The sequence below is a fragment of the Triturus cristatus genome, chromosome 3_1 (assembly GCF_964204655.1).
Source record: "Triturus cristatus chromosome 3_1, aTriCri1.1, whole genome shotgun sequence".
Classification (NCBI taxonomy): Eukaryota; Metazoa; Chordata; class Amphibia; order Caudata; family Salamandridae; genus Triturus; species Triturus cristatus.
The window spans coordinates 991,821,064-991,893,152 of record NC_140583.1 but is presented as its reverse complement, the minus strand read 5'-3'; positions in this window follow the sequence as shown (position 1 = coordinate 991,893,152).

The window sequence follows — 72,089 nt, the reverse complement described above, 5'->3', positions numbered from 1 at the left end:
CTCAGGGTGGCCGGAGGGGCGATCGAAACTATCTCTTGGGATGAGGCCAGGTGTGAATGAAACTACTCCTCCCTCTCCTACTCACCAGGAGCTCTCTCTCCCCCCAGCCGGTATGGCGCGGCTAGGCCGGGGTTGCGCTTGGATCGAGGGCGGCATCTGGGGTACTGGGCCGGGTCACTGGAGGCCGCGAGGCCGATGGAAGGGGAAGGGTGCCCGGTGTCGGGAAGATGGAGGCGAGGACGGGGGTGACCCCGGGTTCTGGGTCGGTTAGGCTACGTTAGTCAGGGTCGTGTGGGGTGTAGAGGTTAGTCTGGTCTGAATGGGCCACGCCACGAGGCCGGGTCCAAAAAGACTCATAGTTATAGTAATCTTTAATGCCATGGAAAGTTAGTGTTGGAGAACCTAGTGAGGAGCTCACCTGAAGGAGAGCAAATTTTTTCCGCCTTTAACTCCTAACAAGTTCATCACTGTGTGTTGCAGGACAGGACATTGTGGGATCAATCCACCTGCTCTTAAGTGTGTACCTAATGTGTGTAAACCTGGGTACTTTCCCTGCCCCGGGGAGACCGATTACCTCTTTTAACTCAGACCTATAAGAAGTCAGTTCCAGAGTAGCCCAAATGTGTCGCCAAAAAGTTAGTGGTCTAAGTCCTATTTCTTCTGCAATTAGTCTAACGCCCAAATCAAGTCAGAGTGGAGCAAATGGGGTGCTAGGGGGGAGACCAACTAACTGCCTTATAACATTATTTTCAATTTTAGATATACTTTTCATTGGGCAGTGCCCCCAGAGTTCCACCACATACATGCTGGCGTCCCTGGCTTGCTCTTTATAGATCTTAATAGTAGGTTTGATGGAATTACAATATGAATCCCTGTGCACTTTTGGCAACCCGTGCTAGTTTGAATCTCGTTTTTGCAATGTGTGTTGACCAGCCCTTGTTATTGATTACGGTGACCCCCCAGAGATTCAAAATTAAATACCCTCTCAAGTGGGATGCCATTCAGGCAAGGATTGGGGTGTGTAGAGTTCACTGGATTGAAAACCATGTATTTGGTCTTCTGGGTGTTAATTTCTACCCCTTGTGCATTGCTTTGTACAAATATGTATTTATGCTACTCTGGCTTAAAAATATATAGACATTCTTCAGGCCTGCTTAACAAATGTATATATTACTTATGTTTATAAACAATATATATATATAAAGCAATCATTTTTCATATAGGTTACTTGATTATATGCTTATGGGTCTCTGTTTTATTTTATCTATCACAAAATGTAAATATGATCTTAACAATTATATCTAAAAGTGCCTCATTTTTTAAATAATGAGCAAAATATAAAAATAAATATAAATATTAAAAAAAATGATAAAGATACACAAATAAATTAGCTTTACTTACAGCAATACTTGAAAATCTGAGTTTCTATCTATCCATATATGCACATATGGAACTTTATACAATACAACTTTACATCTCTTTGTTATTTTCCGTGGACATGTATCCCCTTTCTATACATTTATGTATCTATATATTTATCTGTTTACTCCTACTGTAGAAAAAAGCCTCCCTCCAATACACTGCACTGTGTCTCTTCCTATACCTCTCTCAATACATCTTCTTACCCAACTCTGACTCATTCCAAACCTCATTCTAATTCTCTGATCGCCCTAATAACGCTTCCTTGACTTTTCCTCTTCTATCCCTCCTTGACTCATCCTAAACCTCATGTTATTACTATGATCTCCCAAATAACACTTTATAGACTCTTCCCTCCTCTATCCCTCCTTTATGCTATTCAAACAAACTAACAGACTCACATGTCCACCGCTCAAATTAACAATTTATATTTCCCTTTACTAATCCACCACTAATCCTTTGGGTTCCGGAGTAGCATGCTACTTGATGAAAATCACTTCAACGCCACATGTGGGGTAGTAAGTGCGATATAAATACAATTATTGATCTCGTACTAAAAAGCAATAGCATCAATATCAGTCAGTATGCAATGGCTCAAGTTAAATTTTAAAATGTGATCATGCTTGAACTGTCAGCCCATCTCCTTGCTTATTTTTATGGTCTGCTCGAAGGATGGCAAAAAAAGGTTTGGGATTAATTAATCTATCAGGGTTGGGTGGGCAGGGGAGTGTTATGTTCCTAAAACCACGTTTCAATGAGAAAGCATAAGTCAATATTATTTTGCTCAGTCATATCAAATATGTGATGATGGTGGGAAGTTCTGACCGTACGTACATAGCAAGTCTTTTAGTTTGGGTTTATAGGCATTAGTATACTCCACGGAAGTGGACTTTAGGTCATCAATATAAGCTGTTCTTCCATGAGAGTTTCCTCCAACTTGGGAAAAAGGCTAACTTGGTGATTATTGTACAAATATGGTGGGGGATGGAGAAATAGATGAAAGGAGGATGACTTACAACCAAATGACAAGATAGTGCAGGAGATAATAGGGTGGTTTCTGATGTGGAGTTATGCTATGGGTTGTCAGGTGGGCTTCTGTCCGCTCCAGGGCATGGATGGGTGCAAATGGACTTGCCTTTGGTGCCCATTTAGCGCTGACACTGTGATAAACAATTCTTATAATGCAGGAGTTGTACCCAAAACATTTTAATTATTCAAATCTATCTATACTTATATTGGCTTTCCTAAAAAAAGGATGCCAACATATAACCCACAGCAGTTGGCATGAGTCATCATTGGGGTTGCTCCTTCCTCCATAATGAGCGTTTTCAGGTGGGTTCACATTCAGCTCTTTATGAAGACTATTTTGTGAGTTGTGAACAATGTTGAGGGCTAAAATGTGGAGTTAAAATGCTGTCCCTAGGTAAACAAATGTTTTCTATTGATGTCTCCTGGGTACAAAATTAAAATAAGAAGATAGTGGTTGCTAGGGGCTCATGTATCATCAAGGTCTAAATGTATCTATATGTTTCGGCCATTGCCTAGAACCTCTTTGTGCCAGAGACTTTCCTTAGAACCTAAATGACTCCCAAAAATCTCTCCGATATAATCCTATCCTTATGTGAAGTTCCGTGCGTATGTGAGGAAGTATAGTAACCTGTTAAACCATTATCACAGGTTCAGGATGGGAGATGGCCTCCAAAACTGAGCTTATTTCCAAAGTAACAGGATCAGTAGGCACTAGGGGTTCACCAGGGATGGGGTGCGGAAACTAGTTTAGCGTTGGAGACAATGAGAGAAGAGGAAATCCTTTCAGGCTCGGTACGGCTTCCCTCCCTTCATCTCATTACTTTGAGGATCAGCACAGCTTTTTGCAATTTTTAGGACAGATTTCCCAAATAGCATTTGCAAATTTTTTGCAAACCCTCAAGAATGCAACAGAAAAAATATATACTGATATACTCGCAAATTAGAGGCCTTTGTAACAGACAGATACCTACAAAAAGCTCCAATGTATACACAGACAGTCTAACTCGCTGAAAAGATACGATTCCCTAATATCTCAATCCATATGTCCACTTTGGAATTAATTGGTGTGGCGCCGCGGCCAGGGCGACTGACTCTGGAATCTGGGGATCACGGTTCGATCCCCGGCACCGTTGGCAGATTAGCCCAGCACCATGTGACTCTGGGCAAAAGCTTGCTTAATCTTCCAGACGGCCCCCAGCGCCTAGAGACCCTTACGGGTGATTGTTCGTGCTTTACAAATGTGGATTATTATTATTATTGTTGACAGAGTTGCAACTGGTTGCCCCACAGAATTAATTCACATTCAACAACTTTAGGGGGGCCTTAGCTAAGCATTTTTTTTATATGCATCTGTTTCCGCAGACGCTGACCTGAAAAATTGAGAGCCATGCTCAAATATTCATCAGAGCCGAGTGTCTCAACATCATAGGCGGTGTCTAATGAGAGGTTTCACAGCTTCTCCTTACCCAAAATAATTCTGTGACTCTGAAGGAGCTTACGCATGGTCACAAATCATGCTGGGTGATTCCCTATGAATCTGTTTTCATCTTCTAAATCTAGATAGCAGTTAGTTAAGTAGGGCATACTAAGCATGGAGGAAGAGCACCTTCGTGCTCAACCAGTTTGTTTCCTAGTGACCCAGCTATCACCTCCTAATTTCCCATCTACACAGACAACTCACTCATTACTCCTGAGAGTGAAGACTCACATACAGACATTCATAGACACACACACATTACGCACAGGATACAACTCTTCTCCCCCTTACAAAACAATAGACAGCAACTAGCAGAATACTTCATCCCCTTGCAGAATGGTAGACAAAAAAAGAGACAGTGCTATGGCAACTATCCAGAGCAAAGAACACTCACAAAACAACAGCAAAGTAAAACACAAAAAAGCACAATATTTCAGTATATGCAAAGAAATCTCAGGGTGGAAAGAGTATTACAGTGGAAATTCTGCCAAGACACAACTTGAGTTTGCGATCTTTTAACACTCAGTAAAGAAATATACCTTCCAAGCGATTATGTTTTTTTTTTTACCCAGTGGTGGTACACACACCCTTTATATGTACAAACCAATCTTTAAATCTCAATGAAGGCTAAAATTCTCCTTCTCTTTCACATACGCAAACACACACTCTCTCTCTCGCTTACTTTCTCTCGCTCACACATTTGGGCCCAGATTTACTAGATGATCACGTTGGGCAGTGCAGCAGCTGCAAATGCTGCACTGCGCTGTGTGAGAAGGAGTGAGACGGAGAGATCCATATTTACAGAAAAATTGAACTCTTCTCCCCTCTCCCTAATGCCGGTGCAGAAATGTGCCACAGTGCGCCACAGACACACCTTTGCACTTTAGTGCAAGCGTGTCTCTGTGAGTCTAGCATAGTTTTTCTACTGGAAGGATACCTTTCCAGTACAAAATACTATGCTTAGACTAACTTTAAACCTTTTCTCACTTTGTATGTGTGCTGTACAGTGCGGCACACACGCAAAGTCGGAAAGGAAAGGAGAAATAAATGCATTTCCCCTTCATAGCACCTATTTGAAAGTTTTCTTGCCACAAAACCCTGTCTCCTTTTTTATGTAGATAGTGTTTTAAATCAAAAATCTTGAGTGGTTACATGGGAATGCCCATGCACCACCCATGGAATGACTCCTTGGCGCTAAGCAGTGGTATGCTCTGCTTTGTGTTACTTTCAAGACATGTTCCATTGCTAAACTGGTTTGGTGCTTAAAATTAAATAGGTAAAAAAAGATTTTGCGTCCATTTGCGTAACTTTTGTGATGCAAACACAGTGTAAAATCTTGGTAAATATACCCCAAAGAGTTCATCCTTCAACTTTGGCTGAGGTAGACATGCCATCTGCGCAAACACAAGGCTAATATTTCATTTCCTGCAGAGGCACATGCTGCAACCAAGGCACATGGAGTTTCTTCCAACCCGTGTGAGAAACACACACTCTTGAAACGTTTGAGGTGTCAAATCTAAATATGAATGTGTGTGTGCAAAAAGAGCAGGTACGCACTCTACAACACCACTGACACTCCAGATCTGCTCACCTCAAATCTCTGCTTTTCTCACATAGTTTTTAAGCATAGGATTAGCAAAGTGTCATCCACACGAGCTTGAAGGTGACTGATATCTCCCTTGTGTTGGGACAAAGCTATAACTCTCAGGTGAACTCCAAACAGACCCAAACACATCTGTCAGGGTTTGCTTTTATTCATTCCAGGTTGGCTTGGATGATATTTTACTAATCCAAAACTGTAATATTGTGTTTGGAGGGGTAAACAGCTTTCGTGATTTTTTTAGCTCAGTGTGGATGGCACTTGCTAAACCTCTGGCTAAAGACTTTGCTGTAAAAATACAGAAGGTTTGTCACTTTTTACCTCTGCGTGGATGGCACATTGCAAATCTTATTGTACAAAACTTTGGAACTACCCAGAGTTCTCGACTTCTTTTTTGCATTTACTCAGCACTCTAAGCCTGAAAGGGTGTTGTTTTGACTTATACTGAGCTCTCCCTTGTGTCTGTAAAAAGGTAAACCTCTCTGAAGAGCTGTAATGATAGCAAAACACGTGTTAGGGGTTGCTTTTATTCATTCCAAGTTAGCTTGGATGGTATTTTAGCAATACAAATGTGTAATACTGTGCCTGGAGTGGTAAAATGCTTTTGTCATTTTACAGCTTGGCATGGATGGCCCTAGCTGATCCTATGCTTAACGACTTTGCTGTATAAATGGCAAAATACTTTGTCCCTTTCTAGCTTGGCGTGGATGGCACACTTCTGTAACCTATGTTTAAAAACTGTTCTAGAAAAACAGACACTCTTCATGGAGCCTTTGTTTTGCCAACTAAACATATTTGAATTAGTTTGTGATGCCAAAGTTTCAGGTTTGTAAGAAAAAGATGGTTTCCACAGGCTATAAAATGGATATTATCAGGACGATATAGTGCTGCATGAGAATGTTTGATTTTCAAATGAAAAATGGGACACGTTCCATGATCTCGAAGGAATGCTGAGACTGCCTTGTTGTCATGTCTTCGAGTCTTTTCAAACTTAGCAGCATTTAGAGTTGACCACTTCCACCTTTGTCTCTGACACATGTTGGAGAAAACAAAATGTGTGTTCGGAAACACAAACAATAAGGTGGAAAATGTCTCCTTCATCTCAGTTTAAAGTCTAACTCCAATTAAGTGGCTTATATCAGTAGCACCACACTGAATAAACATAAAGTGTGGTCGGCTACTTACTAACAGTGAAGAGTAGCGGGAGTAACTGATTCCATCTCACACCTCTTTCACCAATAAATGTTATTTCTACTCCTTTCAAACCTAAATCAATTTCCAAATCTACTTCTTGGCATGCTTTCTGGCCCAAAAAATGAAACTGTCCCCAACAAGTGAAACACAAACCATCTTGCACTTGCACTGATACACAGGAAGGAGGAACACAGAGCTAGAAAAACAAATATATACAGCGTTAGATGACTGGCCAGTAGGAAAGTGCATAGTATCAACAACTTCATTTTAAAAGGACAATGATGGGCTTGCATACAATTTGGGATATTAATGAGGCACAATAGTATTGTAAACCAAAATGAGGTAGGAAAATAAACTAGCCTGCAACAATGAATTCTCACAAGTATTAGAAAGGCATTTCAACAACTATTTCTGGTCTTACAACAATGAAACCAATAGAAAACTAGATAAGAGATTGAATTCAAATGTAAATCATTAATTGATTGGTTATTATCACAAAGTGGGCTATAAACACAGACAAATACTACTAAATAACAGCAACAATCATTGAGACTATACTGACTGTTAGAAAACTATACAGCTGCATTACTTCCTTAAGACATTACAGAGAGATTGAAAATCACAGTTCATCATCTTCATCTCTACACACTCCACTCTACCACACACCACTCCATTCTGAGACATATCACTCCCCTGTACGCATCTCCACTCTATGCCGCTCCACTTTAAGACATGTCATTCCACTCTATGAGACACCACTTCACTATAGGACACGCCACTTGACTTATGCCACTCCACTCTCCGCCACTCTGCAATAGTCAACTCCACTCTCCAAAACACCAGGCTCCACCACTCAACTCCACTCTTCTGCACTCTTTGGCACTCCACACTATACCACTCTACAACACTCTACTCCACTCTATGACATGCCACTTTATGACATGCCCCTACACTGTAGTATACGACACGTCACTTTACTGTACACCACTCTACTCTACAACACCCTACTGCACTCTATGCCCCTCCACTCTACGGCACTCTACAACACTGTACGATACATCACTCCATTCCAATGTATGACACGCCACACCACTCTATCACACGCCATTCCACTCTACGTTACGACCTCCACTCTATGACACTCTATTTCACTCTATGATACTTCATGTCACTCCACTGTACGATATGCCACTCCAGTGTCTGAGATCCCATTCCACTTTACACCATTCACTTTATGCCCCTCTACTCTAAGATTCTGTCCAACAAGCCACTCTATGAGATGGCACTCGCCTCTACACCACACCACTCTACGCTCGCCCACTCTAAGACAATGAATGACACTCCACTCTATGATACACCACTCCACTCTATTGCAATGCACCTCACTCCACGCTACGCCACTCAAGTCTACTTTTCACCATCCCACTCTACATCACTCTATGATCCTCTACTCCACTCTGTGCTCATCTTCTCTATGACACTCTATTCCACTCCATGACACACTATGACACTTCATGCCACTACACTGTATGACACGTCACTACACAGTATGAGATCTATTCCACTGTACACCATTCCATTTTATGCCCCTCCATTCTAAGACACTGTCCGACAAGCCACTCTATGACATGGCACTCCACTCTATGCCACTGTACAACCGTCTAATCTACTATTTACCACTCAACAATGTTCTACTACACTCTATGCCACTTAATGATACTCTACTCCAATCTAGAACACTCTACTCCACTCCACTCTACCACAGTCTAAAAAACTCCACTCTGCAAAACTCCACTCTACAACACTCCACTCTACGACACTATCCGCCACTGTATTCTATACCACTCCTCTCTATGCCACTCAACGCTACTGTATTCACTATATGCCACTTTATGCCACTTTATGACACCACATTCAAAGACATGCTACTCAGCGACACTTCACTCTTCAATCAATCAATCTATCAGGAGTTTGCAAAGCGTAGCTACTGACCTGTGAGGGTCTCAAGGTTCAGGGGGGGTGGGGTGGGGAGCTGCTGATCTGTCTGAGCATAGAGGTTCAGTCGCAGAGTCAGGTCGTGTGATCCTTCTTGAATAGGGTCAGTGACGGGGACTGCCTGAGGTGGAGGGGCAATGTGACACTACACTCTTATCTACATCACTCCACACCACTCCATTGTACAACACATCACTCCACTCTGATGATACTCTACGACAATCCACGCCACTTCACTCTATGACATGGCACTCTACTCTACGACATGCCACGCCACTCCAGTTTAGAACTTTCCACTCCACTCTATGAGATTCTACTCCACTCTATGCCACTCAACTCTACACCCCTCCCCAATAAAACACTATACCACACAACACTGTACTCACTCTGTGACAATACATTCAACTCCACTCCACTTGATGACAGTGTACTCAACGACACTCCACTCAATGACACTCCACTCTACAGCTCTCTACTCTACAACTCTCCACTCTATAAGACACTTCATTCCAATCTACGACATGACATGCCACTCCATTCTATGATACTCTACTCCACAACACTCGACTTTATGACATGGCACTTCACTCTACAATATGCTACTCCAGTTTACAACATGCCATTCCAGTCTACGAGATGCCACTCCACTCTACGCCACTCCACTTTACGCCCCTTCATTCTAAGACATTCTACAGCACACCACTCTATGACACAGCACTTCACCGTATGCCACTCAACTCTCTGCCCCGTCACTATAAGATGCTTTACGACACACCACTCTATGACGCGCCAATCCACTCTATTGTAGAACACACTCCAGCACTTTGCACCACTCCACTCTACATCCGATATGCCACTCCACTCTACGCCCCTGTATGACACTCTACAATACTCTACTCCATGGCACTATACACTCCTCCACTCTATGACACTGCACTCCACTCTATGTTACGCTACAACTCTGTCCTCCACCCTATACCACTGTATGACACTCTACTACACTCTACTATTCTCTATTCCATTTTTTCACACTTTACACTCAACTGTATGACACTCTTCTCCACTCTATGCCTCTCTACGACACTCTACTCCACTGTATGCTCATCTTGGCACTGTACCCCACTCTACCGCAGTCTACAAAATGTCACTCTGCAACACTCTGCTGTATGACACAACACTCCACTGTACAACACTCCACTCTACAACACTCTCATCCACTGTACTCTATGCCACTCCACTCTATGCCACTCTACAAGACTCTATTCACTGTATGACACTCCACTCAACGTCACTGCACTGTATGACACTCCACTCCACTTTATGCCACTCCACTCTACGACAGTGTATTCGACTCTAAATATAATCAGATATCACTGTAGTAGTGTACTATGAAGCCACCATAAGGCACATGTTTAATTTACATTTCACCTACCTTGTATCATTCTCTATATGAATTACAATGTTGTATTTCTGATACCCCCCAAAAAGATTAATATTGGCACAAGCTCTTTATTTTTTTAGATATTTGGTTAGTTTTGAAAATAACTTGTTTTCCTTCCTTTTTTTCTTTAACTGTTTCCTGTAAGTTTTTTTTCCACAGGTCAACATGACCAACCAACAAAATAAATATTACCAGGAAACAGGAGGAAATCAAAGGAGAAAACAAAAACCAAGGATGTTGTGGAGGATACTGGTGAGCCATGACAAGCTCATGGTGTATGTTGAGATGTCTCTGCTGCAACAATTACTGTTTGGCACAGGAGACAGTATGTTGCAGTACTGGCACAATGGTCCACCATTTGTCTATTCTCTCTCAATGTCTCAACTGGCACAGGACAGATGGAGTGTTGGAAGTCCTGACAACTCTGAAGAGGTTGGAGGTCTTGGAATAGCCATGAAGTGGCCGTAGCCAATGTTGTTGCTGCAGCCTTTTCCAACTCCTTCTCACGCCTCCTTTCGGCCTCGCCAACCTGGTTGAATGGATTGCCTACAGGTGCATGAGCATTCCTGAAATACCAAAATAGTACTGCTTCATGTTGCCATGAGAAATTACCTTTTTACAAAGATTGTCAGTTACCAATTTGGCGTTTTTCTTCCTTTCTCCAGCTGGCAAGGAGAAAGATTGCCAGACAACAGGATCTTTCAACTTCTTTCTCCGCTCCACCTCTGGTTACACCTCTTGCATTCTTGCTGTTCCTGTTCTTCCTCCTTCTCAAGTAGGACAGGCTCTTGTTGGTCATTTGAGTGTGGAAACGTCACAAAAGAGGGTTTGAAGGACACAATTGTCTCTCTGGAATAAGTACAACCTTCACATTTGAAAATCTCACTAGAAATGGGGGAAAGGGGTGTAAACCTCTTGTTTACTATAATAGACAGAGTTCTAATCAATGAAATGCTGTTTAACAAAACACAAAAGTACCACAGTACTAACACAAAAGCATATAGGAAGAACCACAATACTTATGAAAGACAAAAAATAAATTTATATTGTTTTTAAAGTAAACATATTTGAAAAGAAAAAAAAGAAGTAAAGCATTATGTTGATAGCACCAAGTTGGCTATAAACACAGCCCAATACTGCTAAATACCAAGAACAACCATAGAGACTAGGATGACTGTTAGAAAGTAACACCAACTGGGCTATAAGCAACAACCACAGAGACTTTGCTGACTGTTGGAAAGCTATAGAACTTTATTTCTTCTGAAAAGAAATACCAGATAAATGGAAAAGTATACCTCATCAGATCCATCTATATATGTTTCTACATAAAACAGATACATTTTTGTGTGGATTTGTTTGGTTTTTCTGAAAAACAATGATGGATTTACTTTGTGTTATATTGAAAAATAATTATACATTTTAAAAAGCATACAAATTCTATGAAAAAACAAAGGTTTAAGCTTTGTTATAGTTAGGAAAAGTTAATGTATTACTTACATACATAACCAACTTAAACTACGCAAACCTTAGAAATTGTACAGTTATTGTCAGAACGCACAATTTGTGCCCCGCCAAAATGTGCTGTAACTTGCACAATTCGGTAAACACTGTTGTGAACTCTCTAGCGATACTATATTAGCTATAACTTGGCACCCTGCCAAGTACAGTGTTCTCATGAATGATGTCTTTAGACATTTCATGAGTCTGGTTAAGAATGCTATCATTTAACATGATACAGTGATGTAATATCAAAAGCTATAAGCAGTGCATAGAGAAGACACCCCTACTGGGTAGTTATAGTTAAGACCATATTTCCATAGGACATTGATTTTTTTGGTGTGCTAATAACCTTCGTGAAGTTTGAAACATATTCAAGAAATGTTTAAAAAAAGTCTCACCCAAGTCAGCTTCTTCCTAGAAAGTTTAGGGCTCATCCGTCACGTGGGGGCCAAGAAAGGCAAGGAAGGATGTCCAAAATGTGTTTTCCCCATTACATTTCCATATTTTCAAATTAAACAGCGATACTGCAAAAACTGATCAGAATTACCCCAAAATTGTCAAAAAGCTAGATCTTGATCCAGAAAGCTTGGTTTTCTTTTATAATTTTGTGTACAGCTGTTCAGTATTTTTTGATCAATTAAGGTTTTTCAAATGTATGCACCACAGAGAATCTGCAGACCAGATCGATCTAAAGATGAGCTCTGAATGCCTGCTACCATATCAACATAGATCCCTGTCCTGCAACAACATAAAATAAAAACATAGGACGACAGGGTAGGAATACACTGGGGTATGTGGTGATTTGAGGAACAAAAATTATTTCTGGCTAAGGAAGCCTTGTGATGTAGCATCAGTGGTAATCTGCAAAATCAATTGCTGGAGTTCCTTTATGGGATTAGTAGATAGTCTGCAGTAATGGTCTGTGTTAGAAAGTTTGCAAGAAATTTCCAATTTTTATAGCTCTCTTTCTTGTAGGACTATTCCACACGCGTCACTGTAAATGGTTGACGTTTACCTTGTCTCATAGTTATCATCAAGCTTCTTGCCTGAATTTCATATTCTTCAATATCTTGGGGTCCAACACCTCATCGCATGGTGTTGCACACTTATTCACTGTTATAACCCGTACTGGCTTTCATCTTCACCCCAGTACACTCCCCACACCCAACATGGCCGCCACCAAATCCCCGCCGTAGCCCACTTCCTACGAGCACGGACGTCTCCTTAAATAGTTGGCACGCATCCAGCCGTTGCATGTATACTTAGCCGCAGAGCGCCGTGTAGATGGCTACCGACCGTCCCTGGATTTCTTGCCACCGAGCACCGCTCAAAATCTACCTTATCGAGGTAAGCCTACCGCACACTGCGGCCCTCCTCCATAATCCACCCCACTTTGGTCTCCTATTCATGTTCCCCCTTCTCTTAATCTTACCCAGGTAGCCGAGCTGCCAAGGTCCCAACCCGCACATCCACGGGTTGTATTCACCCTCCTCCCCACGGTAAGCGACGCCTAAACCACTTGTCTCCCTCACCTGGTGCGCCACGATTACAGGACTCATGATTCCTTTTCATTTTAGAACATCAAGGCCAATTAGAGTTGTGCAACCACTGCACCTGCACTCCATCCAGCATCCATAGAGGACACAAACGCTCCAATCACGTTCTCTTGGCCCCCAGTCAATGCCGTAGTTCACTGACATACAGTCAGCTCCATACTTCGCTGCTGCTATCATTCAAGGATTCGCAAGTTGAACCCTTGCCACAATTCGTGTGGTGAGTCCTTCTTTCGGATCTACTCCGCATGCTTCCATACCATCCACAATGATAGTAGGCCTGTACACCCACGTTATTTACGCATTAGTTACTGCTTTGATACCATTCTGCTGCAAGAATATGCCTGCACCCTCACGTTATCCACGCAATTGCTACTATTTTGATATCAATCTGCCGCAATAGTTTGCTTGTATGCTGCGCAAGCCTTGAGACAGGACGCGTGCACACCCATCTTCTATGATCATCACCGCAATAGGTCGCATGTCTTTTTTGCGTAAGTCACAATTCCTCCGTCTATTACTACATCCACTGCTCACATATCTAAGCACCATTCCCTGCACCGTCTGCACTTTGCATATAGGGAGTTTTCCCTAGTTTTACTTGACTCTCATTTTATGTTTCCCTTCTCCCTCCTCCCCTTTTTTTCTTATTCCTAAATTTTGTACACAATTGTAAAAGTTGCACGTCCTTCAGGCAATTTTCTCTGTCTGTCCTGATGATGATCCTAGTATTTGTGTAAAAAGGATCGGAACGTCGTCGACTTTTGTGACATCGTTTACACAAACTCACTTAAAAAATAATGTGTAACGGTGGTTTTCTTTATCACGCTTGTTAAATCCTTTGCATTTACAAACAAGCACATTGTTTTGCCTGATTGTTTGTTTCTTTTGGTATTTTGTTCACTTTGTATGTCTTCGGATACAGGACTGTGTCCCACTGTATTTTTGTATTGCTCGATTTTTCATTATTATTGTTGATTAAATATCACTGTCCAGCTGGATAGTGATAATATAGAACTGATTTCATTCTATATTCATTTATTTTTTAACTTACGTCTATCAAGGACCACTGTTTTCAAAATGTTCCTTTTAATGCATAGCAGGGCAAGCAGCCACCCTCGTAGAGGCACTTAAAAGCCCCAAAGACCCCATCCCCTGTGCTGGTTGCCTTTTAATGTGGAGGTGGGCATGAGTCCCCCACCCCAGGGCCAAAGCTATTTTTGGTTGGAGATGGGGGCATAGGGCCCCCTTCAGTAGCCATCCTATGCCCCGGGGACCCCATTTTCCACTGCCTGATAACATACAGTGTCCTGGGGACTCCATTCCACAGGACAATGTGCTATTCCCTATCCAGGAGAGTGTGGGCACAGAATACAAATCTAAATCTCTTCACTTACTCTCCTGGGCAGGGCACACAGCTTTGCTCCTGCCCTGAAGGATCAGAACAAAAAGCTGCTATCGCCGGTTGGAGCAAGGCTAAATAGCTGACTCCCATTGCACCTAGGATGAAAAGTCAGCAGTGCCTGCAGAAGCCTTTGGGCTACCCTGTGCCCCTCAACAATAAAAAAAGATGTGATTGCCCCGGGTGGCAATGAGGCATCCAAGGAAAAATGAAAAATGCTGGGATCCCTATGGCATCCCGGATGGGTGTTAGATGGGGAACTAGCAATGGCTGAAGGGGCATTGAGGTTCCTCCCGCAGTACCCCAACATTAAAAATGGTGTGGGTGCCTCGGGTGGCACCCAGGCTCTCACAGTACAATGGAAAACGTCCGGCTCCTGCCATCACCCAGAATGGGTGCTGACTAGGGAGCTGCCAGGGGCCGATGGGCCTGGGGGTTCCCCCTACAATTTCAAAGTATTCATGAAGTGTGGCACTCCTGAGTGGTACCAGGACACCCAAAAAAGGACATGAAATAGGAATAATAAATGAGTGGCAGGAGCTGCTTATTTAATATTCACTGATTCAAGGACAGAACACCCCATAATTGCATATACTCTTTGTTCCTGGTGGGGCCCTTAGAAGTGGCTGGGGCATCACCAACCTTTTTTTTAATGTTGTGGAGGGTTGAAGAGAGCGCAGCAGCCCCTCAGGACCATTAAAACAAATTACAGTAAGGCTCCTAGGTCGTTGAATCCATGACCCTAGGAGAGCTTACCAATATTTTTAAGCACTCTGAGCTGAAGCTGTATTCCCTTCAGCTGGAGTGCTGGAATCCCTTGCATATTGACCTGAAAAGTGTTAAAAAAGAGAGGTTTGGGCACCTGTCATAGGCCTTGCAAAGTCTGGGATGGGGAATTATGCGACTGAGGTGTGAGGGGGGCTGGAATAGTGATGGACATCTGCCTTAAATTAAGTTAAAGTGACATTATAGTTTGAAATTGAAATAACATATTTCTTTACATTAAAAAACCTTAGAAATTCACTGAAAAAACGAATGTTAAAGGGATGATTTAGTTAGGTGAATTTTTAGTTAAAACATAACATTTTGAACTAATAAAATCATGGGAATTCACCAAATACAGTTATCTCAAGTAACTGTACCTCGTGTCGTAAAGTAAGTATAACTCACTCCCTCATCATGCACTGCTAATTACTTCACATATTAAATCACTTATGACACCTTCTATGACATAATTGATAACATCACTGCAACATCTGAAGTTACATCATTGATGACAACACTGTGCATGGTGGTGCACGAGTTATAGTTACACATATGTACATATTCACATAAAAAACAAAGGTTAAAGTGACAGAATAGTTAGGTGAAAATGTCAGTTATAGCATACCATTTTAAACAAATAAAACCATTGAAATTCATCAGTTATAATCAATGTTCCATCTAAATTGTTGACCCCATGTGGGACAATAAATGTACTCTGTGAACTGCAGCTAAGGCTGAGTGCACTGAATACAAGCAACAACTTAACAGTTTATTGGCAAGCATATGTAGTGTGCAAGCTACCAAAATCAGTGGTACAGTAAGGGTGCCATGGGTTGTGGCACCCACAACTGGCAAAACTGTTGGGGGCTGTGCGGGGAGCCCCAAGGTCCCTGCGGTGCCTGCCGGCTCCACAGCTAGCAGCCATAGTGGTGCCGGTGGGAGCCGGCTGTTACTTTTCTCCTGCCCGGGATGGAGCAGCATTTTTCTGTGCTTCTGCCCGGGCAGGAGTAAAGATCTGTCCCCTGCCCCAGAGAGTGTGGGCAGGGAATGCTCACACTATGCGGGCAGGGAACTGCAGTATCTCGGGGGACCCTTATCGGTCTAAAGAAAGGTTTTTACAGATGGTAATGTAGTCTCACATGCATTTTGTGCCTCTCTTTACAGATAAGACTAAATCTTGGTGAAAGATGTATTGAATACAGTCTATAACTATTGGCAGTTGAAGATTTTTTTTGTTAAAATATGATACAATCTTTTCAAAATTCGAAAAAGTGAATTTCTTTAACATGTGGAAGCACTTCAGCCTAGTACATCAGACTATATCACTGCATAGACAGACATTTAATACAAGTGATCATTTTTAGATACATTCGTGGCTCGCCCCCCACTGACAATGCCATGAGTGAACTAAGAGGCAAAGAAGTAATGATGGAAACAGTAAATGTGGCCTATATTTTTATTATAGAGGGAACAGCATTATAGTCTATTAAATGAAAAGTAAGAGGTGTTGTACAGCGTGCACCCTGAAAGTGCGCTCAAGTGATATCAAAGAAAAAAGAGGCTCCATTCGATGAAATATTCGCCTAAGATCACACAATTTGGACAATTAGGGAAGCCGGTATTGATTCCAGGTTATCTGGTTTCACAATTTGAAACCCAGGGACCCGATGGGTAGATCTCTCTTTCTCCCACGTTTACATCAAAGGTCACTGTTTTTTCTTTCATTTTTAGCTAACGACCAAAAAAAAGGACACAGACATAGCAAACCAGACTCAGGGCCCCACACCCAGCTACCATGCCAAGAATGCATTTATCTAGGGGGTGTCACACCCCAACAAGTCCCACTGAAGTTACACCCATGTTGAAAGGGGAGCCTCTTGGCAGTAATCACCATCAAAGTACTATGCAAGTGCCATCTCAAATACCTTTTAGCCAAAATTTCTTTTCAGTCCCCATTTCCATAACAGCTGTAATTCTCAATTTTGGTGTTTAACATTATATGGTTCTCTTCCAAACACTGAGCTTCCTTGTTTGAATTTACTCTTACTAAAGGGATCAGTTAGAATCCATTCTTAGTTAATAGTAATTGTAGGGTAACCCGAATGACACCCTACCCACACCCTATGGAATATCCTTTTCAGTTCTATAGATGCAAAAAAGCATGTGGCCCCTCGAATGTTTGGGGCAGTTTGTGCTGCAGGGGTCTACCTCGCACATTGCCCTTGCGAAGGAAGCAGACTGCCAGAGATGAAGCCATTGGCACAGATTTACTAAGGACTTGTGTTGTCCTTGCATCACGGCAAGGCAACGCAAGTCCTTAACTGGGATTTATTGAGCCATGCAAACCCACTTTGTGCGACTTTGTGTGGATTAGTAAATACAAAGTAACACAACACAGTGCATAGTGCTGCCTTGCATTAGTTTGCATTGAGCAGGTGTTACATGGATGGAAGGTGGGCATTCCCATTCATTCACCCATGTGTGTTGATGCAAACCCAGAATTACTAAGACTTGTGAATCTGGGTGTGTGCCAAAAGGGTATGCCTACCAACAGATGCATAACAAGGAGAAATAACTTTAATTCTCCTCGGTAAATACTCTTTTATGTGTGCTGCATTGTGCAATACACATAGAAAGAAGAATATTCCTCTAATGATTGGCTTTGTGCAGGAACGTCAGCGCACGGAGAGAGAAGATATGTTGCATTTTTTGCAAATATGGAGCTTTTCTGCTGTCTTCCTTTCACGCAACGCAGCACAGCAAGTTGCCTTGCTATGTTGCGTTACATCAAAGAATGGTAAATCTGCCCCTCAGTATCTACTACTACATCCTTCGGCCACTTCTCTTGATTTATAAACATTTTCACTGCCCAGAATTCTCTCTTCCTTGTAGCAGTCCTTTACGAGCGAGAATGCTCCAAGCAGTGTGCCTGGATTTGACCACCATCTCTATGTGAATACTGCAACAAATCTAGGATTATTAAAACATTATATAAAGATAGCTACTTGGTCTTATATAACAACCCAACTAAGCACCCTTCCTTCAATGTCTGTGACGTCTAAACCACCCATGGATAACCTGTAGTGGGTCATAAAATTGTGGGGACACAGGACACACAGCAAACGTCTGTAGTTCCCCCATAAGGCCTCCATCCGCCTTGTCGAGCAACCTCGAATTTAAAATATTTATATATATATGTTTTTGTGAAATATGGATTTTGTCCAAAATCTGACTCAGTCTGCCTCATTTGCTTGTCATTAGCTAATTAGTCTCTAAGCATGAAAGTGCATTTAAACAATGATATCCTGAAAACACTAGGCTAAGCTTTACCATTACCCTTTGTTTAATGAGTACAATATTATTGAAATGTAATCAAAACCCAAACATTCTAATTACAATCAGGGTCTATTGTTATCTGCACTGGGCAGACAGCAGCTTAAAAAAATCTGACTTGTAGAGAGACAGGATGCGTTTTTAGGTTTAAATCTTTTTATCTATTTGAAAGACAAAATAAGATGCGACAAGCAGTACAAAGCCCAAATTGTGGGCTGCAAGCATTCACAGTCATATATAGAGCATTACAAAAGAAACAAAAGCAACGTCTCAACCTCCCGCCTCCCTGCCGCCCACTTCCTCCCCACCTCAGCGGCCGCTGAAGAAGGAACCAGACATGGCGCGGGAAATGTCAGTGTGCCGGAGGTTGGGCCAGATCCTGTGACAACGCGGCAAGTTGCAGCAGCCGCATATACCTGGGGCAGGTGAGCTCGCGAAATTCAGAGCATAGCAGGGCAATAAAGGGGCGCCACAGATCTGCAAAAGAGTCCCCATTCCCCTGGAGTGAGAAATAAATGTGCTCCATGCCAAGCACATACCAAAACCTGTGCAGCCACCCCTGCAGCGTGGAGGTTCTACCTGTGCCCCAGTGAGACAGTATGTTCTGTAGTGCTGCCCCTAAAGCTATTCCCATCTGCCTACCCTTACTGGACTTGAAGGGAAATATGAGTGTCAGAGATGCCCAGTATGATGTATTCCGGAAAGCGTAGTATATTGGTATCAAAGTGTTTGTCGATCTCATCTAAAATCTGTTTCCAGTATAACGTAGAGTGGGAAATTCCCATAATAAGTCGAGCAGTGTACCCTCAGCCCCACATCCCCTCCAACAGCTCGGGGAGCGGATGGGTCACTCCTATGTAGTCTGGGGGGGGTGAGATACCAATATGTCATTATCTTGGTGGCAGATTCTATGCTAGAGATATTGCACGCTGAGTGTCGGGCCCTGTAGTGAATGTCGTCCCATTCTTTTTGAGTCAATGTCCGCCCCAGCTCCGTTGCCCACCGTTTCTGGACCGCAGATTTGGTCAATTGTTCCAGGGGGCATAAGAACAGAATGCGTTTTTGACAAAGAAAAACGTATGTTTTCTCTCACCATACATTCCTACAAACATACTTAGATAGTATTTAGCTAGTTTTACTACAGATAGTCAAAAATGTAGTTCACTGTTTCACGTAATCCTTTGAATGCATGTTTCACGGTGTGTAAAAGCACAACTTTCTTGCTAAAAGCATTACAATTATCTGCACTTTTCAGCATTAAAGGGTGATCGATGGATCAGGGAAGGGACTCTAAAGACGATAGCCCTATATTTTTTGTATACCTAGAGAATTTGCAAAAGGAAATCCACACAAAAAATCCACACGAGACGAGGTTCAAAGTACAAACCATGAAGGCTTATTAAAGTTTAAGAATCATTGAAGAAGGCAAACATATATATGGCTTGTCAATCAATTACAAATACTCAAAATACTAATAAATATAAATCAGCAGTGGTAGTGGAAACTGAGCTCTAATCTAGTCAATAGCCAGAACTGTATAAATACAGTGTAGAACAAAGCAAATAATGATTCGAGGAGCATTCTGTCATAAGGACTGCTCAGTTTGGCAGGAGCAAAGAAACATGAACTATCTTCAAAGTACAGATCATCAACCAATCTAACTTGAGGTCTGTCTCTAAGGAGAGCAAGGGAAAATCCTTCGCTCATCTCCCAGATGGAGAATTTGTACTTGTTTTTAGACAGAGAAATCGTGTAGTCACTGTGGTGTCAAGCAAGGGATACATGATATTGACCAATAGTAAAACAGAAAACACATTACATGGTATATTGAATAATCCTGTAGTAAGACGACAACAGAAAACAAAAGCACATGCAGAAATATAAACAATGCTTACATTCGGCCAAAGGAAATGGCCTTCAATTGATTATATGTTTCTTCCTTCAGGAATATTACGCACATACAAAAAGAAACTTTAATAGATATGGTGTAAGCAGGCAAATAGAAAACCTCTATCTAGACCTATATTTCTTTAAACAAGACCTCTTCAGGTTCTATCCTGCCAATGCATGATATGTATCTATTAATACATAAAAAAGATACAAAAAAAGTATATTTATTTTGAACTCATTTATAGTTTTTATTATACAAAATCTTTTAAAAGATTTTGTATAATAAAAACTATAAATGAGTTCAAAATAAATATACAAATAAATATACTTTTTTTGTATCTCTTTTATGAATCAATAGATACATATCATGCATTGGCAGGATAGAACCTGAAGAGGTCTTGTTTAAAGAAATATAGGTCTAGATAGAGGTTTTCTATTTGCATTTTTTCCCTTTTTCCCCCCTTCTCTATGACCTCTAACTACTTGTAGGGGGGGCGTTCTTCCCTCATAGATTTTATGGTGTAAGCAGGACCATAGAGTTCACTGAATTTCATCAAATTAATGAAAGATCGAGGGTAACATCTGGGGCAGTTTATCCATTAGGGCTCTCGGGCTGCGCCCCTCCGAAATGCCTTCATGTTTTATACCACATAAAATATTAAATAGATCAACTTTTTTAGAGAGATTATCGTAGCTCTAAACAAATCGATGAATTTAAGTCTAGGCTGTCTGTCCAAGGCTGCCTGCCCTGCCTCACTCAGAGGCAACTTTCAGCAATGTGATGCACAACGGAGGGCTTACCTTTCTAAAGCCCTTCATTGCCAATGTAGTCTATGGTGGTTTCAGCTGTAGGCCAGTGATATTGTTAGAGTCACGGTTTCAGCGACTGAATCTGCATCCCTGCTTGAGGCCAGACATCCTTCATTCACAGGCATAGATCCCACCCTTTTCCATTCGTCACATAACAGGACTGGATGCAAGCACATGTGATTTGGTTCCTTTAACCCCTTCGCCGCAGCGGGAATTCCGCCGCGGCGCTGGGGGGTGCGGGGGGGCAGCGCGGTGGTGCAGTGCTCATGACGGAGCCGCTCCGTCATGAGCCACGGTTGAGCTGTGCTCATGACGGAACGGTTCCGTCATGACTCCGCCCAGTTGCGTTGTCCCCCCGCACAGGCGGGGAAACAGCGCCGTGTGGGCGGAGCGGCCGCCAACGGTCGTGGCATGACGGAACCGTTCCGTCATGAGCACACGGCAACCGTGGCTCATGACGGAGCGGTTCCGTCATGAGCGGGGAAGGGGTTAATCTTGTGTTATGTATATTGTGCTTAGACCTCAGATTACACTAACCTCCTCCTCTGTGGCACCCCAGGCCCTGGCTGCAGATCGCTGGCCCCTTTAGAAGTGGAGCTGCTGTATTTGTCCCCCGGGAAATTGATCCAAAAGAAAAGCAGCGTTTTTGTTCCCTTGTGAAGTTAATCCAAATATCTGATTCAAGCACAAAAGGAGAAGTAGAAAGATGTGCTTACAGCAGAGACAGTTACATGCTGTGTGGCATTAAAAGTAACCCTATCTTCATGATATCTACATTGATGCCAAAAACATGGATTGATTTAATAACAGTGAATGTTAAAAAGGTTAAGGTAATGCATGTCAGCGATTTAGTTCCTATTTTATTTCATGTTTTCTTAATCTTGCATTCCCCGAAACTGACAGCTATTTCATCATGTTGTGTTTCTGTATTTTTGTATGCATCTTATTACTCTTGTATAGTGCTTACTTTGAGTTGTGCCAGGTGTTTATGAAGGGCTTTTATCAAGAGTTCTGGTGCTGAGGGTGAAAGCACATCAAGTGCGCCTGCCAGGAGGTTCGCCTCTCTGCAAAGCACACAGAACCATGGTCGTTCATTTTTCTTGCATTTTTTGTTTATAGAGCGTGAACTCGACCTAAAGGTATTAGAGCACTTTACATGAGCACCAGCTACATTACAGGAGGAGAGTAAGTGATTTGCCCAGAATCACGGGATGCCAACACCGAGACTCGAACCTGGTTCCCCAGCTCCAAAGCCGGCAGCTCTGCCCCACCACATCCTTCAATGCAATTGCAGTTCTGTGCAAATGTGGATGGCGTGGGTATACAGATGTCAAAATATTTAGAAGGCAAAAGTAAAAGAAAATAAAGTGCTTAAAAAGTGAGTGCATTGTATATGTAGGGGTGGAGAACTGAGGGTGATGCAAGGAAATGACTTTAGTAAGAGTGAAAAGAGGGTGCTGAGGAGAAAAAATATGAGGTTGAAGATGTGCTGATAGACATGATGTGCAGAGAAAAAAGGTATACATATCTATCATAAAGCACACATAACAGAAGGCCAATAATCCTTCTACAGGCCTCAATAATATTTGATTCACAGTCTCAGAATTGAAACATTTCCAATGTAAACATTTTTTTATAAAAAAATAATTCTTGTAACTCACTTATCTTAAACTGCTAACAACAGTTGACAAAGCCAATAGTACTGGCAGGTTTTAGGTGTATGTCAGTTGTTGTGCTATATATCTGGATGCAATAACATCGCGGAGAGAAACCAAATTACTGGTCGGTACTATACTATGGGAATCACAGAAATAGATTTTACATGTTTCCTTTGAGAGAGCCCACAATTTTTTCATCCCACTCAAATACCTGTCTGCACTTATTTCTATATGACTGATTACAGCCAGCAGCTGTGGGTGCTTCCTGAAGCCTGGTTAGAGCATTTTCTTCCAAAGTCAATGCCGCATGCAGTGCAAAACACTGGGCAAGCACTCACTTTAAAGGGCTGAAGTTGTTGCGCTGTACAATTTGTACATTTCTGTAACTGTTGAACATATTAATGCAGTAAGATATGGGAAACTTTTTTATGTGTTTAATATTTCAAGACTATACATTCCCAAAGCTTTATAAAGCATTCCTTCTCACTAAATTAATTTGCTTAAAAATGCAACATTTGTCAATCTTTTTTAAATGTTTTCTTCTGAGACAGACCCCACCCCCCAGATCCCACGTTTGTCCATTCAGCTTGCTTGCTTCGCTCACTACATAAAAGTCATACCAAAGTTTTATGCCTCACCACTTTCCAATTTCACCAGCGGCCACTGCATTTGAGGCTTATCAGTGTACATGCAGAGAAAGAGAAAACATGATTGTGTGTTCTGTACATCACTCGCATTTGAAAGTGCAATTGAAACTCGTGTAAGCCCACTCATGTCAACTTTAAGGACTTTGTTATATTTATTACAGTACAAATATTACATTTGCATCTCTTACATGTGAATGAAATGCAGAGAATCATTAGTTTTGAAATCTGCTTCCACAAAATAAACATGCAATAGCAATACACAAAAATATATAATGAGTGATGTGTAATATCATCCTACATTGCTATCTTGGGTTTTTGGTAAACTTTACAAGCACTTGGCATTTGGATCGTGGGTTATAATGTAGTGGTGTTGCCCGAACATCTTCATGAAAATATAGGGCTAAATGACATGCTTATGTATCCCCTCTCTCTCTCTCCAAGCATAATTCCATTATGAGTAGTCATGAATTCCTATTTGAGGGACCAGACGGGTACGTGAAAGAGAGAGACAGCTTTTGGCATGGAAAAGATGGGCACAGGGTGCCAATCTTCAGAGGAGATCACAGAGCATTTCTAATGTGTTACAGTCATAGGGGCTTATTTATAAGACTATTGCACTGCCGATGCCTCACTTTTTTGGTTGCACCGGTAGCGCAATGCGCTTGCCCATATTTACAAGGCCACGCAAAGTCACCCTGCGTGACTTTTTATGGCCTTGTAAATATGAGCCCTTGTCACACATAATTCTGCGTGAAATTAATGTTCTGTGGGTGTTGCTGTTGGTGTTCCCTCACAAAATCCATGGATCTTGACACATTCTAAGATTTACAACATTTTGTATAGCTAGGAATGCGTTAGAACCCTGCACCTCCCCAGGGGAGGCGCAGGAGTGGCGCAACGAGGAGAAATACTTTGATTTCTCCTCGGTTTTTCAGCATGCATAGAAAGAGGAGGAAAATGCCATCAATTATTGTTGTTGTGCAGGAAGGGACATCTTCCTGCACAAAAACAATCATCCCTGCAGTGCAAGGACCCTTGCAACATGACGCAAGGGTATCTGCGTTGACACACAGATGCTGTTTGTGCGCCGTCACCGGGGAGAAGAACAGGACTGCACCATATCTTGTAGATTCAGCGCCTTCCTGCCCTTTTATTTTGACGCACGGCAGCGCATCAGGGAAGCTTGCTGCGCTGCCGTGCGTCAAAATATAATAAATGAGGTCAATAGTTTTTAACACCACATCAACCGCCCTCCTTCCCCTCCCATTTTGCCGCTGACCGCGGCCCCCGCAGGGGGCCACTCGGCGGTCGGCGCCTTAGTGGCCCCGGGGCCCCGGTCACCCCTCCCCACTCCCTCCTTCGGGGGGGCGGGGGCAGGGATCCTGATTGTTGCCCCCCCTCCGTGTCGGGGGCCGGAAGTGACGCGCAAGGCGCGTCACTTCCGGGCCCAGGTGTGAGGGGAAGGCTATTTAGCCTTCCCCCACCCTCACTGGCGACCTCTTTGTCGCCCACCTCGCCTTTTCGCAACACCGGTTGGGGTTCTCGTCTCGTTGCATGGGGCGTCGTCTCGTCGCTGTGACCTATCACTTACGGTGAGTCTTGCTGTCCTACTCCGCCCCAGCCCCGTCCCTGGGCAGTACCAGGTCGACGGGGCCCTGTGGCTTGGATGGCCACTGGCGGAGGGGGCGCAAGATTAGGGCGAGGGCGGCTATTTGTTAGAAGCTGCCGGCAGCGCAGCAGGAATAGGGCCACCGATGTGTTTTGTAGGGACCATAGCCCGACTGGCGAAGCATCGGAGGGCGCGCGAAAGGTACGATACCCGCGCGCCTCGGTTTGGCGATGGATCCCCCCCCCCCCCCCACCAAAGTCCAAGTCTCGGCACTGGCTCAACGTATTCTGAGGGAGACGGTTTCAGGAGCCCTAGTTCTCTCCCGCTGAACTCCGCTGTACATATACTCTGACCTATACTCTAAAGAAAGCCCCCCAGTGTGTACTCTGCTTGTCATACACACTCTGTGAACACGTACTTTACTATGTGCATCGCCCAGAGTGCCGCGGTGCCTTGTGAATAACTACACCCTCTTTAGACAGCCCGTGCACATGACCCTATGCTGTGCACACCCCGTTGGTACCCCGCTCCCGTGCCTCCTTGTGTACCGGGAGCGTGCCCCCTCATATGTACCCCGCGTGTGCCCTCGCACTTAACCCACGTGTGCCCCTTACGCGCCCCCTCACGAAAGCCTGCATTCCATCTCCTGCCCCGCGCCTCGAGCTAGGCCACGTGGGGGTGAGCCGGGGCGGTGCACTAGTGGTATTAGTGGTAAAGGTTACTGGAGGAAAGTCGTATGTTGAGGCCTCAGGCGTGCGGGGTGCGCTGTCGACAAGGAAGGTTGCGTGCCTCGCGTTGTATAATAGAAGCAAATTACTTGGTGCAATTTCCATGGGTGATTATTCATGCCATTGCCGTTCCGGTGGTACGCTACAGTTTCCTCCCTACCGAGAGGAACAGAGACAGCTCTCCCCAGCAGGCATTGTTTTAGGGATTTCTGTCCCATCTCAGTGGCCCTTCCAGCTCTGCAGCACCCTGGTGCAGCGCGGGTACAATGCGCGCTGCTCCCTTCCATGTGCACTGCAGGACAGTTAGTGATCAGAACACAATCTCTGAAGCTAAGCAGGGTCGGGCCTGGTTAGTTCTTGGATGGGAGACCGCCCGGGAATACCGGGTGGGGTGGGCACTTCCAATACCTTTGGCCGGCCTCTGGAAGCCGATCAGGCGACTTGCCAGCTTTGCAGTGGCTGTGTTGTAGCCAGTGCGGTCTAACTGTGGCGTGATTACGGCTTATTGCGAACTTGAAACTTTAGGGGCAGTAAGGTGCCCGGGCTAGCTGGCCCGCTCGGCTGCCACGGTGGGAACCTGCTTATAGGTCCCGATCGGGTGGTGGGCTCGAGGCTGGGCCCAGAGGTAGGCCGCGCGCCCAGTACCTCGATGTATAACGTAAATAGGGCACTCATGTAAAGCGCTCCAATACCTTCGGATCGATGCGCGCTATATAATTATGCAAGGAGATTGTAACGGGGCGGCCTGGGTCCAACAGGTAATAGTGCTGCCTATATACGAAGATCCATGATACCAGTGCATGCATTGTTCGCAGGTTTTGCTCCAATACACTCGATCTCATAACCTTGTACTTGTGGACGAAGCGCCCAGTGCCTAGATGGGTAAGGGAAATACGGCACTCATGTAAAGCGCTCCAATACCTTCGGGTCGAGCTCGCGCTATATAATTATGCAGGGAGATTGGTAAACCGTGCTGCCGGGGGTCGCGGGCTGTGCCAGCCGCGTGGTCGCGGCCTAGATGTGAAGGGCATCTCCCCCCCCCCCCCGTCTGAGGTTGTCCGTCGGCCGCGTTGCCGATAAAGGCGTGGTATCGCAGGCTGCTAGCCTAGTGGCGGCGCCAACACCCTGTGATCCTGGCCTAATGATTGAAATCATTGACTGTGAGTCGTGTGAGTCCGGGCGGGGCATGGAAGATGTGGTCCGTTGGCTGCGCTGCCGCCAAATGTGCGGAAGACAAGTGGCGCGCCTGGTTAAGGTCTGAGACTCTGAGTCGAGGTACATCAATCCCATCACGCCGCGATGGGTTTCACGTGATCTTGCCCCACCACCCCAGGTAGCAGTTTCGTGCGGGTCAGCAGGCGCTGGTCAGACCCTGGCATACATGACCGTGCATAAGAGGTGGAATGGAGTCAATACACACTGCCACCACCCTCACCCCCTCCGGAAGGCATATTGTAAATACGGTGCGCGTGTATAGCGCTCCAATACCGTCGGGTCGAGCTGGCGCTATATATAAATTGCCGCGAATTTTGCAGCCTTTCATGGGTGCACCCACCGTCCAATGGCGAGTTCATTGGTTTGGGAGTGCAGTTAGCATGGGATTTGAACGAGCAGGTCAGGTAGAAAGACGGAGGGATGGGCCTCGGATGGACTGCCGATTTTGGTGCTGGTAACCAGGGTTCAATCATCTCGGGTCGCGTCAACATCCTGTGATTCTGGCCAAATCATTTAAGTTCCCCATGCCGGAATGCGTAATGTAAATACGGCGCTCGGGTAAAGTGCTCCAATACATTTGGGTCGAGTTCGCGCTATAAATAGGCAACAATCTTCACAACCTTTCAAAGAGGTGCAGCTCCCATCTTTTCGATCGGTCGTCGCCGGGTCTCCATATTGCGGTGACTCTTGCTGCACCCACTCCGCCCCGGCCCTGTCCCTGGGCAGTACCAGATCGTCAGGGCCCTGTAGGGCAGTGGGCCACGGGCGGAGGGGGCGCAAGATTAGGGCGAGGGTGGCGACTTTAAAGGGCAGTTACGCGGTCCGCCGGCCGAATTTATCGGTGTAGCGAGGGACGTAGCCCCGACTGGTAGAGCTCCTGATGGGGTGCTAAAAGTAGCGGGATCGATGCCCGCACCCCACGTTTTGCAGGCAGGTAAACCCTTGGGTGAGGTTGGCTTCGACGCCGCCCACCCACCCTGCGGCTAGTCATTTAGTATCCCCGCACCGCGTGATCCTGGCAAATTAATCGCCCCCACCCCCTCCGCCTCAAGCTTGGTCAAAGTGGGGGTTGCTGGTGCGGGGCCCGGTGGCACGGATTGGCGGCGAATAGAGAGGGCTGCCAATCTCTGTGTACTGCGGTCCAATACCTTCGGGAGAGTCGCACCGTGACCCGGGGCTAATCTGCATTCGTGGTGCGCCCCATCCTCGGTGATTTCGGCCAGTATGACACCCCCCTGCTCCGGAATGGGCGGTGCGAGTGCCCGGCGCTTTAGGGTTTTCGCGCTCAGTACAGGTTTGAAGGAATTTCGGTATTCCACGCGGCTGGGGCGAGCGGGGGCAAGAGGTAGGCGTTGTAACCTGTGAGTTGGCTGTTGGTTTAGGGTAACCAGTTCCGGCCCGCGGGGTTGCGTCCGCATTCGGCCATTAGTATACCCCCCGCACCTCACTGGATAATCGGGTGCGGTGCTCGTGTTATCTGGTACACTCGATCACGTAATATTGTATTTTGAATTAAGCGCCCAGTGCCTGGATGTGTAACGTAAATAGGGCACTCATGTAAAGCGCTCCAATACTTTCAGGTCGATCTCGCACTATCTAAATATGCAACATGTAATTGCGGGCTGCCTATATAGGCAGATCCATGATACCAGTGCATGCATTGCTCGCAAGATTTTGCTCCATATACTCGAGCACGTAGGAGACTAGCGTGGGTTCACGGCCCCAAAACACCAGCACTGCACGGCTGGGAGCTGCCTGGGTCCCCGCTGATCGCGGGAGGTGCAACACATGTGGCGCTCCCTGGTTAAGGTTATCGCCCCCCCTCCCGTCGGCTACGCTGCCGTTGAGGGTGGGGGGGGCATGCAGTGGGCTGAGTGCGGCAGGCGCAATGGACCTGGCACGGGGATCGTTTAGTATGATACGAATCTTGTAAGCCCCCCGTGCTTGAATGGGTAATGTAAATAGGGTGCTCAGGTAAGGCGCTCCAACACCTTCAGCTTGCGCTATATAATTATGCAACATGTATTGCTGGCTTCCTATAAAGCAGATAAATAATACAAGTGCATGCAATTCTCACATACGCGATTACTGGCATTAATAAACCCCCCGCACCTCAATGGAGAATCTGGTGCGGGACTCGCGCGGTTCGGTCGGGGAGCGGGTAATATGGTATGAATGTCGTAAACACCCCCTGCCTGAAGAGGTAATATAAATACGGTGCTCATGTTAAAGTGCTCCAATGCCTTCCGGTCAAGTTCGCGCGATATAACTATTCATCATGTAATTGCAGGCTTCCTATAAGGCGGACACATGATACCAAGACATGCACTGTCCACATCACGCGATTACGGGTATTACTAATCCCCCCCCGCTCCTCAAGGGTTAATCGGGTGCGGTGCTCGTGTGGCCGGGCACGGCGATCGTGTTATATGGTACGAATCCCCTATTCTCCCCGTGCCGGCTTGTGTAAGTACGGGGTCGAGTTCGCGCGACTTATGAGGGCTAATTACAGTAAGGGTCGCGCAGTCCGATCCTGACCACACGTGACCACGTGTCGCTCGTCTCCAACCTTTTGCTGAAAGGGGGCTTGGGTCGCTTGTCATTGTTGTCTCGTTACCCCCCCCATTGCTTACGGCCTCGCCCTCCCAGGTGCATCAGTCCTTGGGCAGGGCGGACCAGTGTGGGGATAGTCCTAACGTAGAACTGTCATTGCCATGTTAGTAACAGTTAAACACGGGTCGCTGCCGACAGTCTAAAAGAGGTATTCTTAAGCCCGCAACTGGCCCCGCCAACATGCTTATGGGGGCCGCCTTCAACGGTCACTGACATGGGGAACTCACACATATCTAACTGTAACCTAGACACCCAGGTGGGTGCCTAGTCGGGCAGGGCAACGCAACCGAGATAGAATGGTAGTTATTATCTAAGGCTAAAGGAAGTCTGGATTGAGCCACTAGATGGGTTAGATATGGGTGCAGCTCAGCGCCCCAATCGCATTGAATTCGGGGACGCTCTGACATAGCGGCAAAAGAATAAGTGGTCACCACATAGCGCATCACTAGGGCCTAAATCACGGCACAAGGTTACCGGCGTGATTGTCCAAGTGGTGGCGGGTGCGCCGCTCGCGAGCGGATTGCAACCCGTGGTTTACCTCTGAGCCGATTGGCCTGCAGAACACTGAGCTGGGCACCATAACCAAGAGTTAGGCCTGCAGGAGGAGTGGTATGGTTGTTATATAGCAAGTGTGCGGTCGTTCAAAGTTTGGTAAAGACCACGTAGAGCCCCAGGGCATCAGGGCATTATTGACCGTGCAGCACTCGCTACGTTCAGAATAGGGCCGGTATTTGCACCAAAGTTTCCGGTTGGTTCCCACAGACTTGTCTGCTCCCAAGGTTATCCTCTAGGGGTAGAACTTGAGACTAAGGGGGCATTGCCTGCTTCGGCGGCACAAATAAGCGATAGCTACGCCGGGATGAAGTTACCATTCAGGTCCTGCCACCACCGGGTTCCCCCCAGGTGATGGGATCAAGTTAGGTGGGACCGCGAAGTCTACGGTTCTTGGGAAACTTCCTGCAGTAGGGCATTTAGCAACAGATAAGGTACCAGCGTGTGAGTATCAGATATCTGCTTTCCAGCAGCACCGTGCCCTGGGAGCACACGCTTTGCCCTAACTCTGTGGCCCTCCCACAAGGGAGCCGGGTAGCAAAACAAGTGCATAGGCTCCTTAGGCGGGCCTCTGGCCTTCAGCTGGGTGTAATCACCATCAATTGGAGAGAGGCCCAGGTAAAAATGGGCTTTCTATAAGGCTTGGAGGACCATTGCGGTTGGTGGCACCCCCCACTGGAATCACTGGTCGTGTACGGCAGCTGCAGGAGACTGGTGCTGCTGTCCCAATATCTGGGGTGTCAGCGGGGCAAACACAAGGGGACATTATGACAGCGCGCAACGCTTAAGCCAAACAGATTCCCGAAGCTGGTATGCCTAAGGGATCATCACTGAGGGATCCGTAGGGGCATAATTCCTATAAGGTATAAGGGATGGTGGGCAGGGGCAAGAGTAGCCCCTTGCCCATGGTCACGCGCTGGCAGTGAGGTGCACTCCTGTGCCCCAGGTTAACTATCTGAGGGGACTGTACAAATGTTAAGTAACCCTTCTCGTCATAATAGTCAAAGCGGGCAGGCCCAGGATTGTGAATAGGTGTAACCTTCCCGCTGGGGGGCGAATAATTATCGCACATCTTCACAGGCCCCTCTATTTCAAACAGACCCTATCCGATTGGGATAGCGTCTAGGGATTGGGGACATAGATGGGGCCATCTACAATCCAGGAGCTATAGCTCACTGGTATGTCTTGGGCCTGTGGTTATAAGGGATCTCACAGGGTTTGGGGCACCGCCCAAAGGGGTTTGGGCTTTATTCGCCATGAGATGATTCGGGGGAATGTAAAGGGGTACTTCGACTTGGATGGAGTACACCTCTCCCAAATAGGCATGGACCTGTTTTTATTGGATTCAAGCGAAGCATTGGTGAATAGAGGGTGCAGGTAAAGAGCTAGGTTGGTGGGGGGCCCTGGCTGCGACGGTTAGCCGCCTCCAGGGCTGTGGCGGAGTTACAGGGCGATCTGGAAGCAGGCCGGTACAAAGGGTACCTCTGCGCGGCACCACGTGGTGCCTGAGCCAAAACGAGGAGCCTCCAGAGAGGTCCCGGAAGCCGGTCGGCGCCCCGCTAGGCCTGCGGGCGGTTGTGGGCCTGAACAACCGGGGGCTTGCTATGCGACGCTCCGCCCCGAGAGGGGGGCTGTGAGTAGAATCTCAACGGCACGTGATCGAAAAAAGAATCACTTGGGGGGCAGCACTTGCGGGTCGTTCCCGTGCTGCCCGGCTCATCAGGCGGGGCAGGTGAAGTAGATGGCCGCCTGCCCTTGGATCGCCCGTAAGATAACCCACCTATTACATATCCTGGAATTATGTAATAAATCCTGCAGCATTTGTTACCCATTTACAACTGTTTCTTGTGTCTTCTTTGGGTAACCTAATTTGGGGGAGGGGGGAAAGCGGGGTGCCCCTGGGGGTACTATGCCGCTGACCGCGGCCCCCGCAGGGGGCCACTCGGCGGTCGGCGCCTTAGTGGCCCCGGGCCCCGGTCACCCCTCCCCACTCCCTCCTTCGGGGGGGGGCGGGGGCAGGGATCCTGATTGTTGCCCCCCCTCCGTGTCGGGGGCCGGAAGTGACGCGCAAGGCGCGTCACTTCCGGGCCCAGGTGTGAGGGGAAGGCTATTTAGCCTTCCCCCACCCTCACTGGCGACCTCTTTGTCGCCCACCTCGCCTTTTTACCCTCCCTACCGCTTACCCGGCGTGGTGTGGTGGGGTGGGGTTTTTGGCTGAACGTTTTAATGTTTTTCTTTTCGTTGCAGGCGGAGTTACAGGGCGATCTGGAAGCAGGCCGGTACAAAGGGTACCTCTGCGCGGCACCACGTGGTGCCTGAGCCAAAACGAGGAGCCTCCAGAGAGGTCCCGGAAGCCGGTCGGCGCCCCGCTAGGCCTGCGGGCGGTTGTGGGCCTGAACAACCGGGGGCTTGCTATGCGACGCTCCGCCCCGAGAGGGGGGGTGTGAGTAGAATCTCAACGGCACGTGATCGAAAAAAGAATCACTTGGGGGGCAGCACTTGCGGGTCGTTCCCGTGCTGCCCGGCTCATCAGGCGGGGCAGGTGAAGTAGATGGCCGCCTGCCCTTGGATCGCCCGTAAGATAACCCACCTATTACATATCCTGGAATTATGTAATAAATCCTGCAGCATTTGTTACCCATTTACAACTGTTTCTTGTGTCTTCTTTGGGTAACCTAATTTGGGGGAGGGGGGAAAGCGGGGTGCCCCTGGGGGTACTATGCTCTTCTCACCGCTGCCACACACCAACGCCATCTCCCTCCCATTTTGCTCTTCTCCCTCCCATTTTGCTCTGCTCCACGCTGCCACACACCAACACCCTCTCCTCACCAAAACAACTTGGCACCAGTGTGTGGATGGAGCTAAGCAGGGGTGATTCGGGTGAGTTAGGGGGTTGTGCGTAGATGTGTTCAGAGGCAAGTCTCGGACTCGATGTAGCCTGCCAGAGACTGACCTGTGAAAAGGGTCCCCTGCAGCCTCATTTTATCCACAAGCGGCCACGAGGGTGGCACATTTCTTTCCGCCAAGGGCTCTATCTGGGCACGGGTTGCCTCTGGTGGTGGCAGGATGACAGTAATCTAGCACAGTAGTCTGGGTGGTGGTAGCCTCATCAATTCTGTAGCCATTTACATTTTGTCAAGCTCCCGGCTTGCCCCAGACAATTTAATCAGTTCTTGCCAATACTTCTCCCGTGACTTCTGTCCTGGGCGATGTGTCGCAGAGCCCCCTTGGGTGTGTGGTGAAAGATGCGTCACGCGCACCGCTCTGCCACTCTGAGGGGCCGCTCCCTCTGGCCACTGACAGATATGGCGCGCGGCGACGGCCGTGCCAGCCTCCGTCTTCTTTGCAGCGAGAGAACCCGCCAGTCTGCTCTGACAGTGATGCGCTCCCAAATGACAACACTGGTGCGGCTCATTAAAGTGTTCAGAGGGGAACGAAACAGTTCAGCATTTAGACAGCAGCCTGAGGTCGCGCTCTCATCTCGCTGCATGAAAGAAAGCAGGTATCTCAGAAGATGAAAGAGCTTTTGCTGCATTCTCTCCATTTATTACCGACTTCTGCTCTTATCAATCCGTTTCCACATGTCCCAAGGTTCAAACGGCTCAGGAGGGTGAGAAATGTGCCCCGCGTGCCCACCAAATATACTGCCTGCGTGCTTAGCCTAATGCAGGGGGTTGCCTGGGCTGTAACTCCACCATCTTCTCGTCCCCCGAATACCTGAGTAAGGAGAGAAAGTGCTCTCTGTACACAACGCCTAGAAATCGATAACACACCACCAGCGGGAGTTCACCACTGTAGCTTCCATTTTGTAGGTGTTCAAGCCCTGTTGGGTAAGAAGTAATTTTTCTGCGAGGGTCTATTAACATCAGCATTTCCATAGACCGGCAAGGGTGCATCAGAATGGGGAAAAAAGAGTGCAGTGGACTGCAGGCAGTGTGCAGCAATGCAAGCTTGTCTGTGCCTGTACCGCATCCAGTGACCAGTCATGCTTCCGGTTTCAGGCTAGTTTTGGTAAGTCTCCTATTTTGCTTTCGATTTCAAACACTTCCCTGCTTAATCTCTTTCCATTTTCGTATGAGCGGGGCGAAAGAAAGCTCACTGCCCTAGAGAAGTTATACCCACTAGTTGACAAACGCCCTTTTCCATGCCCCCTTCTCCATGTAGTCTAAACAAATAAGGGGTTCCCACAGAGGGAGTCAAGAGCTAAAGTCCCTTGGGCAAAAAGAAACAGCATGCACACATAATGCAATTGTATCAAACTTTACTAGCACTTGAGCCAAAACAAAGAGGGCCTTATTTATGAGAAGTGTTGCATCACTGCGACAAAGCAGCGATGCAACACTTCTCAGTGCGCCCTCCTTGCGATACCATAGATGCGCCATATTTAAAGTACGGCGCATTATGTTGCAAGGAGTTACAGATACATCCGTACTACTGACGTATCTATATGCACAAAAGTGAGGCATTGCTGAGGTGTGTCTGAAAACGCAACTCCAGCAATGTGTCCTTTCACTTGGGGCAAGCCCCATGCGAAAGGGCCTGAGTCACCCTTACACCTGCCATGAGGCAGGCGCGAGGTTTTCACACAATGGCGTACTAAAAGTGGCGTACTGAAAACTTATAGATTTCACTGTGCCACTTCTACAAGGCTTTGATGCGGGGGAACACCCACCCTGCATACATTATACCCGACGGAGGTATAATGTAGCGCAGGGGTTTACTAAGTGACGCATCTGCTTAGATGCGTCACTTTGTAAATAGAGCGCAACATGGCACATTTTTTAATCCGCCTGTGCGTCACAAAATGTGACGCACCGTTGGTGCAAAAGTGTAGCAAGGGCTCATAAATAAGCACCAGAGTGTGCAGCTCAACAATTTCAAAATGCTGCTCCAGTTAATGGCACAATGAAAGTGACGTGTGAATAAATTGTGCACTAAGTGTAATTGTGACATGTAAGAAATCAAAAACACAGTAGACTTCTGCGCAAAATTACTTCCAATATTGACATAGAGTAAAAGTTCAGTTTGGTTGAATAACAATGGATGGCAGTCTACATGTCATTGGCAGTGGCATTTTGACCCCTAACAAATATTTAAGAGAGGTCTTCATCAGAATTAATTGGCAGCACCTACAAACATAGATGGGGAACATATATTACAACATATATTAACCAGCTGTGGAACAAAACACTCTGAATTTCAAGTTAAGTGTGTATGTTGCACTTACCAGATCAAATGTTCAATTTTTTTCCCCAATATATTGACCACTTGTCCAAAGGTCATAAGTTTTTATCTGTCGACTCCTCCCCCCACCTGGCCTCACCGCTCTTACCTGTATGGGCCGCTCCTGCTATAGGGAACATATTTCCCATGTGCTTGCTTCCCTCCATCAGCTGCTAGTGAAGGAGCACGTTCTCTTCAAATCGCTCTGTCTGGTTCACAATTGTTACAGCGATATCACTTCTCCCGTGCACTAAGATCTGCGAATCTACATTTTCTCACGAGTCACTATACCAAGATCCCATCTAAAATCTTTGGGTGACAGAGCTTTTTCGATTGGAATATGCTGCCCCTTTATCTCCGTTTTGAACCCGTGTATCTGAAGTTCAGAAATTTATTGAAAACCCGGCTACTCCCCTGAACCTAGTAGCCTTTGGTAGCTTTGATGGTTTTGTGCACTTTTTGGAAATCTTTGCTTCTCTTTACGTCACGCTACGCTAGTAAGGGATATAGAGCATTTAAAAAAAATCATAAATACAAATATTTCTGAAGAGCCTCTGGAGTCTAATGGTGGATATCTGCCATCATGCACCATGGCGCTTTGATGAATATAAGGGAATCAAGGTGCAGCCGCACTAGGTGATGAGAGATCATAAATGCACTGTTCGTCTACGCCCAAGAGTGATGCTGAGTTGGGTGAAGATGCCCAATACCAGTCCAGACCCAACTACACTGAAAAAAATGGGCTTTTATTGATTTGCCGCTTTTTGCGCTATGTTTTGTTGTACAATGTAGCAGCAAAATACAAGGCTGTTGTAATTTGGTTGCGCCTTGGGCAGCAAGCAGCAGCGGCTCCTCTGCTATGGCGGAGGAGCATCACCCCCCTGCCAGCTGCCTCAAAATGATAGGAAAGGAAAAACTGAAATGATAATAAACTCATTTTATTATCGGTTTATTTTTCCGTTACAGCGAGTCTTTGAGGGCGGGCTCATGGGGATGACAGGCTGCACGAGGAGTGGTAAGTGCACTGTGATCATTACGCATGATGGTTTGGTCGGCTGTCTCAGGCCGGCCAAACTGTCATGCGCACTGAAGCCGTCTCCGACCCTCTGAATTTGCTGGGACACTCCCAGCAAACTCAGAGCGCTCAGGCCAATCCTGACACTGCTTCCAGCTGCATGAGAGCAGCGTCAGGATTGGCTGCAGCGGAGTCTGGAAGCCTGTGCCTGCAGAGGAGAGGAGCAGAAGAGCGCGATGCGGTCGCCTGCAGGTAAATTCTTTTGTTAAAACTTTTTTTTATTTTGTCATTTGTCGTCTGGCGTCCCCCGACACCAACCCCCGCTCACCACCACTTTTCAACAACAACAGCCACAACTGGCAGCAAGTACGGATACTATACCCTGTTTCTAGTCACACATTCGGTTCACTACAATTTCACCCTGAACTTCCTAATCTATCAAAGGAACATCAGAGGACCATCTGTACTTGGAATTGTGCAGTAATTCTGCAGCACTGGAATTCCTGGGACCCCTGGTGTTGGTGACTCTGGCGGTGTGGAATTGCCCTCTCGATAAACTGGGGCCCTTGTAATGGGCTCATGCCTGGCATAGAAGGAAATGCGCCACTTTCGTCATCTAAGAAAATGCCAATGACCTTTTAATGTGGCACAGTTGCCCTGGGATCAGAATGGAAGGGCTCTAACAAACATGGGCCAAAGATGGCCGGCCCATGAGAAGCTCCCTGGGAACATGTGCATTCTGATGCACAGGAGACATAGACAAATGAGCCGAACAATGCACACGGTTGGACATACTGACTCGATTCCAATGAAAGCGGTCCAGAAAAAAGGTCACAATAAATGTTTAAAGAGCAGCTTCCCAAACGTTCTCTTTAATGGGGGTGTAAAAGCATAATCATATTTTCCAGTGTATTAAAGTTTTATTGTTTTCTAAATAAATATGTAGCGATATGTTATCAACAAATATGGATGTTGTTTCTTATTGGTTTGAATTATCCATTACCATCAATATGGTTGTTAAATTTCATGATTCCAAAAGGCCCAGAAGACATTTTATTGAAGTTTGTGCATTTGCACATTTCTGCAAAGGGTATCCTAGTTTCCAGTTCTGGGAACTGCAAGAGGAAATTTGGGACATTAATAAGATCAGTATTGTGTTAATGAATGCTATCTTCTCCTCAAGGGTGTATCGCGTTTTAGAAAATATTCTGCCACCTGTTCATTGGATACTTTTTTGCTGAAAGTAACAAGTCTCTGTCACTTAATAAAGTTCCATAGACTTGCTTTGAGAGAAAACCTACATAAACTGTCCTACGATTTATTTATTTTTACATTATGCTCCAATTGACTTTGCTGTTTGTCCTCAGCTGGCTGTTTGGTGTTTCCTGCTCTACCGGGGCTGGGCTTTGCTCCACCGGACCACAACCCCCAGCATTCCTAGGGGCAGGACGCCTCACAATCCCGCGACAGGAGGCGCTTAAAGGGGGGCTCGGTGCTGAGTCCCTCGGTGTGCTGTTTGTCCTCAGCTGGCTGTTTGGTGTTTCCTGCTCTACCGGGGCTGGGCTTTGCTCCACCGGACCACAACCCCCAGCATTCCTAGGGGCAGGACGCCTCACAATCCCGCGCCAGGAGGCGCTTAAAGGCGGGCTCGGTGCTGAGTCCCTCGGTGTGCTGTTTGTCCTCAGCTGGCTGTTTGGTGTTTCCTGCTCTACCGGGGCTGGGCTTTGCTCCACCGGACCACAACCCCCAGCATTCCTAGGGGCAGGACGCCTCACAATCCCGCGCCAGGAGGCGCTTAAAGGCGGGCTCGGTGCTGAGTCCCTCGGTGTGCTGTTTGTCCTCAGCTGGCTGTTTGGTGTTTCCTGCACTACCGGGGCTGGGCTTTGCTCCACCGGACCACAACCCCCAGCATTCCTAGGGGCAGGACGCCTCACAATCCCGCGCCAGGAGGCGCTTAAAGGCGGGCTCGGTGCTGAGTCCCTCGGTGTGCTGTTTGTCCTCAGCTGGCTGTTTGGTGTTTCCTGCTCTACCGGGGCTGGGCTTTGCTCCACCGGACCACAACCCCCAGCATTCCTAGGGACAGGACACCTCACAATCCCACGCCAGGAGGCGCTTAAAGGCGGGCTCGGTGCTGAGTCCCTCGGTGTGCTGTTTGTCCTCAGCTGGCTGTTTGGTGTTTCCTGCTCTACCGGGGTTGGGCTTTGCTCCACCGGACCACAACCCTCAGCATTCCTAGGGGCAGGGCGCCTCACAATCCCGCGCCAGGAGGCGCTTAAAGGCGGGCTCGGTCCCTCGTCCCGCGAGGAAGCGCGCGGGCGGCGCCGGGCTAAGCCCGGGCAAAGGGCGGGCCCTCTGTGGCCCTCAGAGGACCGATTGAGGCCGGGTTGGGCCATCCCCTTTGGTCGTCTCTCCCAGAATCCAGTAATCTCTTTGTGATTGTTTGATAGTTCCTGTGAGCTGTGTGTGCCTCCAGTTTCTGGGGATTGGCGTATATCAGTTTAACAGCCCTGCAACACATAGCCTGTTGTTGCGCAGTAGTTGTGTAATCCAATTAATGCCACTATGACCAAACAAAAGTCAACCATGGATAACTATCTGATCAAAGTTGTAAGCAAGATAAACAGTGACTGCAGAAAATCCTTAGGGCAAGATAATTTGCCTGCTGTGCCCCTGTCCTTGGGACCCCGTGAAGAAGAAATAACTGACACTGTTGAGTCCGTGGTCACCCATTGTGATTCCGAAGTTCTACCTGTAGCAGTTTCTGATCCCCCAGCGGTTTCTGCCTTGATTGAAGATCTATTGGTAGTACCGGAGCTTGTCCCACAGCAATGCCCGTCGGCCCCGCGTGCAGTGAGGGCATGCAGAAAAGTAACTAACAAACGGGGAGGAAATTCTACTAGAAGAAAAGCCGAACCTGCATCCAAGAACTTTGTTTGTGAAAATGGGACCTTGGCTAAGGACAATTCAGTTACCATTAATACCGAGCAATTTAATCTACTAGTTGGTAATATCGAGAGTAAATTTGAGCTGATTGTTAAGCCCTTAACCACCAAAATAGACGAATTTACAGCCGAAGTGTCTAGATTGGGGAGTGCCCTAGATAGGCTTATGACTAAGATGGAACACCATGGGCCTTCAGTGAAGGATGGTAGTAGAGCTGAACCTGCCATAAAACCGACTAATAAAAGCGCCTGTTCTGTGCAAGTAGCCACACGAGCAGGTGGTCGGACAAAGCAGGTCCAAGTAGTACCTGCACCGGCAAGTCGGAGTGAACTACAGGCTTGTAATACAAGCACTACTGTGCAGGAGCCTGTTATGACTGCTATATCAGTTAGGGAAGCTGCACCCAACAACAACCGATCTGTAGACCTCCCACCTGAGTGTGCACCTTATGTTGCTGTCCTATCCAATGTCCCCTGCTTAGATCTTGGCCGGACTAGAACCTCTTTAGAGTCGCAGGACTCACTAAAAAATAAAACAACCTTCTGGCTAAATAAGAATTGTGGGTTCCCGGTAAAGTTCTTTGATCAAATTATAACTACAAGAAGGGTTAGCTGGATAGGAAACACAAGGAAGTCATGTAGGGGGGATTGTGTTATTGTTAATTTTCAACACCCTCAGCATGTTGCGACGGTCCTGCTAAGAGCAGCCTCTATATTACAGAATGAGACTGACATAACTGTACGACCTTTGGGTTATTTTTACAACCATCTTAGTAAGCCGCCCCATGCTAGTAACAGGGATAGAGTCCCCCCTCCTAATCATACCATAAACAGAAATAGATTATTATCCCCCAATTACGGGTTAGTTTTTGAAATCCCTGTTCAGAATAGATACCAATCCCTGAGCTCCTTAGATCAGAATGACTGACATCAGAAGACATTCAGGTCTCAGGCGACCGTTATTCCTAGCGGTCTGTCTAAACATTCTGATGGGTTTAAGTTAGCTCATGAGGATCCCCAGTTTAATGATAACCTGGGAACTATTAACAGTGGATCAGTAGTAGCAAATGTTATTGGGGGTAATTTGGAATCGATTAATGATGTAGCTAGCAGCTTGGGTGTGCCTGTGATTGATCTATGCTGCGATGGAGACATCCCCAATACTGTTCAAGATGAGCTTAATAACTACTCACATAGGGGTATCTCTATTGCTAGCTGGAATATAGCCGGTTGGGCCTCTAAGGAAAACAATCCGGGATGGGAGGTCCTGATTAGATCACATGATATTCTTTGTCTTCAAGAATCCTGGTGTACTGCTCAACCTTGCTTTGATGGTTATATATGTTATAGCTTGGATGCTACTGAGTCTAGACATGGAAGAGCAAAGGGGGGACTGCTTTTTCTTATATCAGTAGACCTTAAGTTGACAGTTGTTAAACATCTAACAGTTGGTACCCATTCCCAAATTCTCTGGGTGCGACTAACAGAAGGTTCTGAAGTGCTTTTAATAAATTTCTATAATAATATTTTTAACAATTCCCGGCACAAAGTAATAGCTGAGCTTGATAGTGCCCTCATGAAGCTTGTAGCAGAAGCAAAATGCATTCTTAATCTTATTTGGTTAGGTGATTTTAATTCTACAATATGCAGTTTGTCCTCCTCTAGGGCTTGTGGGGTACAAAACAATAGTGGAGAAAATACGCCTCATTTCCCACATAACACCTATGGGGAGGCCATTAATAGTATAATGGCAACCTATGATTTAGAGCTGGTGAGGCCTGATGTAGAGGCTAGTGGTTATTTTATCCCTACATTTACTGGGAGGAACGCCAGTTCTAGCATTGATCATATTCTGGTTTCATCTAGTCTAATGCCCCAGTGTTCGATCATGATAAAGGATGTTTCCAGCATGAGTGATCACAATTGCATTACCACGCGAATTGAGTCATGGAATTGCAGAGACCAGAAAGCACCAAGAACCATAGCTAATATTGAACCGCATAGAGCTAACGGAACTAGGCTTAGGTGGAAAGGGGAAAAATCTGCAGTAGTAGTGCCTATAATCATATCTAAAAGTTTGGAAGATATTAATACCATTCTAACACCAGGGTGTTCAGCTATCTCCGTTGTGACTAATTTTATTAATATCAATTTGATTATTAATAATATATTTACGGGAAATAAGCCGGGTATGAGAGGTAAGGGTAAGGGTTGGTTTGATTATACTTGTACAGCCCTTTTTTCCCAACTTAAAAAAGCGCTAGCCCTTACCCCAAGGGACAAGAATCTAGTCACACTCTTACGATATGATTACAAAATGGCACTAACTAGAAGGAAAAAAGAACTACAGCAGGAAGCCTGGGATAACTTAACTCAGGCGGCAGAAACTTTGGACAGCCGCGTATTCTGGTCTACTATTAATTCCCCCTTCCTACATGATGATACAATTCCCCAACTCTCTTCTCATGTGGGAAGTGAGGCCTGGGTGTCCCATTTCTCATCTATTTTTCAAGATAGTGTCTCGACTGATAATGAGCAAAGGCATTGGCCCATGCTTCCCCTAGACATCTCCCTCGGTGAGGTGGAATGCAGTATTAAGGCTAGCAAGGGGGGAAAGGCCCAGGGGCCCGACGGAGTCCCTATTGATGTTTATAAGGCCGAACCGCGGATTTGGGGACCGATACTTACTTTGGTCCTCAATGCAGCGGTAACCACTTTGATTCCGCCCACATTGGGAGACTCAATTATTGTCCCTATCTATAAAAAGGGGGATAAGGCTTTAGCTTGTAATTATCGACCGATTAGCCTGTTGGATTCATCGGTGTAGATTATGAACAGGGTGTTGCTGTTTAGATTGGAAGCGTGGGCAGAGGAGAATGGGATTCTTGCCAACTCCCAATATGGTTTTAGAAAGGGCCGTGGAACCTTGGACCAGTGCCCCAACTTAGAACTATTAATCGGCAAGTATACCAAGGCTATGCGTGGCAATTTGTATCTTTGCTTTGCCGATTTAAGTAGCGCTTTTGATCTAGTTAATCATCCGCTTCTCTGGTCAGTCTTGTTAGAATTAGGCGCCCCTAAGGAAATTATTTTCTTCCTTGCTAGATTATATAACAAGATGCAAGCAAGCGTTCGATATGGGGTCAATGGGGAGTGTACCCCGAATTTTAGTGTGAAACGGGGAATTAGACAGGGCTGTGTCCTTGCCCCTTTGTTGTTTATTTTATTTATTAATGGGGTGGAAACCATCCTGAAAACAGTTAAGGCTGATGCTCCTCAGGTTACCGGGATAGGTGTGCCGGTTCTGCTTTATGCGGAGGATGCTGTGCTCCTATCTCGGACACCTATTGGTTTTCAGCGCCTGATGGATCGGTTTTCCGAATTTATAGGGGAGAGGAAGCTATTGATAAATAAAAGTAAAACTCATATTATGATTTGCGGGCCTAAGCCCAGTAAGAACCACGCCTTTTTTATAGAAGGAGTGAAAGTGCAGCTAGTAAGAAATTTCTGCTATTTGGGTGTCACTTTCTCAGACGATGGTAGCTGGGCCCAGGATTTAATAAATGTAAGAACTAAAATGGCCAAAAGTTCCTACGGCATATTTAAATTTGCCGCAAAAATAGGGGATAGACGAATAAGAGACATGATGGAGATATATAAGGCCAAAAGTGTCTCCATTGCCCTATATGGGGCAGGGTTGTGGGGTTATTCTAACGTTGGTTGTCTTCAGAGGGAAGAAAACACCTTCCTCAAGAAACTAATGTGTCTTCCCGCTTCTGCCTCAACAGAGCTAATTCATAAAGAGGTCGGGGCTGCCTATTTGAGTGACCTTGTTTCCCTTAGACCCCTGTCACTTTACAAAGCAATTTGGCTTAAGGAAGAGACTGAGTTCAACCAACTTGTTATCAAGGACTGTTTTAAATTAGATAACTGTATGAAAATCCCTTGGCTTAAGTATGTTGTCGAGAGCTATCAGGCTATTTTTGGGTTGAACTTGTTATTAGATTGTTATTCCCCACGAGTTCTAGTCAAACATGATATGAAAAAATCCTTTTTGTTGTCTAGAACCCAAAAACGTTTAGTTGAGTCTGGTCCCTCTATTACTGTTGAACTATATAATAAATTCACTGAAAATGAGGGTTTTCAGCAGTACCTGAACATGGTAACCCGCCCAGCGCATAGATTTGTCCTAACCAGATTAAGGCTAGGAATGGTGCATGTCTTGGTGGCCTTCCCCCAACAAAAAAGATACCCTGTTGGCCCTTGCCCGTGCGACGGACACTCCAAACAAAGCAGTATGCACTTTATGCTTATTTGCACTCTGTTCTTGAATGTAAGGATTACATTTTTAAAACCCATGTTTTTAAAATATGGTATTTTTAATACGGAAGATGCAATGAGGTTGCTTTTTAATATGAATTCCCCTGATATATGTTTTTATACTGCAAGTTTTATTTGTAAAGCTATTTATTATAGGAAAAGTATGATTTTTTAAATGTGTTTCTTTTTAGTCTGTATCTTTGTATCTCTGTGTTTTGCTGTGTGGTTTTATGGTCATCACATGTTATGAACCGAATAAAGCTTCATGAATTGATTAACTTTTTTTTCTTAGAGCTCTGGTCAGTTGATATGACAAGCAACTTTTGATTATTTTGCTGTGCAGCTTGATATTTTTCTTTAAACACAAGTTAGACTTTGGACTTCACGATGGGTTTTGGGTTTTTTCAACTCTTTTAATTGTTTTTTTTTCCCGGTGAAACAAAGCGGCGCTAAGCTTGTTGTATACTATTAATGATAACAAAACAAATAACTAGTCCCCAGACTCTTGCCCGTTTAGCCCAGGATGAAGGGGGTCCCTATAGGGGGAACCACAGTGGGGGTAGAAGTAGGAGGGAGAGGCTAGTAGTATGATGCACCTTTGGGGGCGGATGGAAAGATCTATAAGGGGTTGTCAGAGTCGGGTGAACTTCCCTCCTGTGTTAGCCGGACTGTGCGTCATTTGTTCCTCAGTGAGGACCTGCCACATTTTTGGGCACTAAAGTGAGATAAGTGGAGGGGTCTTTTTTCTTCCAGTAAAGGGAAATCAGCTGTTTAGCCACTCCAGTCATGAGTTGTGAGCACCCAGTCTGAGCCCGTCAGGCCCTCCAGTTCACCCGGTCTCACCCGTGGAAGGAGAGCGGGAGGATGAGACGGGATAGGATAGTCCAGTGTTCCCTTGGCGTGAGTCCGCATTTCCTTCCAGAATTTTTGGATGAGTGCACAATCCCACCACATGTGTATAAAGTCGCCCAGAAAACGGTTGCACCTCTAACACCGGGTGGAGGCAGTGGAATATTTGCAGTGTAGCCTTCTTGAAATGGGGTACCAATTCTTGACAGAACCATCGAGTGAAAGATGCCACAAAAGGTTTTACAAACTTAACCAGACATCATCAGTCTAAGAGACATTGTGGAACCCTTATTCTTACTGATTTTTCGTGATGAAAACTAGGGAAAGGGGACAAACGTTTTTATTTTTACTTGATAGCCTCTTTAATCCAACTGCTCCTAGTTTAAGCTCCCTATCTATTTTATCCTTAAGTAAATCCTTAATATACATATATTATAGCCACACCGTACCCCACCAGAATCATAATGACAGTGGCTAACCCCATCCTCACGAGCTACCTGAGCTCTCAGGTGAGTGACACTCAAATTACATTCCACGTGCAACACAAATTCTAAGCACATTTGTATTTCTTAGTCATGAACATACACAGGACAATGAGAGTCAGAACATAACACACACATAATGTATCAACAATAGAACTGCATTTAGCAAGAATAGCTCAAAATGGTAGTATATGTGATGAAGGAGACAAAAGAGCTCTTTTGAAAGCTGTGATGAGGCTCATTTTGCAAAGAATTGAGAGTGAAGCCTTAATTTTTTTTATTGCAGTGCGTTAGATAACGTTGTCTTAGAAGAATGTGGGCCTAGTGAGGGTGGGAGCCTCCTATTGACACCTACATACATCCTTGAGGTTGAACTCTGGTACAAGTGTAATAAACTTAAAAAATATGAAGAGTGATAAAGCATCCAAGAAAAAAGTAAAGACGTTGTTTGGCAAAAGCAGGAGACGTGCAAGTACATTGGAAATGGGCAAGGGTTTCTATTATTACAAAACAAACAAGTCCAGGTAAAGCCAAAGGGTCTGTCGTTGGCTGCCAGCCTTTTGGCATTGTTGATACTCATGGTCTTTGTAAAAGGTAACTATTGAGGAAGCTGGTGAGGCCGTGCCAGTATAAAACAAGCATTGGCAAAGCCATTAAGTCTGGCAATGGCCCACAGCCTTTTTGCTTTGTCCTTGCATTTTTTTTGTTGTTTCAGGATTTTTACAAAAATGTAATGTTGAGAAAGATGATGGGCCTTAATCAATATAAAAAAAGAAATATTGGCTAAAATCAATACTTGTCCCTGGCAGTGGAACTACTTGGTGCATTGATGTGCCACTTGTGCAACCAAAGAATGTTGTCATTCACAGTGAAGTCAGTGGTAAAGTGGGCTGACCCTTGTCCCTTGCTGTATGTTGTCAGGGGCAGAAGAAAAGTGTACATGCCACAATAACAGATCAATGGATGAAGAAGGCTGGCTTAAATAAGTAAATATATTACACACATAATTTTAGTAAAATCAAAAAGGTCTTGGCTAATGCATGAACAAAAGGCAATGGCAGAGCCCAAACTCTCAAAGGTGAAATCTACTGTCTTTTCCAATGTTTGTTAGGTCTCAGCACAATACCCCGGTGATTCTGAACAAATCAGTTAATCTCCCTATGTGTGAAAAAGAAAATAAATATGACCTTTGGCAAAAAATCCTATTACATAAAGAAAGCAATTGTGCTCACATCCATGCCTTAGTGAAAATACATTTGCAAGCAGATAAGACAGATAACATCTGTTGTCACAATAAACATCCCTTTCAAAGGAGGAAGGGATTTTTTGAAGTGCATGTGGCATAGGAAAGCATAGCTACAAAAGGCAGGAGGTTCAACGAGGATCACAAGGAAGAAGAAAAAATAAAAAGTAGTACTCCAATCACAGTGCAATAAGCGAAAGGACAGCAATAAAGCAGAAGCAATCAATACTTGGTCCATGCGCCAACTGAAAGAAGAGCAAATGAAGCCAGCACGCACTGGAACTAGAATTCACCAAATAAAAGGGACAAGTGAGCCAATGAGTGGATAGCAAGCCACTTGTTGTAACTTGTAATCAATATCTCTCTTCGTTGAACCTCCTGCCTTTTGTAGCTATGTTTTCCTATGCCATATGCACTTAAAGACAAAATACAAAACTGTATCAGGAAGGGATTCTCTCAAGAGTCAAATATCACTCGCAACAACCCCAGTACAGCATCAACATACCTTTTTCGGTCTTGCCTTAAATAGCGTATGCGCTATTGCTTATTAGACATTTTCTTAATTGCTTGATTTGGTTTGTTAATCTTAGTGAGATTCACATCCTCTTCTCTCCGGCACTCCCCAGGAGCATGGCCCTAGTACTTTTGTCCTTCCACCACTCGCGTTTTGGGAGCTAGTTTTTTTCTTTTTGTTGAAGGACTCCATAAAATTGCATGTGTTTGCAAGTTGTTTCTCTCATGTGACCTTCCCCAGCACTCCATGTCGCTGTCTCTCACCAGTATGCTTCTGTCCACCTCAAACACCCATATTGTCCCCACTCGCTACTGCTGTCAGTGTTGTTGCTTGTCCCATCCTACTGTCTGTATTGCTGCTTGTTCCCTCCCGCCCTCCTCCTACTGTCTGTGTTGTTGCTTGCCCCATTCTACCCTCCATGTTGTTGCTTTTCCTCCAGTCCTCCTTCCACTTCCTGTGTTGTTGATCACCCCCACCGCTATCTCTGTTGTTGCTTGCTCCCCGCTGCTCATATTGTTGCTTGCCATATTCACCTATTGTTCGTGTTGATGCTTGCTCCTCCTGCCCTACATGTTGTTACTTGCCCCCTCTGTGTTGTTACTTGTTCACTTCTGTCTTCCTCCCGCTGTCTTTGTTGTTGCATGCCCCCAACTGTTTGTGTTGTTGCTTGTCCCCGATCCTCTGTGTTGTTGCTTGCTCTCTCCATGTTGTTGCTTTCCCCCTCGGCTGTCCTTGATGCTACCGCCTTCACGCGCCATAGCAAAAAAAAGCACTATGATGCAGCCAGCATAGGGCTTTTAAAAAAAACAGCTTTCAGCCACGGACCAATCCCTCAACCTTAGCCCTACCCCCTCCACACCCAATCACTACACTCAAGTGTATACTGCCATTAGAAAAAAGAATGATTTCTCAATACATTGGTACCTACTATTTAACTTGTCACTAAGGGCCCGATTACGATGCGGTTCGGAAGGCTCCGACCGTCAGTTGGAGCCTTCTGAACCACAGCATAATGTCTATGGGGGAATATTTATAGTGCGCACTGTTACTCCAAGGAGTGTCTTGGCGCTAAAAAGCTGAAGGGTAGCAGCGGGGAAGAAGGGTTACGGGCATGAATAGAGCCAATTGTTTCGTTTTTTCCGGAACAGAGGTGTAGATTCAATGTTTCTTAGATAGAGGGGTATTTTGTTCCAGAGGGATGGTCCAAGGCAGGAGAGAGCCTTACCCCCTGACCTAGACTTTTTACTACGGGGGATGTTGGCTAGCAGCAGGTTGGAGGAACGGAGATTTCTTCGTGGGGCATAAAATTAGATCATGCGTTTGTGATACCCTGGTCATGACCCATATAGAGCTCTCTGGGTAACGAGCAGAGTCTTAAAGATTATTCTTTTCATTACTGGAAGCCAGTGGAAGCTCCTCAGAAGATGGGACACATGCGCATTCCAAGGGAGCTCAAAGATTGTATGGGCTGCTGCATTCTGGACAAGCTGAAGCCTATCCAGCAAATAACTAGGCATGCCCAGATAGAGGCCATTCCCGTAAGTCAGCCTGCATATGATCAGGGCTTGAATCACCTGTTGTCTGGCAGCTCTAGACAGAAAGAATAGGAATTTCCGCAGAAGACGCAACCGAGCAAAATAGGTGCCTACTACTGCGTTAACTTGGGCACGGAACAAAGGCTGGTTATCAAATTTGAACCCCAGGTTTTTCACCACCAAGTTGTTCGCCGTGGGGGAAGGTGCTTCAGCTGGCCAGAAGACCTGCAGTGGCTTCTCTGCACCCTCGCCAAAAAAGAATAGCTCTGTCGTTCCTGCATTACATTTCAACTGGTTCGCAGCCAACCAATCCGAAAACATCTGAGAGGCAGGAACTAATTAGTATACCAGGACAGGGCTCGTTTTCCTTCCACGTACACAACAGCTGCGTGTCAGCTGCATAGGACACAACTTTGCGCCCCAGTGATTCAACCTTCGCGGCCAGGGGTGCAAAGTAGATGTTAAATAAGGTCGGACTCAAGGCCGAACCCTGTGGGACACCAACCTTCAATAAGCGAGCTGAAGCTGAATAGGGATGCCACCAGACGGTTGGATTCCGTCTGGATTACGCGCGGTTGGATTCCTTTCTGTCTTCCTCATTACAATGGAGGCAGTCGGAAAAGAATCCGACCGGTCATTCTGGCTGGCTGCTTACGGGCTCAGAGAGCCCGTCTGCCAGTCAGAATCCAGCAGGTAATCTCAAGGGTGGGCCTTTCCGCCTTTGAGATTACTATAATGCTTTCCGACATGGTTTTCATGCCGGTCTGTCCGACATGGCAACCCTGTCGTAAAGCGTCTTTGGGGGTCCTCAGCAGGGCCCCCTTGAGTGCACGGCCTCTGGTTGGAGTCCGAGGGGACCTATGGTGCCTCCCTGTTGATCCCTGCACCTTGTGCCTGCCATGGGATACAGGGAGAAACTGCACCTCCCATTTTACTATGGGAGCATGCATTACGGCCGGTTTATGGCTGGAATGCATGCTCCCATATTAAAATGTAGGAATACGACCAAACACTGTTCGGTCCCATCCTAATGTGGCAGCCGGTACCGCCAACCAGGTGTCTGTTGGTCCCATGACCGATGCGGTGTGAGGCGGAAGTGATTCCGCCCAACATCATAATGAGGCCCTAGGTGTTTCCAGTATATATCTGATTATTTTACAGAACGATATACAATGCTTAAATAAAAATGAGCAAACCCAGCTATCTAATTACAAAAGCCTCATTATCATTTTGGCATGGGGTAGTCCCTTACCAAAGATCTTTTAAGCTACCCTGACAAGTTGGTCTCGACATTTATTATATACCCTTCACGAAACACAACATAGTCATCGATGCCAAACTTATCCTAATTGTGCATACCAGAGACCATGCACATAAAGGGGTCATTTTTTATATCACCGTTTTAATATCACCTCAAAAAGAAATAGCCAAACGTAGAATAACAATGACCTGCCTTATATAAAAATGTATAACCCATGAGGTAACCTCTTTCCAAATATATAGTCAAGGTTAGAAACACCAAACATGATGATAAGGTATACCTGGTCCTCCTCAGCACACTGCATAGCGAAAAGTAAAGATTACACCCTATTTCAATAACCTGCTTCTGATCAAGAGGCTTTCCTCTCTTTTCTTGGGCATGTTCCACTGCTCCTCCTCATTGCCATCCTGCAGAGTCATCCTTGAATACCCTCCCCCACTCCACTGCCACAATATCTCTCTTCCCCTCTGCGTTTCCTAAGGCCCTTTGTGCCTGCTGCTTTTGCTTTGCCAGTGCTGCAAAATAGGTTGACAAGCATGACCTATTATGGAAGAGTGACCATTTAACTATACAGTTGTGCATCTGTCTCTCATACTTCATCATCCACGAGCTGCGTCCCGTGACACAATAACCGCAACTGAGTGGTCATCATGCACGACACTGAAACACTTGCCAGATAAGATTAAAGCAGGATAACATCTTCTAACCACACACCCTACATGGGTAGTAAACACTTAATAAATGCTGCGATACAATGCAACGCAATACAAGTTTCTAGACAGTTCATGTGCACAACTGTACATAGTGTTGTAAATTGAAACAACGATGTGATTAAGCATTCACTAAAGACATGAATTCCCCCTATAGGAACAAGTTTCTTCCGTTATGTTGACTAAAGTCTGGACTCCATTTTGTATTGTCGTGTCTCCACGTGCTCAACATGAGAAGAGTCCTATCTTCGTGTTAGTTGCTCTTGCAATCTGCCTAGTAACAGTCTATAAATAGCTCCTTTGTCCGTCTGGCGCATGCCCAGACTTGACCACATCTGTTATCAGTTAGTCCTTGCTTGACCATGTTTTCGCGGGCTCAAGGAGTGTGTCAGCTCCGCCCATATATTGATTCTGTATCGAAAATGACCATAAAAGGTAATATTCTTTGCCTCATGTTGTATCCACCCACTTATGAGCCCCTCTGTTGTGTATAAAAGGGGACCGTGTACGCAAGTTCTTTGTGCTACTCTATGCAATACTGAAGGGTGTTGTATGGATTGTAGGACCACCCTTAAGGGTTAATAAACTTTGTCTTTGTACTTTGCAGTTTCCGTGCCAACTTCCTTATAGATTCCATTGCAGGAGAGCGAACCCTTGTGTCCTGCGGGCCTAGCTGGGGCTTGTATTCATCAATTGGCGCCCGTCACGTGGGGCTCATCGGCGACTCGGATGCTCGAAGGATTGGTCGTGACGAAGGTGAGGAATTTGGCCGGGGATGTGATCACTGCCAGAGGCACTTTAGTCCTGGCATCCCAAGGTTTTTCTTCCTTCCCTTCCGAGCTGACCATCTGGGTGGCGCCGGTCCTCGACTGAGACCTCTTCTGTCGGTCCTGCCGTGACAGCCGTTTGGGCGAATTTTGGAGCTTTGCAGTTGGAATCTGGACTCTTGATTGGTAAGAACCGTTGTACGGTACTTGCTCCGAGTTTTTGAAGCCTGGTTTGGCTATTTGAGTTTGATTTGTGATGACCGGTCATATCTTGTATTGGTTATTGTGAGAATATATGCGTTGCAACACATATAGGCAGGCAATGTGGAGATATTTCTCCGGAACTGTGTAACTTTGAACGGCACAACGTTTAAGTGCCATTTTTTTGATAATACTGCATATTTTGCATTATTTGTGAACATGCCTGCTTTTAGCGCACTCCGTAAGTGGTGCTGCTGTTTTGGAAACCGGTTAAACCTCGAGGAATCTGCTCCAGCTCCCCCAGAGGGGACTCCTAATAGGGATATGTATGTGAAGCATGGTCTTTCTTCCATAATGTACAGCACAATATGGAGGAAATATACCAAAAAGGATCCTGAGTTACGATGGCCTTTGTATGGATCGTTTGACATGCGTAAGATTGAGTATGTGGAACAGTGTATGTGTAAACGGCGTGCTCGGCAGGATATGTTTGAGTGTGTCCGGTTGTGGGTGAAGGAAGTGCGTGAGCGAGAGAAACGTGAGAAAGCGCTGCTTGATAAAGAGCAACGGAAGAATGATCATGTGCGAGCACAGGAAGCGAAGCGTCGGGAGGAAAAAGAACAGACGGAGAGACAAGAGAAGGAGAGTAGGCTACAAGTGTCGGGTCAATATGCTGTTCGGCAGCCTCTTTATCCTGTCCTTACTAATCTTGATGATGATTTTTTCCTATTAGATCGTTCCCAGCCACCTTATGTAGGTGCGTCTGCTCCGACAGTTCAGGATTCTGGATCGGGTAAAGATAAGAAAGACACGCGATCCATGTTATCTCTTGAGCGCTCGGGTGAGCTTCGGAAACTTTCTTATCGTGCAGTTTCAAATAAGCTGTCGTTTTCAGAGTTGTTACCGGATCTGGAAGGATGGCAGGATAGGGAGAAGTTGTATTTTGCTGCCATTTTCTCTGATGAAGTGGTTGCTGCCTTTCGAAAATATTCTGATGTTTTTGAGCCTCAGGAGATAGTGTCGGATTCTAGAGCACTACGTAATGGTACTTTCTCTCCCTCCCAGGTGCCTGATGCGGTCCGACGTCTGTTTGCGCTACGGGATGAAATGCTTCGACTGCGGGAAAAAGCGCGCCGGAACAAGGAGGAGGAGAGCTTGACCTTGCAGGCGGACGACCAGCAGCCGTCTTCCTCCCAGTCAGATAAGAGCGACCTAGTGCATGCTAAACCAATGCGAGAGGCGGCACCTTTGTATGTTCCTCCTAAAGGAGCGGGAACTAGTTCGGATATTACCTCCGCCGATGCTAAGGGATATTTTGTGTACAATTGGGTTTATACTCCTTGGCATAGGGCTGATATTATGGCATTAAAAAATGCATTGCCTGATCCCCGCAAGAATCCAGCGGCCTTTTACGAAGAAGTTGAGGGGGCCCTGAATTCTTGTACTATGACCTTAGCAGATATAGATCTGTTTTTTGGGCTTATTTTACCACCAGATATGTGGCGATCTGTGCGGAAGGTGGACGATGTTGCCGCTTTTAAGGCTCGGTGGTCTGAGCTTGAGGATGAGGATCGGGAGAGGAAGCCCGCACAGAAACCACCTCAGATTATCTTAGATCTCCCTGCTGCTATTCTGACTAAGTTGAAAACAATCATTCCCCCTAAAAAGATTGACTGGAACATGTTAGCCTCGTGTAAGCAGAAAGTCGATGAATCAGTTGCAGATTTCTTTACGCGCTTTGAGGAGACGTTTCATGATTTTAGTGGTCAGTCACTTACGGATGATACGGGTCGACATCTCTTTGCTGATAAATATGTGGCGAATTTACTACCGGCAATAGCAGCCCGTCTAAAAGCGAGTGAAAGTTCTTGGTCCACCGCGACCCCGACAGCCCTCCTGACTATAGCTCAGTATTATGAGCGTCAGGAGCAAGAAGCGAAGGGGCAGGAGGAGAAGAAATCGAAAGATTTAAAAACGAAGGTGATGTTAGCGCAAGTGTATGGTCCGCCCCGCCGGGGTGTCAATAGAGGTAGGGGAGGATTTTATGGTCCTCCCTCGGGCCGATCTGATTTGAATAGGAATCAATGTGCGTATTGTAAACAATCGGGACACTGTGCCAGAGATTGCCCGACGTTGCATGCTTCGCGTCAGGGACACAATCAGGGTGGCTCGAGAGGTAGAGGGGTTTTCTCGAATTTTAGAGGGAATTCTAACGATCACACTCGTTTTGACCCTGCTGGGCAGCAACGAGATAGACCTAATGTCTTTGATCGGCAAAACCAGTATCAAGTGTCAGGGATTGACCGCTCTGGGTACCATGATTCTCAGCATGCATAGGAATGCGTTGGATGGGGGTTAGAATCAGTTGAGGTGCCGGTTGATCAGAAGGGTCCTTATGTATCAGCTGAGGTTTTGGGTTCTACTGATCAGTTCCTAGTAGATACAGGAGCGACTCGTAGTGCGCTGTCTAAACAATTGGTTCCAAGGGCTCCCCCATCTGGCTTAATGGTTACATCGGTAGGGTTTGACGGTACACTCTCCCGAAGCCCTCTTTCGCGGCCCCTCACATTTCAGGTTGATTCTTTTTCTGCACCCTGTCCGTTTTTGCTTGCCCCGAACACGCCGGACAACATTATGGGCCTTGATATGCTAAAGCACTTCAGAGCTACGATCCGCTGCTCCCCTGCTGGAGTGCGGGTGATATTAAATGACAATTACCCTCGGTCTGAACGGATGTGTGTGGTTGCAGAGGATGCTGTGTTAGCGACCCTCCCTCGTACTTTGTGGGCCACTTCGGATACTGATGTGGGACAGATGGTGATTCTGCCTGTTCACATTAGTGTCCAGGAGGGGGCGGTGTTACCACGCCTCCCACAGTATCGTATTTCCCAGGAGGGGGAGGAGGCTCTTATACAGATTGTGCAGGATTTGATTCAGGTGGGAGTAGTGGAGGAAGTTCCCTACAACGTCTGTAATAGCCCGATTCTACCCATTTTGAAAAAGGATACGGATGCCAAAGTCTATCGGTTTATAATTGATTTGAGAGAAGTAAACAAGATCTTGATACCTCAGTACCCAGTGGTTTCTGATATCACGACGTTGCTTACTTTGGTCCCGCCTACGGCGACCACGTTTTCAGTCATTGATTTGAAAAATGCTTTCTTTTCGATTCCTATTCATCCCGATAGCCGATACCTTTTTGGTTTCACTTTGAATAATAGGTCTTATCGATTTTGTAGAGTCCCTCAGGGCTACACAGAAAGCCCTAGCATTTACAGTCAAGCTTTGAAAAGACAATTGGACTCCTTTGTCCTGCCCGAGGGTGTCGCCCTCATTCAATATGTCGATGACATCTTGTTGGCGGCTGACACTCCGGAGTTGTGTGAGAGGAGTACGTTATCCTTGCTTTCCTTTTTGGCATCCCACAATCACAAAGTATCTCGGAAGAAATTGCAGTTCTGTAGACCAAAGGTGACTTATCTGGGTCACCTTTTGTCTAAGGAGGGGCGTGCACTCACACCAGATCGTATCCAAGTAATTCTGGACACGCCAACGCCGTCCACACAGAAGGACGTGCGTGCATTTCTGGGTCTTGTTTCTTTTTGTAGGCAATGGATATTGGGGTTTTCATACATAGCTAAGCCATTATTAGCCCTTTTGACAAAAGACACACCCATTCCGCTTCCTTGGTCAAATGAGTGTGACGCTGCTTTTCAGCAATTACGACAGGCCCTTTGTTCAGCACCAGTGTTAGGGACCCCTGATTATACAAAACCTTTTTCGCTGTATGTGCATGAGAAAGATGGATGTGCATTATCAGTTTTAGTGCAGATGCACGGCGACAAGCAGCGCCCTTGTGCATATTTTTCGGCTGTACTTGATCCTGTTGCCCGAGCATTGCCTGGTTGTTTTCGCTCGGTTGCGGCGACAGCTGTGTCAATACGCCAAAGCGAGGGAATTGTGTTATCTCATAAGCTGTTGGTATTAGTCCCCCATGCTGTTGATGCCCTGCTTAATCAGACAAAGCATTTGACCAGTGCCCGTTTAACGGGATATGAGCTGACGCTTTTGGCTCCTCATATTACGTTAAAGAGGTGCGTAACGTTAAATCCGGCCACATTGTTGCCATACCCCGAGACTCAGTCTGAAGCACGGAACGCACATGATTGTATTCTTGTGACTGAGGAACAAACAAAGGGTCGTATTGATCTCCAGGATACGCCCTTTCCAGATGTAGATGGAGAACTGTGGGTCGACGGATCATGCCTGAAGCTACCAGATGGTACGACTTCAGCAGCGTATGCAATTACCACATTGCAAACAATAGTAGAGACAGCACGCATACCACAGAAATCAGCTCAAGCAGCGGAACTGATAGCATTAACACGAGCATGTGAGCTCAGTACAGGATTGTGTGTGAATGTTTATACAGATAGCCGGTATGCCTTCGGAGTAGCGAACGATTTCGGCCTGCTCTGGAAGGAGAGAGGGTTTTTAACGTCACATGGAGTACAAATAATGCATGGAGAGTTAGTTCACAATCTTTTAACTGCATTGACATATCCGAAGAAAATCGCCATCATTAAATGTAGTGCCCATAAGAAAGTAGTTGATAAAGTTGGAGAAGGGAATGCGTTAGCAGACCGGGTGGCACGGGAGACTGCGATGCAGCCCGGTGCTACTGCCATGTATGTAGTGAAATCGCAGGTAGAAAGATGGCACGATGTGAAGGAAGAAGTGCGGGAAATACAGAGGACCGCTTCTGATAAAGAACGGGAGCAATGGTCCAGTGAGGGAGAATTGGATGATGAGGGTTGCTGGAGAAATAAGCAGATGGATAGATGGAAGTTACCCACGGCTTTTGTACAACCTATGGTTCAGATGGCACATGGGCTAGCACATGTTGGAGCTTCTGCAATTGTAAAGTTGCTTACCCAAGTCTGGGAGCATCCAGAGATTGCTAGCACGGCAAAGAGGGTGGTGCAGACCTGTATGATTTGCCTGAGGTATAACCCAGGAAAGGGTACTCGAACTCCAGCAGGAGGATTTGTGACACCTACTGCACCCTTTGAGGTTTTGCAGATGGATTATATCCAGCTTGAGCGCTGTAACAATTTGAAGTATGTTCTAGTAGTGGTTTGTGCCTTTAGCAAATGGGTTGAGGCATACCCTACGAAAGACAATACTGCAATGACTACCGCCAAGATGCTATTGAAGGAGTTCTTCCCTCGATATGGCGTTTGTAGACTTCTGTGGAGTGATAACGGGCCCCACTTTATAGCGGATGTTATAAAGTATGTTCTGAAGGGTCTGGGCATCACCCAGAAGTTTCACGCAGTGTTTCACCCTCAATCTGCAGGACTAGTCGAGAAGTATAATGGTACACTGAAGCTCAAGATCGCTAAAATCCAAGCTTCGACGTCTTTGACTTGGCCAGATGCTTTACCGCTGGCATTATTGTCAATTAGATCGATACCGCACTCTCGAACCGGTCTTACACCGTACGAGATTATTTTCGGACGCCCAATGAATATTTGGGGTCCACCAAGACCTAAGGCTGTGTATGATGTACCTTGTGTAATGATGAATGATTATCTGGCGTAGTTAACGGATAACTTGGTTTCTATTCATCAACAGGTCCGGGAGGCGCTCCCTGATCGGTCCACCGGCGAAGGACATAGTCTCCGGCCTGGAGACTATGTTATGGTGAAGATTTTTGACAGGACGAACAGCTTGGAGCCGAGATGGGTTGGTCCTGAGCAGGTCCTACTTGCAACGAGGACGGCTGTGCGAGTTTCCAACAGAAAGAATTGGATCCATTCCCTGCACTGTCGCAAAGTACCGCCCGGATTGGTGGAGTCTGCTGTATTGACCGATCAACGAGAAATTCTGACTGCAGAGAAAGGCCGTGCTGTGGAACCGAACGACACTGAGGAGCTCTTCCCGGACCACGCGACTCCTGGAGGAAAGCGATATCATCTCAGGCCAAGGAAGTGAATTCTTCAGAATCAGGACACGTTGTCAGAACGGCCCTTGGGTTAGTGAAACGGAGAGCCAATGAGGCAAGGGGGGGGATCAGCCCTGCATTAGTGTAGCGACACCCGTCTTGGCCCGCTGGTGAAGAAATCGACCGCTGCCCAAGGGGAAGAGTTCTGACAAACCTTTTAGTTTCAGGAAGATATTGATTCTTTATTCTGACATGGAGAAAAAGAAAATCCTTTGTGCAACAGGTTTTATGCTTACAGTAGCTATTGTTGGGATAACCACATGGTTTGTGGAGGATGTGACTCCTGCTCGAAAGTTACTTGTGTTGACTACTCCAGTGCCTGAGGAGCACTACTTTTATACCCTTCCGTATCAAGAATTGAAGCATTGTCAGTCTTATTTGAATAACACTTTCATCCAGATGTTGCATCATACCCACGTTGCCACGAATGCTACGAACTGTTGGATATGTGGTATGATGCCAGCTCATCAGAAGAAAGGAGGAACGCCATTCATACCTCTTCCTTTCTCTCATAATGGCTCTTGTAGAGCATGGTACACTTTGCTTTTTGCCACCCGGAAACCTACAGTGGGACGATTGCTCTTCAGACTCAATAGGGAATGTCATCAGGATAAAGATGGATATCCGCAAGCGAATGGGACAATTTGGGAATGGGAAGAGTATCGACCAGACAATGAATCGATTCCCTATATTTTCACGAACACCAGAGACACTGTGGGAAAGGACCGATTTGTGATTCAAGTGGCACAAGCTCAAGCGGACCTGTGTGTCCCGAGTGTGGGTTATATTCCTGTTGGTGTTAGTGATTGCATTACCATTTTAAATATCGACGGGTTGAATAACAGTACCTTCTTAGCATCCCATAATACATACTTCGTATGTGGAAATAAAGGTTATTACCGTTTGCCAGCCGGTTGGTCTGGAGTATGTTATGTGGCATTTCTATTGCCTCCTGTATTCTTGGCACCTGCATCTTATCATAAGGATTTGAAGTTGTTAAATAATGTGACTGTAAATAGGTATAAACGTACTCTATCAATTGATGACGTGGATCAGACTGACACTAGTCTGCAGCAGTATATTGATTTTAATTTAGGATTGTTTTTCTTCGTTGGAGCTGCCCTAAATAGTAGGAAAGTTCGAAGGTTAACAAGAGTGGTAGAGGCTGTGACAAACCAAACCGCGGCTGCTCTTGGGAATCTTACGGAGGAATTACAGATTACTAGAATTGTTGCATTGCAGAATCGTATGGTGTTAGATGTTATGTTAGCTGACCGAGGTGGAGCTTGTAAAATTATCGGAAGTAGTTGTTGTGTGTTTATCCCTGACCACACGCCGTCAGTCTATAATGCTATCAACAGGTTGCACAAAATTGCAGCTGAAATCCATACAGAAAACGGCACTTGGACCTTTTCTGGATGGTTTTGGGCATTGACCACTGCTTGGGGGTGGAAGGTTTTAACTGGTCTCTGTATTATTGTGGCAGTTCTGTTTTCTTGTTGCATTTGTGTCCAATGTGGTCCTTTGCTCTGTTCCTTATGTGTATCATTCTGTATTCCTGATAAGAAAGCTATTGCCGATGTCACTTATCAGAAACATTTAGCTAAAGAAGTAAAAGAAATGATGACAATTGATATATACGATGATTATCCTAACAAACCGGATCGTCTGTTGTAAATTGAAACAACGATGTGATTAAGCATTCACTAAAGACATGAATTCCCCCTATAGGAACAAGTTTCTTCCGTTATGTTGACTAAAGTCTGGACTCCATTTTGTATTGTCGTGTCTCCACGTGCTCAACATGAGAAGAGCCCTATCTTCGTGTTAGTTGCTCTTGCAATCTGCCTAGTAACAGTCTATAAATAGCTCCTTTGTCCGTCTGGCGCATGCCCAGACTTGACCACATCTGTTATCAGTTAGTCCTTGCTTGACCATGTTTTCGCGGGCTCAAGGAGTGTGTCAGCTCCGCCCATATATTGATTCTGTATCGAAAATGACCATAAAAGGTAATATTCTTTGCCTCATGTTGTATCCACCCACTTATGAGCCCCTCTGTTGTGTATAAAAGGGGACCGTGTACGCAAGTTCTTTGTGCTACTCTATGCAATACTGAAGGGTGTTGTATGGATTGTAGGACCACCCTTAAGGGTTAATAAACTTTGTCTTTGTACTTTGCAGTTTCCGTGCCAACTTCCTTATAGATTCCATTGCAGGAGAGCGAACCCTTGTGTCCTGCGGGCCTAGCTGGGGCTTGTATTCATCAATAGTACACAACTGTGCCAGGAGTAATGCCATTGTATTTGTGCATTGACATTTTATCTCCACTGGGATTTTTTTTCCTCCCATTCTCTAAATTTATGTCAGGCTAACATTGGTCACTTTCCATGGTGTTCCACATGTGTCTGTGGACGCTCAGAATAGGGGAGTCTTGTTTTGCTTCATCTCCTATTTTAATGGCAAACAAGTTCAAGGAAGGTGTTCTTTAGTGTAGGGTGCTAGAGCGTTGTTGAGCATGCATTGTGTAGGATGATGGAATTAGTGAATGTGTATTCCATGAACTACAGTGGCAATGCTACAGTGCACGTGCCTTAAGGAAGTACCAAAACTGTTCAGCACATGTGCACGGATCATACATGAGCTAGTGATCATGCTGCAATTGAGCCACATGTCGCCAGTGAGGATAGTGTTACAAGAGGAGAGTAATGTGGATCAGGGTAAACTATAAAATGTAGAAGTAACAGCCCAATTTTTCTGGAAGATAGTGTTTGCATTAATGCTTGTACAATCTTTCAGCATTCAAACTCCCTGGTAATGAAATCCTTATTTTATGAATCGAAGACAACTCTTGCTCGGAGACTTCATGTCTCCCCCTTTTGATTCTCATGAATGTATATCTTTGCAAAGCATGCCATTACCAGGCTTACCTTTAAAATTAATGTAATACTAAGCATTGACCTTTACAACATGTAGCATTTCATTGTGGACCTTCATCTATCTATCTATCTATCTATCTATCTATCTATCTATCTATCTATCTATCTATCTATCTATCTATCTATCTATCTATCTATCTATCTATCTATCTATCTATCTATCTATCTATCTATCTATCTATCTATCTATCTATCTATCTATCTATCTATCTATCTATCTATCTCTCTATCTCTCTATCTTTCAGGCTTAGAGTGCCACATAAATTATGCAAAAAAGGAGCAGAGAACTCTGTAATTCCCACGTTTAGGTGGAGAGCAGCTCCTGTATAAAGCACCCTTCAACAACAGAAACACTCAGATTCTGCTCACCTCAAATGTCTGTCTTTCTAGCAAAGTTTTTAGGATTGGCACATTGTTATCCATGGAGAGCTAAAAAGAGACAAAGGAGCTTATTTACAAGCCCCTTACGCCACTGCACTGGCGGTGCAACCTGCTGCCCCATATTTACAAGGACAGGTAAAGTCACCCTGCGTGGCTTTTCATGTCCTTGTAAATATGGCCATGCAACACTTGTGTGAAAGGGGCGTGCCATGGGTGTTGCTGTGGGTGTTCCCACACAACACCCATGGCTTCTGCCACATTTCCAGAGTTAAGAGAAATTGTAAACCTGGAAATGTGTCACAATGCTACGCCTCTCAAGGGGAGGCGCAACAAGTGGACATTTTTCATTTCTCCCTGTTTTTACTGTTTCCATGTGTGCTGCTGTGCCCAGCACACATAGAAACAGCAAAAGACCATTAATTGTTTTTGTGCAGGAACATAAACAATAATTTAAAGAAATTATGTTTTGCAACTTCTATGTGTGCAGCACACATAGAATTTTCAAAATGCCATTTCAGATTGTTTGCATGCAGGAAGGGATACCTTCATGCACATAAACAATCATTACCCTCAACACAGGCACTCTTGCACGATGGTGCAAGGGTGCCTGCATCGGTGCATGGCACCAAATTGTGCCCCAGTGCAGGGGAGAGCAAAGGGATCCGTCATATATTTGTAGATATGATGCATCCCTGTGCTTTGGATTAACGCAGCGCGGAGTAGCCAAATGGCTTGAGGCAACGTGCTGCATTAATTCCTTGTAAATAGGCCCAAAGTCTTTTGCCATTCCTACAGCAAAGTCTTTAAGCATAGGATTAGCACAGTACCATGCATGCCATGCTCTAAAATGACAAAAGCCTTTTAACTCTCCAGGCACAGTATTACAGCTTTGGATTGGTAAAATACCACCCAAGCCAACCTGGCATGAATAAAAGCAACCCTAACAGATGTTTAGCTATCATTATAGCTCTTCATAAAGAGATTTAGCATTGTGCAGACACAAGGGAGCATCAAGAAAAAGTCAAAACAATACCCTTTCATGTTTTAGGTGCCGCATAAGTTATGCAAAAAAGAAGCATAGGATTATGGGTAGTTCTGAAGTTTAGGTGGAGAGCAGCTCTTGCATAAAGCAGCCTACAACACCAGTGACACTCTGAATCTGCTCACATCAAATGTCTGTTTTTATGGCAAGGTTTTTCAGCATACAATTAGCAGAGCGTCATCCATGCCAAGCTAGAAATGGTCAAAGTATGTTGCCATTTCTACAGCAAAGTCTTTAAGCACAGGATTAGCACAGTGCCATCCACGCTGAGCTGTAAAATAACAAAAGTCTTTTACCACTCGAGGCACACTATTCCAGTTTGGGATTGATAAAATACCATCCAAGCCAACCTGGAATAATGAAAAGCTGCCTCTGACATGTTTTTCACTATCGCTATAGCTTGTCAGAGGGGTTTATCTTTGTCCAAAGACAAGGGAGCACCCAGTGTAAGTCAAAACAATACCCTTTCAGGCTTAGCGTGTCACATTAAATTATGCAAAAAGAAGCAGAGAACTCTAGGTAGTTCTCAAGTTTGAGGGGAGAGCTGCTCCTGTATAGAAGACCCTAAAACACCAGCAGCACTCTGAGTCTGCTCCCCTCGAATGTCTGGTTTTCTAGCAAAGTTTTTAAACATAGGTTTAACACAGTGCAATCCACGCTGCGTTAGAAAGGGACAAAGGGCCAGATGTATAAAATAAAAGTTTTGCGATTCCCTAATTGCGAATCTTTGCGATTTGCAATTTGGGAATCGCAAAATGGCATGCATACTGTTAGGATTCGCTATGTGGAAGGGATGCCCTAAACACGCCCCTTCCAAATAGCAAACCGTAAACCCATTTTTTGGGAGCGCAAAAGAACCGATTCTGCGAATCGCCCAGTTTGCGAGGAGAAAAATGCTTGATGCACCTGGCCCAAAGTCTTTTGCAATTTCTACAGCAATGTTATTAAGCATAGTTTTAGCAGAGTGCCATCCACTCTGAGCTGTAAAATGACAAACGCTTTAAGAACACTAGAGTGCAGGAGCAGGGAGCCAGCAGGGCTGTGGGAGCCCTGGGTCCCCCCTCGCAGGCCTCAATGTGGACACAGGGGCACACCAATATATTACAAAAAACATACTTTATGCTGGTTCCTGTAGGAGCAGGATGCCACATTGTCCCTGCTGCTCGCCCTGTGGCCCCTTGGAAAATAAAGGCACAGTGGGTGTCCGGGAGACCCGTACAAATATTTTAAAAAGCTAAATTCAGTTCCTTCAAGGAGCGCAATAAAATGCCCTGGGAGAACTATTTACTTTTATTTTTGGTTTTGGTGATGTCCCTAGAAGTGGCAGGGACATCACCAAACTATTTTTGTAATATTGTGGGGTGCTGTAGGGACTTCTGCAGCCCCCTAGCAACACTAGTAGTGATGGAAAGGTAGAGGGGGAGCAGATGGGCATAGGGGGGTGGAAAGGCAGTGGGGGGCAGAAGTGTGGGAGGTGGAAGGGCTGAGAGGGTGAAAGAGCAGGGAGCAGAGGGCAGAGGGGAGGTTTGGCTGCCTGCGGGTGGTTGGCTGCTGGCCGCTGGGCCTGGCCTGCTGCCCAAAACCCCCTAACTCCTGCTGCTCATGGCCAAAGACCTTGCAAAGCCTTGGGTTGGCTGTCAGTGAGGGGTTGGATGCAGGGTTTAGCCCAGGCCCTGAGGCCAAACCTCCCACAGCACACGGCCAATGGTTCTGCGCCGCGGGGTTTATCTTTACGTTTGGTAATAAAATGTTACTTTACGTTTATAAAAAAGCCTAGAAAGTCACTGAAAAAACAAAGGTTTAAGTAATATTATAGTTAGGTGAAGTGTTCAGTAACAATGGCACTTTTTAAATTCTAAAAAACACAGAAATTCACAAGTTATAGTTATCTCTTAAAATGAATGGTGAAAATTCCATAGGTTAAAGTAACATTATAGTTAGGTGAAATGTTCAGTGACAACATAACTTTGTAAACTCTATTATCAGTTACATTTATCTCATGAAAAGGAAGGTGAAAAAATCAACGTTAAAGTACTGTAATAGTTACGTGGAATGTATATATATAGATTCACTGGATTTTTTAGCACTCACAATCTTCAAAAGCAAATGCATCATTTAAAAAGTCATCACATACAGCACCCCAGCTTATTATACAGACAAGCTCACCTTCTCCTGTGGTTCTCAGCACGCCCGCAGCCATGACACCATCAGACTGCAGACTAACTAGTATAACAAATAAATTAAAAACAACAGACCTTTTGATCTATTTACCCAGTATTTGGACCAACATCCCCATATCCGATGGGACTGCCGCAACGCTCCGCCAATTCAACTCTTTAAGGAACACTACATCACAATGCACTAAACATCCACAACCCATCTTCTTCTCCTATTACTTGGTGACTTTAAGCTTGCCTTCGACCATTAACAGCAATCATACAATACGCATACATATGTATGTATATACATACATACATATAGAAGTTTGAGACCATGCTGAGTGGTATGGATGTGATGTATCTCTGAGTCCAATTGAAAAGCCATAACACACAGGAATGTCCACCTGATTCTTATGTTCCTCTTATTTAGCATCTTGTGAGTGGTCTAAGAGTCTTCTGTTTCTCAAGTGTGGTTTGGGCTAGGTCTTGTAGAAAAATCAACTTGCTAATCATGTTGGTGATTGCTGACTTGCCTCCCTTAGTATATCCACATTCTGGGGGAAGGATGAAACCCGTACTACAATGTTCCTTGGTCTGCCAGGACTGCTTCTTTTCCTTGGCCCTTCTCTGTATGCTTTCTATTACTGCGTGATCTCCTTCTTTCAGCTAGAGTATCTGACCAAATATTCCTTCTGTATCTATCATTGAATTCCTGAAATTATTACTCCACTCCCTGTTTTTCAAGTCCTCACATTTCAATAAGGTGTTTACTTGCAATTCCAGGTGAGTAATGCTAGCTGTGTCTTTTTTCTGTGTCTTTCAATTCCTGGATTGTCCATTCCATAGCCATCACTCCTATGCACAGTTGGTCTACATCATGAGGAACTTGGCTATAGCTGTGTTTATGCTTGTTTTCCCTTTGTCCATCTCCTGATGGAGGTCCTCCCTCCATTCATTGTGTAGCTCTTGCAGGCATTTCTTGTTGCCGTCTTTTGTCAAGGCCAGCTCCATGTTGGGTTGCTTGACCTGTGCTTCTAGGCATGCTGTGCTTTCCTTCCCTTGTCGTTTATTCCTGGAATCCTATAGGGTCTTGTTTCCCTTTTGTCCCAGTCTGCTTGACATTCAAGGTTTTTTCATGACTATCATGGTGTACTTCAGAGCCTGGATCCATGAATAGACAGACCCCTGCCTTCAGTCACATGCCAGATGGCCCTTTGCCTTGTTGCAAGATCTTCACTTTCCAAATAGTTATTTAATAAGGCCACCTTTCCTGGTCAGTCTCTATGCACACACATTAGACCCGCGTCATATCCACTTCTTACCGTATAATGGCCATACTTGCAGTACGGGCCTTCCTTCAGGTTTGTTTTTTATGGAAGTCAGATGAGGGTTTATTATCAGTTAATGCATGCGTTTGCTGGAGCTGTTCCCCTCTGCCACCAGTGACACCATTAGTGATGTTTGTCTCATGAGGCACTTACTTCTTGACTCCAATCCCCCTTCTTCCATGTTGTGGGCTTTTCCTTGGTACTGAGGCCCCCTGTGTGAGGATCCCAATGCGTCGCTGCCATTCAGTGTAAGGGGGAGGGTTTATCTTTTTGTCTTTTCCTCTCCCCTGTCATCTCCTCCAGCTGAGGTCGATAAATGCCTGGATCATATGGCTGAAACGCCACAATGTCCTACAGCAACATCTTGGATTCGGAATCACTATCCGTATTGCTGCCTCATTCGGCCATAGTCCTTGAAATCGCCATGTTACTTGCACCTTACCTCAGTTCTCATTCGTGTTCGTATTCCTCCTACCCAAATGCATGTATTCCCTTGACGTGGGTCTCTGGGGGTCGCAGAGCTCACGCTGCTGTGTCTGCCAGGTTGCGGAACGGGCCGCACCCCCACCCCAGATTCACCTTTATTCTTAATTTTGTGCTGAAATTTACAAGACTTCAGTATACATTAAGTTTTACCAGCATACTGGAAGTCAAAAGGGAAGATGACAGTGGAGTGCTCTGTGTGTTTACCTGAACATACTGGAAGCCAAAAATGCATACTACAGTGTCCTCATATATGTGACAGCTTTAACATACTGGAAGCCAAACATGCATGTTATAGTGCCATGATTTGCATGTCTACTTAAACATGCTGGATGCTACGAGGGCACGTGATAGTGTCGTGATTTAAGAATCAAACTTTGATTTGTGACTCATGGCCAGGGAAGGAGTTCAAGGTAAACTGATGAATGTGTCTGCTTTAATTTCATTAAAGCTACTGGTAATGTTAGGCACAGGAGCATCAGCAATTTCAGCATTTGGGGTAATGAGATAATGTGGTAAACTCTGGTACTATATGGCTTAGTAATATGCTGCAGGTATAATCAATCAACAGTGTCCACCCTGTATTGTACTGTGGCTGCATTTGTACAGCACAGATTAGCACCATAGCATGTTTGTGGACCAATAACATGCTACTCCATGGGAATGCTAATCAAGGGAGAGAGTGTGTCTGTCATGTGGCTTCTAGCAGGAGGTGTTTCGATGTAGTACATCAGGAACAGAGCTGTGCTCTTACTGTCGCAGCTCCTGGCACGAATCTGGAGTGAAGTTTACACCGTAGCAGCAGAGGAGAAACCCATAGGAATGTGCATAATACAAACAGTCAGACATACGCCCGATTGTGCTGCTGTGCTGCAATACAGTAAAAGCCATAGTTGGATTGCGTGGAGTCTGATCCAGATATGGAAGGGAGCAACCCATAGGCATGTAGATGAGAAGGTGGTGTCTGCTGAGTCAGTGGTGTGCCCCCAAAGAAAAGCGGGGGCCCAAGGATCAGTGCGGTGCCTAAGATTCAACAGAGTGTCAAAGGATCAGTGTGGGGCATCAAAGATCAGACCCTTATCCAATGACCCCACAAGGGAACTCAGTAGAGGACGTAAAAGGTAACTGAAGTCTCTATGCAGATGGCACAAGGCTCTTCTTTAGGGTAGCCCTTCGTAGGGTAAGGAAGGCATTACAAATGGCTTATGAAAGCTGGAAGAGCGGCCTGGGAGAAAACAAATCTATGACTCGCTGCGACAAAACCTATAGTTTCAAGTGGTTCACATTTGTTCAGGAGTGAGTAAAAAGCAACTACGTTCTTCAAATTGTCGACCCTTGCCTACTCCTCCACAGGAAATGCGGTTAGTACTTGAAATGTTCTTCAGATTGTCATGCTCAACGTAGGTGCAAAGTTGTAAACTGGGGACACTCAAGAAGTGAGGGCCAGCAGATGATGTAAAGTGAAAGTTTCAAGGTCCATGGCTTAGGAAGGAAGTGCAAGTCAGTGTTGTAGCTTCACTGGATTACTGAACACAATTTAAGAAGTTACATCTCCAGAAGGATAATGAATGATTGGGTAAGTTAAGGAAAACTTGACAACCATGGTACATAGTAAACCACACATGTCCAATGAAAAGCAGGCCTGTGAGCTATTTATGCAATGTTTGGAAATGAGAAAGGGAATATTTTACATTTGTATTTTTTTGTCTTTAGCAAGGTACCTGTGGTCTACGAGAATAGACAGACTTTGATTGGCAGACAAACCCCCAGAAACAGGTTCCTCGCTACTTTCTGGGTCAGATCCTCAGATTAGGCATTTCTAGGCTCACGTTGAACCAAATTCAGACAGAAGGTGCAACTAGGTTAAACCATCGAAGTGCCGGTCAGTCTTCTCCGCAGTACATTGGGTCATCACTAAGGGGAAAGCCTGAGGGCTCTAAATGGAGTCCTTTATCATGTTTTGGGTACTTATGCCAAGCAGCCCTGGCCTTGGAGGCCATTGGAACATTTCCTATCACACTAGATTTGTTGTTGGTACTCACCCTGATTTTAGGGTTTGCTGGCCAACCATTCTCAGTCCTGTGAATCCATCTTGCCCGATGAAGCCTGACAAAGAAGAGTTACATTTACGGATGTCTTCATTCCTCCTGGCAGTTCTGTAGATCATCCCAGCCTATTATTAACTGAATTTCAGGGTATCGGAGTGGCAACAACTGAGTTGTCAGCTCTGTACAAAGCAAGCAATAAATAAACACATAATACGAGGTCTCCCCTCAGACTTTGCTGCACTTTGTCTTCTTTTGCAGATGTTATCTATCTTATACTAAACGTTTTTAATGGCTCTTTTACGGAAGTGCACATTTACTACGTGCATTGTGGCACAACAACTTGATTGCCCTAAAGTACGTTCAGCTGTGGGTTTAGTTTCAAAGTCTGCAGTACGTGTGGTGATTTTTACCCAGCTTTTTTTGTCTTTCTTCCTCCCAAACATCGGGGAAATGATTCTTTTGGAGGTGCAGGGGTGACCAGGTAGTCATTTACAGTGTTCTTTCGGGTGTGCAAGATGTCACTTATGTGCTTTGGAATTCATCGCAGAGTGACTGGATGACAGGGGGGTCAGGGGGGGGGGCGTAGCATAATGCTATCATGTGTGTTTTGGAAGGGGTGGCCTAGTATGCCAGACAATAAGGTTCTGGGCGGGGGAGGGGGGGGGGTAATGGTCGGGGAGAGGGGGTAGATACGAAGCATTCAAGTCTTTTAGGAGAGGTTAGGGATGGTGAGATGCTAGGGATATCAGTCATTTGGAAGTAGGGAAAAGCAGGATACAAACTCTTGAGAGTGGTGGGGCTGCGTCTCTTGTTTTTGGGGATCGGTGGGATAGAGCTTGAAGTAACAAATAATACGTATTTGATCGACAAATCTGTGCTATCATATAAGGGATGTAAATTATGGAAAAGTGATTTATCAATTAATAACACTGTGGCAGAAATGTTGCAATACATGCATACAATAATGTGCAGTAATATGTTATTTTTTGCCACAATGTCCAGCGGTTTCTGTTTATCAATTGTTACAAGTTGTTAACTAAATTTAGTCATCCAGACAGGTCTATTAACATTCACATGGCTAGTGCAGCACTGAATTGGGACATCTACACGTTAATTACCTGGTAATTCAGTCATCCAGTCATCCAGCCACGTCTATAAACATTCACATGGCTAGTGCAGCACTGAATTGGGACACCTACACGTTAATTACCTGGTAATTCAGTCATCCAGTCATCCAGCCATCCAGCCACGTCTATAAACATTCACATGGCTAGTGCAGCACTGAATTGGGACACCTACACGTTAATTACCTGGTAATTCAGTCATCCAGTCATCCAGCCATCCAGCCACGTCTATAAACATTCACATGGCTAGTGCAGCACTGAATTGGGACATCTACATGTTAATTACCTGGTAATTCAGTCATCCAGCCACGTCTATAAACATTCACATGGCTAGTGCAGCACTGAATTGAGACATCTACATGTTAATTACCTGGTAATTCAGTCATCCAGCCACGTCTATAAACATTCACATGGCTAGTGCAGCACTGAATTGAGACATCTACATGTTAATTACCTGGTAATTCAGTCATCCAGTTATCCAGATATCCAGCCACGTCTATAAACATTCACATGGCTAGTGCAGCACTGAATTGGGACATCTACATGTTAGTTACCTGGTAATTCAGTCATCCAGCCACGTCTATAAACATTCACATGGCTAGTGCAGCACTAAATTAAGACATCTACATGTTAATTACCTGGTAATTCAGTCATCCAGTTATCCAGACATCCAGCCACGTCTATAAACATTCACATGGCTAGTGCAGCACTGAATTGGGACATCTACATGTTAGTTACCTGGTAATTCAGTCATCCAGCCAGGTCTATAAACACTCCTGTAGCAAGTGCAGCACTGAATTAGGACATCTACATGTGAATTACCTGGTCTGGAAGCTTGCTAAGAACACGGTAAACCCGAAAAAGAGCCAGCAATGTGATCCTTGGCGCAGGTGATGAGGCTTTTATTCTCGGAGGGGCACATTCAGACCACTGGCTCTAAGCATCTGCCTGGAAAACAGAGTAGCCTTCCTTTGATACATAAAGCAGGGGAGAGGTACAAAGGGGAGCTAGAGATTCTGTCAGGACGTAGAACATGACACTCTAATGAAAGGTGGAGTTCGACAGCGTAGGCAATACAAATCAATGACTCGTTTTACAAAAAATGTCTGTTGAATATTTCAGTGCATTGAGGTATAATATCCCAATCTGTGTTCTACTGGAGCTTCCCTACCACATGCAAATGTTAGGACAGGGAATGCGGAGCCTCAAATTCCTGATTCGGCCACTAATCTGCGGCCTATAGGTTGGTCCCAAAACTCTTGGTATTGATGTCTTTGGTTCCTCTTTGGCCGACGAGACAGCAGCATACACTAGACTACTCACAAAGGGAGGTTACATGCACAAAAAAGTAGTTCTTGTGCTGTCAGTCTCAATCCAAAATGGTGGTACCTTTTGTTCACAAATTGCAGATAATAAATAATTCAAGACACTCCGCAATCCAAAGTAGCAGTTGCTAGAATGGGGGCCTCGGGGGAGCAGAGCGGAGCAGTCTCCCCCCGGGGTCATTCGCCCAAATGGTACGGGCGCAGCGCGAGGTAGGCAGCGTAGGCGTAGCGTGCAGCGTGAGGCGTAGGTTATATAGGGAGGTTAGGGGGCGCGAGCGTGAAGTGGCGCAGCGCTTTGAGAGGCGGTTAGGTGAGGGAAGTTGGTTTTCTCCCACCCTCCCACCCAAAAAAAAAAATATATATATATATATATATGTATATATATAGTTACAGGAAGGGACTATGCGGGTTGGATTTGGGGAGGTGGGCATCGCCACAGTTGGACAGGTACTCGCTCAGGCACGTATAGTTGTGTAGGCAAGATGGGGAGGGTAAATTTGGAGCGGATTTTACCCAACCCTCGTTATTGGTAAGTCGTTAAAGAAAAAGGAAGAAAAAGGATTGAAAACAAAATATGGAAATGCAAAAGTAAACATTGGTTTTGCTTGGAAAATATACAGTTTGTAGGCATAGTGATAATAAAATGGTTTTGGCCCAAATTGTGAAATTGTTATAGGAAATTAAGTTGCCTGAAGTAAATATGAGTTACCTCATCCAATAAAGTGGCCTTTTCTGCTATTGAGTTACATGTGTGGTGTCCGTTATTTTGGGCGAGTGATCATCACTTTAACATCCATAAACAAGATGGTGACCTGGTTGGACGGACATCACATTTTTGGGAATTGCTTTGTTGTATGCTCATATCTGGCTTCAATGTTTACTCTCTTCCTTATTAGATTACTTTTACCTATTTCTAATTACTATATCCAAAGTCGTTGCAAATGCTGCTGTGTTATTTCTGAGGGACACTTCTATCTCCAGGTTTCCACTAAAGAGTGGGTGTTAGGTCTAGGAATCGGTGCAGCACAATTGCTATTTCTATTTTCTTTGTCAGGTTAGTGACCTGAGTTCTTCTGCAAACTAGCGTGGGCACCCCACCTTCGGGCAACAGTAGCTTTCACCAGATGCCATAGCCAGGGGCAGCTGAGTTGGTTGCTCTCGCATGAGGGCAGAAGGGAGCACTTCAAGTTAGGGCTACCCCGATCCATAGAGTACAACTGTGTCCAAGTACTGTGAGTACAGCATTTTAACACCGCACTTTATGTGCTCTATAAAACACAATCTTCAGTTACATATGGGCGCAAAACAATAGCTCTTCATTGACAGGAAGCGGTTCCGAAGACCAATAATTTCTTAAGGTAATTTCATTATCAAATGATAATATTTTAAAATGAAATTCAGCCTTGCCTTTTTTCATTTTATTGCATATTTAAAAAATGTTTACTTTAACATAGATGTCTATTCGTAATTTCGGGTAACTACAAAATGAGGCACACAAACCATGGGTGGGAAATCCTGTAATTGCGTGCTGTTGCGTTTGCTTTAAACCCATCTGGCATTTCCCCTGTCCAATGGTATTCCCCTTTGCACACTTTTTTGGTCCCGAGGATCCATCCAGGGTTGCCTGGAAGAACTTGCAAGGACAAAAACACGGACCCGAGGGCAATTTGCATGATACTGGTGATTTGAAATTGGACATAGACTTAGAACTTACTGAGCTACTCTAAACGAGGCTCTTAATGTTCTGCCATGTAAGGATGGGAT